This window comes from Pinus tabuliformis, chromosome 5_1, assembly GCF_031772625.1.
Source record: "Pinus tabuliformis cultivar Carrire ecotype Pingquan chromosome 5_1, CPIR1, whole genome shotgun sequence".
Taxonomy (NCBI): Eukaryota; Viridiplantae; Streptophyta; class Pinopsida; order Pinales; family Pinaceae; genus Pinus; species Pinus tabuliformis.
Window position 1 is genome coordinate 191309116 of NC_142305.1, and position 72089 is coordinate 191381204.

Genomic DNA, 72089 nt, shown 5'->3' on the forward strand with positions numbered 1-72089 from the left:
CTAACATCTTCTTCATCAACTTCAAAAAGATCAAGAAAGGACTCAAAATTCTGTACATGTTGCTCAGCGTTGACATTCTTACATTCACCATCAAACATCAGCAAGTATAGATCATAGTTTTTGGGGAAAGCATGAAGAACAGAAGATAAAACAAGAGGTTTATACCGATCTGGAATTTTACAAGGTATAAGGGTATGTACAGCAGGTATAGAATTAGTTTTGGTCACTTGAGGTTCATCAACTTGAAGATGGCCATCACAAAATTCGGAAGAAAGGTCTTGATCAAGCTCAATGGTATGCAAATCTTTGGTATTCACAATCTTCGAAGGAAAAGAATTAACTGTAGGTCGAGGATCTCTTCTCAAATACAGTATACTTTGCAAAGCCCTTTTTACATTCTCAGGAAAAGAGGAGAAATAATTTAGAACAAAGAACAAAATATCTTGGATGAAATTCCAACTTGAGTACCTGATCTATCCATATTCTCCTTTCATGTTTTTGCTGGTCGGGATCATCCTCCAGTGGAGTCTTTGGATCTGATCTCAAAACTGATTTAGAGTCGCCAGGTGAATGATTTTAAGCCTTTCAAGTGTCTGATCGTTGTCCAACATCAACCATCAGATCTGAACTTGATATATGTGCTGGGGTGAAATGCAAATGAAGTGGTCGTATTCACAAGCTCACGGAGATTGACTGAAGTAGCGTTTATCTACTTGCGTTGATGCAAAGCAAGAGCGTTTTCGAAGGCTACCTCCGTCTAAGACTTATGAAACAAACACATCAGCCCACAAACAAGTTTGTTCTCCCCAGTATGGTCGCCAGTATGTTAGCGATTGAAATTTCACCTCAGGTTGAGAAAGGTAAACCTCAAGGCTACATCAAACCATTTAGCCTCGTAGCTAGCCCTACGGGGCAGGAGAAGGCTCTCTCTGGTCAATCTCGGTAGATCTTCAATGGGATGAGATGACCAAAAAGGTAACACTGATATTTGGCTAGTAAACTGATTAAAAAGGTTGATTTGGCGTTTTTAGGGTTTTTGGTGGCAAATTGAGGAATTGCAATTTTAGGTGCGGGGATTGGACACAGTTTCTGCAGGGGGTTCCTTGGGGCGAGGTAGGAAACAGTATTGATGCCTTAACTTGAGATGGATGATCAAGAATGAAAGATGAGGAGCTAAAGAGAGCAAACAATGACTTTGAATTCCCTTTAGACAGTAGAAAACATGGAAATTAAACAAATTTAAAAGCAGAGCATGGCAAGCATGAATTCTCACTTTAACAATTCATTTGTTTAATGTGCAGAAGTAAAGAAAGGAAATGAATCACATAAAAAAGCTTACACGAACATTGAGAAACACACCATCAACACATGATTCCACAAGAATCCCAAAGAGGACTGCAAAACCCTGGTCTTCCTTAGCCAAAAATTGCAGAGATACAAGTGAAAATATACATTGATAGCTTCTCCCTCAAGAGTCCAACCATGAAAATGAGCAAGAAAGTACATAATATAGATGATCTAACCTCTTTCCCTGCCTCTATGGGTCGAGCTCACTATCTTAGGAGCTGTTTGAACCACTTCTAAACTAAGCACTACAAAATAGGCAGTCAAAACAACTTGCCTCTATAAACTTGGAAAACAGTTCTTACATTCAATTTTTACCCTTTACATGAATAAATCTTCTAGAAATGTTAAACAAGAGTAAAAGTATCCAAAAAATGTCACAATTACATCCATGAAGACCATCATTAACCTCAGAAAGTCGAAAAGAGTCAAATCTGCAATTTCTGGGCTGAACTGGTCAAATCTGGCAAAATTTCCTCAACGGGTCACGCCCCTTTTCTCAACGGATCGCGCACTTTGGAGCTCTGTTTGGGGCACTTCCAGGTGTTAGAATTGGGGGCAGGATAGCTCGTTGGAAAGGTCTGCGAGTCTACTTTCCAACCCAACTAGAATATTTGAATTTGGAGTTCATTTTCCCAGTCAAAACTCAATTCTCCCAAGACTACTTCTGCAACTCAAAAAAGGGGCAGAAAGTCAAATTTTGCATGTATTTTGACCTTCTGGAGGCCCAAAACCCCATAAAAACTCAAGTCCATTCATAGGCATATGTAACTTTGCATGAAAAATCTAGAAATGTTGAGTTTTTGCAAAAAGGAGCTATGATGACAAAGGGTCTCACCGGGGGTGAGACCCGTTGAGGAGCCAAAACCTGTAAATTTCCAAAAAATGCCAAAATTACCCAAAGTTCTCAAAAAATTTTGGGATTTGTACTGTAGCTAATGCTAGTGAGTGCCATGATCTTTGAGGGATGCCTCAGCCAAGATACGGAGTGGATTGGTTTTCTTCCTCCGCCTAAGAGCCTCGGACAACCTCCTTTGGAACATTTTCATTTTGGCCTTGCATACATGCATCCTTGCCCAATAGTGATTCTTCATGTTTCTCAGCAGCTGTTTCTCTTGGTTGGCCTTAGCCAACAGCCTCTCCAAGTGGGCATTCTCCTGAATGAGCATTGACTCTCGGTCAGCAGGCAATGAATCACCGGGTCTTCTACGGTTCAAGACTCGGTCGCTACGAATCCTCCATAGCTCATCAAGTGCTTTCTCCTCCTCCAATTGTTTGTTCCGCTACTCCAGGTAAGTAATAGTCCATTGGGAACCCTCAAGTATCCTCTGTAAAACATCATTTTCAGCCCTGAAAACTCACGGGAGATGAACTCCTCCCATGAGATGCCCTGCTAAGTCAACTGATGTGAGACTATGAGCTGAATCAAACCATAATGACATAAGCTCCTGTACTGCTAGGCCGGGGTCTTCTTCTGCAACATGGGCACCATCCTCTGAATGTTATGAAACAAGAAGACCGGGATGTTCATCACCCTCACTCGGGTGAAATGCATCAAAAGGCGAATGTGATATGAGTACACCTGTGAAAATATGCCCTCACAGGTAAAATAATGCATAATAAGCCTCATGATGGGAGCATACTCACTCCAGAGAAATCTGAATGGAAAAACACCTGTCAAAAGTCTCACGAATGGTGGCTGGACATAGGGCTCAAAGTGAACAAAATCTAGCAATCTGCGCTTAGGCCATACCTCACCCACATTTAGTATCCCTGAAGCCTGTGAGATCACCTCCGGTGTCAATGTGAAGTTCACCCCTGCCAGAGTGACATGTCCATCATGGAGGTGTAAGACAAACAAGCGGGCCAACTCTCTATGATGCTGAATCTGAGAAATTCTCTCACAGAAATCATAACAAGACGTATACTGAAAACAAGTCACTGCCATGGGGCAAGCCTGTAATTCTGCCAGAGAGGTGGGCTCCTCTCGCTTATGATGTCCACCCTTACCACCCTTACGAGGCCTCCTCTGTTCCTCAACCTCTGTAGATGATGAATGGTCATCACTTTGCTCATAAGTTTCGGTTTCTGACATGGTTTAGGAGCAAAGTGGACAAATAAAACTGTTGTCCTTGCCTGCAAAAAGTACTGAAATCTATGTTGTTTCAAGGGGAACAAAACATGAGGGAAATGTTAGGGGAGGGATATTTTAACAAGGAATGGGAATATATAAATATTACAGGGAATTTTTAATGGAAATTTTGCAAATCATATGCATATAGGAACACATATTTGTAATAGGGAAATCATTTGCAAAGATTATTGCATATGGGAAAAAACATGTATGAAAGTGAACATATGGGAATATGAATACATGTATTAATAGGGGAGATAGGGAAACATATGCACAAAACTGCTGACATATTCACCAACATTTTCTATTGTTTACAGATGCATATGATGGAGGGAGATTAGGGTTTTGAATGCTTTGGGAAAGGGGTAGGGTTTTCATTTTTAATGGCTAGGGATGGGAAAAAATTTGCATTTCATTTATAAAATAATATGGGAAGAGAGATGAACATATGAGTGTAAGTGATAGGGAAAGGAAGGGAAGCCAACCAAAGGGAAAAGTAACTTGAAACAACACAAACCCTAGCACAATTTGGTCATGAACATAGCAGCCATATAAAGAGTTCCACTTGCAAAATTTTGATCATAAACGCATGCCCATGACATCCACCATTCATAACAGCAATGAATCCATGTTTAGAGCACCTACCTCGAGCAAATTTGGTGATTTGGAAGAAGATTAGGGAAATTTTTTGAAGTTTGCAGCAGACCGGCTCAACGGGTTGCGCAGGCCTCCCAACGGGTCGCGCCCCTCCCAACGGGTCGTGCACGTTGATTTTCAGAACTGCAGAAGCGCTCTGGACGGGTCGCGCACCTCTCTCGACGGGTCGCGCCCCTCTCAACTGCCCGAAATCGCTGCAATTTTGCTCCTTTCTCTCAATCACTCTCTCTATCTCTCTTGCAAGCATTAGAATGCACAATGAGAGTGAAAGGAGGGAATTTGGGCTTTTATAAGTCTCATTTGAAAAAAATTCATTTACAAACCCACTTTCTAATGTTTATTTTTGACACTTTTAAAACACTGATTTTTTGGTTTCCTTTATCCTGAATTTGACTCATTGAGTGCTTTGACTTGAATCTTTTTGCAGGTAGATCATCTGAGGGACCTTGGCAAGGAAACCAGGGTTACTGCTGCCCTTTTGAAGATTTTTTGGAATTTCATTCTTTTTACAAAAATTTAACATGGCCTTGGCTTTAAAAACAGAGTTTTTAAATCCAAGGTTAAAAATGAACTGTACATGATGAAAATATCAAAGAAACATGTTTACAATCCTCCCTCTGGCTTGTTGGGCACTCAAGGACTTTCAAAGACATGACCTTGCAGGGATAAATGACCAAAACCCTAGACCTAGGACCTTTGACCTTAAGACAAAACAAGACAAGCTTGAAAGAGCTTGATGACTGATATGACCTGATCAAACAAAACCAAGAGGGGTGCAAATAAACCAGCTCCTCCATCAGGGTTATGGCATGCTTAACGGGATGCAAAATTTGACACTGATGAGACACCTACTAATGCAAATGCAAAGAGCTTTGATCACTGATGGAGGGCTTTCAAGACCGACACTAACAGATACTACAACAAGCCAAAACAATGTTGGAGAAGGAATCAACAAAGCATTAGAGGAAGGAATTGATAGTACAAAAGCATCATAAAAGACTCCATCAAGGTATTTTCAAAAAAATCATCTAGAATCTCAAATTCTAGGTGATAAGGAAGCTAGATTACAAACTAGAAGAACTCTTGTAGGAACTTCTAGTTATCTAGCCTTATTATCCATAATTGAACCACAAAATGTAAATCGAGCTAGAAAAGATGAATGTTGGGTTAAGGATATGGATGAAGAACTTGACAAAATAGAAAAGAACCATACATGGGAATTAGTACCAAGACAATGTCATTGGGACAAAATGGGTATTCAAAAACAAACTAAATGAAAATGGAGATGTAATTAGAAACAAAGAAAGACTTGTATGCAAAGGCTATGCGCAACAAGAAGGAATAAACTTTGAAGAAAGATTTGTACATGTATCTAGACTTGGATCCATAAGAATTTTCCTTGCATTTTCAAGCTTTCATAACTTTAAAATATATCAAATGGATGTTAAATCTGCATTTCTAAATGGGGATCTAGAAGAATAAGTTTATATTTAACAACTTGAAGGGTTCATTCTAGGAAATGATAAAAACCTTGTTTGCAAGCTCAAGAAGGTGTTATATGGGCTTGTCAGGCGGAAAGAGTCGATAGTGCGGACACAACCAACCTCCCTAGGAGCCTAAGACTCTCTAGTGACAAACAAGACAAACAAGAGAAATTCTTCTCTAAACATGCATTTACTATACGAGAAATCAAGTGTTTAGATCCTACCTATAGTCCAACGCTGTTGTAGCAGTCCAGCCTCGCTGATCCGGATGAGCTCCTCCTTCACTTTGAAACATGCGTTCACTAACAATCAAACGATTAAATGGCACTTGATAATCTCATAAAATAAAACATATTTAACACATAGACCAAGGATTACATGAAACAACTCATAAATAACAAGTTATTGAGAAGAATGGACTCATTTGCATTAATAGGAAACAAAAGGAACAATTACAACCTGAGCCTTGGTGTTGTGCAAGTCCCTCCCAGGGTCCATCAAGAGTTCTCCTTTACTTTGACAAAGCTCACCCACTTCCAAATAGAACAAGCAAAGATGGCAATCTCTCCTCACAAGCTTCTAAATGGGAGTCCTAATTCCAGCAGCATCTACCCTTAGAAATGTTTAGCTTTCAACCTCCCCTCCTTCTGGCCCAATGCCTGTATTTATAGTGCTCAAGAGGAAGTTAATCAGGTCCACCATCAATGGGATAATCCCCTCTTTGGATGGGATAGCTCCCTTATTGATGGGATAAGTTCCTCTTTGGTAGGGGTACATGAACCATCTGGAGGCGCTCAATACACGTTGAACAACCTTCTAGAATGCTCTAGAAATGACCACAAGTAACTTTTTAAAGATGAAACTTGCGCATTTTGACCTTTACAGGGGTACGCACCTGCCCCTTTACATACAGAGCGTACAAGTATGCAGATTTTGTGAACATTAGGTGCGTATACGCAGGTAAGGCCGAGAGAATCTACGTACCCAGAGATAAACACATTTTACAAAGACTTTCTCTCTTTTTTGGAGTTTGACATGGAGAGCAGAGGCATAAGACTTGCCCAGGAGGATAGCATGACTGTTGATAGAGCCATACCAACTGTAAATAGTCATGGTGACATTTTTTAGTGTAACAGATTGCCCCCTAAAGTGCGAAGCCTGTAATAGATTAGGGTTTTGTATTATCTAGGAAGGGTGAAGCGCTTTATCATTTCAAGGATTATCTCGTGGATAGCCTGGTCAGAACCTGCAATTTTCAACACAAAATACATGTATAAGATTATATCATCGCTGAGGTAGGCATTCCCATACTCAGATCAAAACTTTAACTAACAAACTAACTACTCTTGATACGGGAATGATCTTGCAGTACATCATAATCATAGACTTTTGTAGACACAGTATGGGCGCATCCATCTATTTATGATTAGTCTACTTAGATAATGAATACAAAACTCCTCACAGCCTGGATGGTGGAAACTAGATCCAGGGTCTTCATTTCTACTTCCCGAATTGGTACGATTCTAGCCATGCGAATAAATGAGTTGATGTCGAACATGGTAGAAACCACTTGATTACCAGTCGATGATGTAAACTGTTAACAAGTGTGAGAGAGACCACCAATAATGTCAATGGTTCTCAAAGTACCCAGTACAATCCATGAGATGTGAATGAATGATTTGATGTCGAACATTTCATGGAATCCTTCGATTGAAAGTCAATGATGTAAACTGACGTCAAAGGCGAGAAACCTGCCATTGATGCATGCAGACTTCAAGGTACTGACGATTTCTAAGTCATCTCTCTAGATAATGTGCTGATGTCGATAGAAAGCGACCCATTGCAGGCAAGCCCACAACACGAAACCATTGTTCAAGTTGAAGAAATGTTGCTGTAAGGACTGACTCAGGGATGGTCAAATGGATGACAAGTATTTTGCAGATGAAAGTTTTGCTTGCAGACCTCTTGAACACATAACGACACAACAGATGGCTTGGTGACGAATGACTCAAAGTTAATCCCCGGAACCCGGCTGAAGACTTTCAATGTGGTTCGATCAACTGTGAGGCAAAGGATTTCCCAACCCAGGTGAATGAAAAGTGTTGTGTCCAAGAGTGGTAATAAAGTTTCTTCTGAGACAAAAGATAACAAATAGGCTCATTCTTCTCTCTTTTCCCCCACCATTTCTGGCAAGTACCTCTTTATTTTTAACAAGTTTGAGGAGGATAACATATGCTTGATTATAAGCTCATCCTTCGGATGAGTCCAACCTAGTTTTGATTCGAACCCTAGGAAGGAGTGGTTCGTTCCTATTTGTAATTGAATAGGTCGTTTACTGTGAAATTTTAACGAGCCCAGTATAGGAGAAACTTGGCGTTTTTCAATTTTAGAGAGTCTGAAAAACTTAAGAAGACTCCAGGTTGAAATTTTTCGTAAATTTGTGTCCCCCAAGCCCGAAAAAGTATAAAATAATACCTGGGAGAACCGCTTGATCTTGCGACCAAGGAGTACTTTCATGATTAGTGTCTCTGACCTGAAAAGTAAAAAGCGATCAAGGACACGTCGTTTTATTTCCATATCGAGTTTGAAACAACAAAAACCCGGCAATCTTTTCCTGTTTTTATGGTCAGAAAATAGCTATAAGGGGACCGTCTTTTAATTTCGTTTTAACGAGTGTAAAAGAAACGCTCGGCGATCTTTTCATATTTCAGGAGTCAGAAAAGGGCTTAAAAGATGACTCTGATGTTTTGGTTCATGAAAAATGATGATTTTACTCTAAAGTCCTTTTGTCTTGCACAAAAACGACACATTACTCATACCTGTTTAAGATGGGTAAAAATACATTGAAAAATGTCCTTTCATGGTGAAAAATAAACAAACTTAGCATTCATTCATCCAAATAACCTATAAAAAGACTTTTTACCATGTCATTTTTACCATTTTACTGTTGAGGTTGAGAAAAGTGTTATAGACATTTTTGTGCCTCGCAGCATGGAGCATGAAATGTCAATAATTACAGGGATCCTCAGTCCCTAAACATGTTGTTCTTACCCCTAGAGGAACAAGGTCAGCAAACCACAGCACTTCCTATCAGTTCTCCACCTGAAAACACTCAAAAACAGGCTATTTTTGGATCATGTCAGCTGCTCCACTGAGCATCTGCGCTGAATGTCAACTGCTCCTCCTTGTACCTGCGCTGAAAGTCAAAACCAATGAAGGCTACCTGTGCTGGGCGAGATTGGCCAAGTGGCACAGTCATTCTGCAAGGTGTCAACTGCCCAGGAAGCTTCCAAACTGACACTTGGTTCAAGGAATTCGCCCTGTAATGAGTAAGAGGTACTTGATCTCCATGTGGAAGCAAGGATCTCCAAGTGGACTCAAGAACTGAAGTTTAACTAAAGAGGGAGAGGACACAAGGCAGCTTTATGTCAGTCTCAAGCTGACTCATCCTTTCTCCTTCTACCCTATATATAGAGCTCTCTCATGAGGTCTAAGGAGGCTGGAATTTTGTGCAAAGCAAGGAAGTGTTGTTGGTTTACAGTTAGAGCTATTGGGTGATTGCTTTTATAGAGGAGAAGAGGAGATTTCTTGCTGCTGGGGAGGTGCTGCTGGATTGGAGCCATTTATGGTTGTAACCTTCTCAGAACCTTTTTCTTCTATCAATAAAGCTTTGATGTTCTCCTATATACTTGTATTGCAATGATGTATTGTTTTTATCTGTATATTTGATTCATTCTAATCCATGCATCAGTTATGAGTACATGTTTCTTGTAGTTTCCCTCTCTTGTTTTTGCAGGATCTTTGTGTAGCTGGGCCGGCAAAGGGAGCAAGGAGCTGGGAACAAGAGGCAAAGAGAGAAGACAGGATCGACAAAAGCGAAAGACATCGGTTGGTCAATCTTTTCTTCCTTCTCTGTACTTTCATAAAGGAAAAATATCAAAGCTTTACTTTCAGTTGTTGCTAAGGAACTATCACCCTTAGAGTAGGGATAGGGTCATTCCGAGTCGGATACTTTTCCCCACAACAAAAAGGGATTTTGACAAGAAACTTCCCGTGGAGATTGCGGAGAATCCGACCGTCAGAATCGAACGCCATTTCACCAGGTATTCTACAACACCCCTCTCTTGATTTCGATCCGTTTAGAATTTATTTTTAAGCTTTTATTTGATTTTTTGGGGGTCTTGGGGTTTCAAGATGCGCCCTTCGGGGTACGCAGGTCATGCACTGCTGACCTGCGTACCCCGATATTTTCTCAATGAGAAAATTACGGGGTGTACGCACCCGGCCTTAAGGGAAGCTGCGTCCGGACGCTCTGTCCCTAAAGGCCGGGGTGCGTACCCCGCAAAACACAAATTGAAACCCTCATACCTCCAAAATAGACCAAAATTGAAACGCTCTGTGACTTTGTATTTGGGTGGGTTAGCTTAGAGTTAGATTGAATTTAGCTTTTCTTGGTTTTTTCAGTGGTATGCACCCTCTGAGTATTGCACAGTGTGTACCTGTATGCACTGTTGCTGTGTGCACAGAGCGGGCCCGCACCTATCTTCACAGGTTGCCTGCGTACCCTGCTAACAATTAAGAAATTTCCATTTTTTACATTTTTCCTCTTAGATTTTGCTTTTTCTTAGTTTTTACTGCCCAGATCCATTAGTCTCTTGTCAAAGATCTTCCCCTGAACTTGTTTCGATAGCATTGAGTGTTTTAGTGGTTTTCATAGAAGTTTGAGCCCTAGGGTTTGATTTTTGAGTAGGTCCTGTAGTGACTTTGGTGGTAGAAGTTGTCCAGCCTTAGATCTCTCTGGTTTTGTCAGCCTTCTTAGAAGTCGGACCTGTCATAAAGTCTACCTGTGAGAGAAACTTACCTTTGAGTTGTCTCTTTGGCAAATTTCGAAGTGCTTGTTGATTGAGTATTGAATTCCATTTTACAAAAAGAACAAAAAGATTTGAGTTTTGTTTTGACTGGTCTTTTGATTCTGCATTAGCTGGTCCTTGGCTTGATTGTGATCAAGTAAAACAACCTAGAATGATCTTTGTAGGCTTTTGCCTCGTTAGGTTTGCTTTAGAGTAAATTTCTTTTTGATTTGCTTGTGAGTCAATTTTTCATAGATTTTATAGCTTTTGAGATTGATTTTCGTTAAAATAGATTTATATGCTTTATTAAATAAGAGAAAATACAAAAACGTCTCCTTTGAAAAGTTTTGTTTCAAGTAGCTTTGAGGCATTTTGAAAGAAAAAGGATTTTTCGTGCACGTAAGGAGTGGTCATGTTTGTATGCTTGGAAAGATAAAGAGAATTGTTTCTTTGATTGTCTTTACTAAGAAAGTTGTTTTCTATAAAATTTGCGTTTTCCAACTCTCTTAGTTAGGAGTTTCATTGAAAGAGAAAAGTAGCGTAAATCATCTTAGGTGCATCTTTGTAGTGGTTTGAGTTGAGTCTACACACCATTGGTTTCATTTCCGCTACCATTTGTCTTTAAGAAAAACCATAAAATTAATGCTTAAAGTAAAATCAATTTAGTAACTTTTATTTACTAGGGCTCTGAAACACCAATTTAGATCAGGCTAGTGTCTTGGAGTAGGAGAGTAATTAACTCTCCAAGACAACAAAACCAAACAAGTAGCTTATCTTGTGATAGAATAAATCCAATTGTCTCATTTGTACTCTGGGAAAGCTCCTCTTAAAGGAGAAGCACGAGCTCGTGTCCGAACCAGTGAGGGGATCAATCCTCCCTCGTTGGGAACGATGCCAGACACGCACGTATTACAAACGGTAAACCTTGGATTAACCATTGTCGAGGAGCCAGGGGTCACTTGTCAGTAAACCTTGGATTATTGTCAAGGAACCGGCAAGGGGATTGAGCTTGATACTCTGCCCTTGCGTGCTGTCGGAGTGTAGACTGTTCCCCCAGGTGCATTTGTTGCGGTTGGTAACCTTAGTGACCATTATCTTTAGGATTCTATCGAGGTGACGGTGGAGGGAAGATCCCACTGTACCTGGAGCAGACGTCGGCTAGACTCACTTGGATTTTCCAGGGGGTTCACTTCACTCGAGATGGTTAAAGTGGAGGAACTTGTGCTGGTCTATTCATTAAGCAGGTTGCCGGGGTAACTGTTCCACCTGCCACTTCTGTATTGAATCCGGCGATGTTGGGTTTCATCTCCAACTAGCATTTTCGGTCTGGAAGGCTACTGTTTGTGCTTGGTTTGACGCCCTAGATTCTTTAGGCGTGTGATTCAAATTTGTTTGGTTCTTTAGCGACTTTAGGTGGTTTGATTTGAGATTTTACTTTGTTTTCGTGTGTAGTAGCTAAAAGTTTTTCGCTGTGGCGGAATTACCGAGACAGTCCCGTAGACTTCGGGGCAAGTCACCTGAGATTGTTACCGGAACTGATTTGTTGAGGAAACTCCGTAGATCACGGGGTGGATCTCCTGAAAACGTCCCGGGTCAGTACGAAGGATTAAAGGTCCTTGTAACTCCTCCTAGTGGCAGTAAAGTAGGTTCACCTGAAGGAGGAGAATCTTCCTTGGTAGTCCATCCAGATTACCAAAGTCTAGAGACAGGTTATAATCCCGAAGCTGTTACAGTTTCTAAGCTTGCTGGTAGTTTTTCGTCTACTAGTGATACAGGCGAAGAACCTAAAATATCTGAACCTGTTACTCCGACTTCTAGTGTTCTAGATTCACCAAGAGTAGAACAAGTTATCACCGAAAATCTTCCTACTGGTCTGATTGCTATTGAAGAACTTGCTCCAGAGGAAGAAATAGTCGTCTCTAACCTTGAAGATCAACTTACTATTGAGCTCAGGGAGCGTGAATCTATCTTTTACAGTCCTCCTAGAAGTACTACTTGGTACCTTTCGTTAACCAATTATTTAGACAACTCAAGGATAGGTTTTTCTACACCTCGTACTCCTTTTCCACCTGGAGGTATTTATACTCCTGTAAATATGTCTGGTCAGTCGTCCGTGTTTACTCAAACTCTTGAATCCTTCTTACACGGCGGTCCTTCTGTTCCCACCGGGTATCAATCACTTTCTGGTACTTTTGCGGGGGCATCTCCTCAACCCATTGATCATGGGTTATTAGCTGGAAACAATGGTAATATACTGTTGGGTGTAGGAGACATTTACATGATGTCAGGTTCAGTTACTGTTTCTCAACCTCAAGGTGGCCAATTACCGCCTGGGGGGCAGCCTCAATTAACCCCTGGGGGGCAACCTCAAGGTACACAAATTGTGTCTGGGGGGCAACCTCAAGGTCAGTATGTACCTATGGTGCAATACATAAGGTCAACCCCAGCCTCAATATGTACCCCAGGGTCAACCTCAGTATCAATATTTACCTCAAGGGTATCAACCCCAAGGGTATCAACCTCAAGGGTATCAACCTCAGGGTCAAGGTTAACCCCAGTATCCGTATTTACCACAAGGTTATCAACCTCAAGGTCAATACTCAAGTCAAGGTTATCAACCACCTCAAGGTCAGTCATATGTTCAAGGTATGGGAACTGTACCTTTCAGTTATCAATCCTATCCTCAATCCGGTTATGGATCTCAGTATTCTCAACCTGTTACGGGTCAATTCCCCGGAATGATGGTGTGGGATCCATCACAGGGTCAACAGGTGTTGCAGCCAAGTATACAGTTGGTACCTCAAGCTGGACAACCCGTAGTTTCTGGTCCACCCCAGCAACCGCAACCTGTCCAGTCAAATGTTCAAACTTCTGTAACTTCGGTAGTTACTCAGCCGCCAATTGCACCTAGTACTCCATCTCAAACGGCTGCTGCAACTACCGCTACATCTGCTGCAGTTACTTCTGGAGTATCAACAGCTCCGGTTTCTACTGTCTCTGCAACCACTCCTCAGACATCTTTACTGTTGTCTGGATCTACGATTCAAACCACGGTCCAGATGCCTATAGGTCAGCTTGGTATAAGTACGGTTGTCACTACTCAACCTCAATTTGTTCATCAACCGTACCAGGGACAGTACCAACATGGGCAAGCTGTCCAGCAGCCAGTTTACCAGTATCAACCGTATCCTGGGTACACTTATCAACAACCTCAACAACCCCAGTACGGTCCGGTTAATCCTGGTTTTCCAGGAGGATATAATATCCCTAATGCGATTCCTGTTCCTAGTTATCCTAGATATCCTCCTCCTGGGACTGGTCTTGTGACCCAAAGTTTTAGAGATCCTAACCGGCAATTACCGTTTATCACAACTTTGGATTTACCAGACTTGACGCGCCTAACGAACGATCCAATTCAATATCTTTCGTTTTGGCCGCCAGTGCCAAATAAGTTGCCCAGTGATATACCCAAGTTCGAAGGTAAGTCTGGAGAGGATCCGTCCAATCATGTGATGACTTACCACCTCTGGTGTGCTTCAAATTCTATCTCGGATGATTCGATCCGCTTACGTCTTTTCCAGCGTACACTCATTGGTCTTGCGGCCAAGTGGTATATTGAGTTACCACGGGCCTCTTTTTACAATTTCAGCTAGTTAGCTACCTCGTTCTTAACTCACTTTCAGTTGCTGGTCAGATACGATAATGGCACGGAGTTATTAAATTCACTAAAACAATCGACGTCCACGTATATTTCTGATCACATTCATGAGTGGAGACGTCGCAGAAGGTCAGTGAAAGTTTTTATTCCGGACCTAATCTTAGCTGAATGGTTTGTTAAATCATTATTACCGAAGATTACTGAAGATGTAGCTAAGGCCGGAGTAGTTACTGAGGAGCAAGTCATTGCTCAGGCGCAGTACCATGACTTAGTTTATACTCAGTCAGGTACGTTACATGAGAAGATTCCAGATCTTCCAAAATCGAATCAAATCGCTACTGCTCCTTCGGGATCTCATGCCGCTGATGGTATGATTGGCATCGTGAACACAAAGAGCAAGAAGAAATCTTCCAAGACTTCTACTACTCCTATAATCACCTTGCCTGATTCCCCGACAGGAGAGTCTTCTCCTGAACTTTCCGCCGATATTCACGCTGTAGAGTCATCTACGGCCAAATCAAAAAACGGTGGAAAGAAGAAAGGAAAGAAGAAGGCTAAAGCAGACAAGGCTCCGAAGGAGAAAATGGAAAAGTCGGAAACCAATGACGAAAAGCGCAAACCTCGCTATCCTTGTCTTATTTGTGAAGAGGATCATTTTACAAGAGATTGCCCTCATCGGGCCGAGGTTGTGAAAATAGTCAAAGGTTCTCCCACTCTTGCTGTGTTACAAAATCCATTTCCAAAGCAGGAGAGTAAGATGATAGGTTCTTCCTCAACTGCCAGTGAAGAACCCATTTTGATGATGTCTCATGTGAGGATTGCGACTCGGTCGCAAGATTATGGTAGTAAGAATCCTGTTGATGGTAAGGAAGCAGAATCTTCTCACTCTAATCCATCAACCTCAGCTCCTGGTTCCGATCCACTACAGATCGAAAAACCTAACCCGGACTTAGTAATCAAACCGCCCGCCAAGGGTGTACTTCGAAGGTCTGCTTTCAATCCACATGCGAGAGCGGCCCAGAATTACAACATTGTTGAGGACTTAGCTGTTTCACCCTCAGCAATGTCGGCTTTAGAAGTGCTGCAATCATGCCCAGCACAACGAAAGTTACTTTTGTCGACTATCGGAGCTATTGATGTTCAGGAACCGAATCTCATAATCTTCGATCTAGAAAATAGTACACCGTGTCTACCCCATCAAATGGCTTTCCAAATTCCAGTGATAGTCAAAAACAGGCCTATTCATCGGACTGTGATTGATGAGGGAGCTTCTACGTGTATTATGTCGATTCAATGTTGGAGATCGCTTGGTTCTCCTTCGCTGAACCAATCCCCGGCCATCCTTAAGGCCTTTGATGGCCGTGGGTTTCGTCCGTTTGGTATTCTACAGGAATTGCCTATAGGGGTAGAAGGTAAAACCGTTAGTCTAGATGTGGAGGTGGTTGATGCCCCTCTAGACTACAACCTTCTTTTGGGTCGAAGTTGGTCATATGCTATGACAGCGGTCGTTTCATCGGTCTTCAGAGTAATAAAGTTTCCACATAACGGTAAGATCGTGACCATTGATCAGCTAACATACTTTTCATCCGACCCAACCTCTTAAGAGAGTATCCAGCATGTCGGTAAGACGACAATCCCTTATAGGGACGTTGGCGTAGGTTTAGTTAAAGATTCTGGTTTACTGGGAACTTTTCCTTTCCCTCCAATCAACGCAGACCCTTCATTTGCATCAATTCATATGATTACATCAGACACCATTATTTACGATGATCCTTGGATTGTCCCATCTGAATCTGAGATAGACTCATTCGGTGATGCTATGCCTTTGAGTCCATATGAAATTTCTTATGAAGCCGTCATGTCTTTTACCGACTCGCGTTCAACCCAAATCGACTAGATGAATGTGGTCAGTGAAGAATCACTTTTCACATCAACCTTAGAACGGATAGCGTTTCCCGAAGTCGTGTCATCTGACGAGCAACTTCGCGAAATACTAAGTGTAGACGATCTACCATGGGAAGATCTCCATCATAGATCTTCGTTTTTACCTAAGGATGATGCTTTTGAAAATGGCTTTTCATCTATCTTTACCGCTGAATATGTCAAAGACGCTCAGAATCCAATGAAACATTCTGATTCAGAGCTGAATTTAGGGAATATTTCTCGCACTATTCCCATTGATATTTCAGTGAAGCCCGGAATTGAGGAAAACATTCATATAGGTGCCTCATGTACAGAAGATGAAATTCGAACTTACAAGGCCCTATTCCAAGAATTCTGCGATGTGTTTGCCTGGTCTTACGAGGAAATGCCAGGAATCGACCCTGCCATTGTTGTTCATGAAATAAAGACCTACCCGGACGCTAAACCCGTCCGGCAACGGTTGCGTCAGATTCACCCTCGGAAAGCGGCTGCGATTAAAGCAGAAGTTGAGAAGCTATTGAAAGCAGGTTTCATTTATCCAATCCCGTTAACGGATTAGGTATCGAATATTGTTCCAGTTAACAAGAAACAAGGAACAATAAGAATCTGTATCGATTATAGGGATATAAATCGAGCTTGCCCAAAAGACAACTATCCTACGCCTTATATCGATCAAATTATTGATGATTGTGCCGGAAGTGAAATGTTTTCCTTTATGGATGGTTTTTCGGGCTATAATCAAATCAATATTCTACCTGCCGATCAACCAAAAACGACATTCATTTGTCCATGGGGGAGATTTTCTTATTGCAAATTACCTTTTGGGCTTAAGAATGCCGGAGCCACTTTTCAACGGGCGATGTCTTACGCATTTCATGACATCAAGCACATTGTGCAGCCGTACCTCGATGATTTGCCTGCTCATTCTTTACATCGAGCTGATCACCTTGTCCACTTACGAGCAATTTTTATGAGGTGTAGGCATTATCGAATTCGGTTGAATCCCCACAAGTGTGTTTTCTGTATAGAGGCGGGTCGATTGCTGGGATTTGTTGTTTCAAAAGCCGGCATTCGCGTCAATCCCTTGAAGGTCGAAGCTATCATCAAATTGCCTCCTCCTTCGAGTTTGCGCCAACTCCAAAGTTTGCAAGGGAAAGCAAACTTTTTACGCCGATTCATTCCTAACTACGTCGAGGTCACTAAAGGTTTTACATGGTTGTTGAAACAGAATGCTCAATTCTTTTGGGACGAGATTGCCCAACAATCTTTTGATGCACTTAAACACGCGTTGACCCATGCACCATTGTTGCATCCTCCCAACTACAACCAGGACTACTTCTTATACCTCGCAGCTTCGCATTCCACCATTGGAATGGTGTTAGTTAAAGAAGATGAATTCGGAGCGGAACATGTGATATATTATCTTAGTAGGACATTAAATCCCACTGAGCTAAAATATTCGCATGTGGAGAAATTGGCCCTGGCAGCCGTTCAAGCTGTCCAGCGTTTTCGTCACTACATTCTTCTCCGTAAAACTACAGTTATTTCAGATTGCAACCCTATGATTTATATTTTGACAAAACAACTGCTAGGGGGCAAGTACTCTAAATGGATCGTTATCCTGCAAGAGTTCGACTTGGAGTTTGAGAAGTCCAAGTCTAAGAAATCCTTAGTTTTTGCAGAAGTAATGTGTGATTTCCCGCGTGCTGACACAGAAACTGTGGCAGAGGAGTCCATTGCGGACGAATCTTTGTTTCTTATCAGTACTTTAGATCCGTGGTACGGGGATATAATCATCTATCTCCAAACCCAAACCTTTCGGCCTGAAGCTTCAAAGTCAGAACGTCGAAAAATTCGGTTTCAATCCCAGCAATACAAGATTATTGGAGATACACTTTATCGTCGAGGGGCAGACTTAGTTTTTCGACGTTGTTTAACTCACGAAGAGGCTGAGAGGGTTTTGAATGATTGTCACTCTGGAGCATGTGGCGGTCATATGTCTGGGTATGCCACAGCTCAGAAGGTGTTGCACGCTGGCTATTTCTGGCCGTCCATGTTTAAAGATTGTATCATTGCGGTCTGAAAGTGCCACAACTGTCAAGTGTTTGATCACAAGATGCGCGCACCACCTACTCCTCTCCATCCTATAATTGTTGTTGGTCCTTTCGCCAAATGGGGTATCGATTTTATTACTTGTAACCCTCACTCGGCCGGGGGGCATGCGTATATCATCCTCGTAGTTGATTATTTTACTAAATGGGCTGAGGCGATGCCTACATTCGACGCAAGCGGAAAAACAGCTGCAGTTTTCGTATTCAATCACATTATAACTAGGTTTGGTGTCCCACAAGCAATCATCACTGACCATGGGAGCCATTTTCGACACATCATGATGACTGAGCTTACAAGCCAGCTTGGTTTGCGCCATGATAGCTCTACTCCTTATTATCTGCAAGCCAACAGTTTGGTTGAGTCTATCAACAAAGTTCTGGTTATCATGATCCGACGAATCATTGGTATTCATCGGTCGAATTGGCACAACATGTTATTTTCAGCGCTATGGGCATACCGAACTTCAGTGAAAACTTCAACAGGGTTCACTCCTTTCCAGCTAGTTTATGGCTTGGAGCTGTGTTACCCATTGAATGCGAAATCCCATCACTTCAAATGGTTGTCGAATTACTCCCAGCTACTTCCGAAGAGGAGAAACGTTTATTATACTTAGCTCAATTAGATGAGACTCGACGTGACGCTGCATTGGCAATCGAGACTCACGCGAAGCGAATGAAAGCTCAGTATGATAGAAATGTGACCCCTCGGGGTTTTTCGGAGGGAGACCTAGTGCTGTTATATGATCAAGCTAACGATAAGCTAGGTGCTAGAAAATTCGTTCCTATGTGGCATGGACCCTACATTGTAAAGCGAAAGCTAGCAAAAGGGGCCTATGAGCTGGTAGATTTTGATGGGGACTCTTTGGGTAAACCCAGAAATGGACTTTACCTAAAGAGGTATTATGCTTAAATGGTGGATATGGAGAATTTTTAGTTAGGTTAGCTTTTCTTTCTAGCTAGTATGTTTGTTAGTTTAGATAGTGTGCTTAGCTTAGAAAGTGTGTTTTTTGTCGTTATTCTGGCTTATCTTGGTTTTACTCTTGATATTGCAGATGTCGACGCCTATCCAAACGTACATTGGATTTGCCGATGGTGCTTGTTGTAGTACACGGAATATCTCTTCCGCAGCTTGGGTTATATATTCGCCCTCTGACGAGTTAGTTTCTATGCATGGGGTGAGCCTCGGTCAAACGACGAACAACATTGCAGAATACAGTGCAGTGGTTGAATTATTGTCTGAATCTATTTCATTTGGAATTCGACGTTTGATAGTGAGGTTAGATTCTGAACTCGTTGTATTACAGCTTAATAGAGTATATGCCATTAGAAATCCTGTGGTATTAAGGTTTTTTTTGAGAGTGCGTCTCTTGGAACGTGAATTTGATTACATTGAATATCAGCATATTCCAAGGTCTTTAAATACATTAGCAGATGCAATTGCTTCTCGAATGTTGGACAGACATTTACGATAATCATGCAAGTAAATTTAAAAAACATTTCATCACATATGTTAAACAAAATGAGCCGGTAATAATGATATAAATATATAGATAGGAGTGTGTCAAAATATACATCGTCTTCGATCATAGGTTGAAAAACACCTTATGATCGGCAAAAATGATAAGTACAAAAAGCCAAAAATGTCATATGTGTCTACAAAAGTGACTAGTCAATCATTGGTGGTGCTCTCTATACGAGACCACTGCCCGTGCTACCCTACACAAGAACCTCCTAAAAGGTCCTGGGACTGCAACCACATAGCGCTGAAGTCTAATGGGAATGTCATCTATGGTGGTCTCTGGTATATCCACCGCCAGACACTCTAGATCCTGTTCCAGCTCGGCTAAGGCCTCTGCGGCCGCATCCTATGGGGCTGGTGCTGGTACAGCTGGTGCTCTCCTCTCAAAAGCCCGGAGGTTGGCTGGACTCCGTGGACCTACATCTTCATTTTGAAAATTTGTGCTGTCAGTTTTGAGGCGATATATAAAAACAAAAAAAAAATATACATAATTTGAAAACTCGTGAGAAATGAAATACCTCTGTCGTCCCACTGTTCTCCCTGTGGAAGAACCATGTCCGGATCATTCCGAAAATCCATTCCAGCATAAGGAAAGTCCTGAATAGCAAAGACCTGGCTCTCTAGCCAGTGAAAGTAACCATCAGGAAATCGAACAACTGCTGCTCCTTCATCAGGATGCCGGGCCATTACCGCAACCCATCTCGTCAACTTAGGCTCCCGAGGAGCCCCAACTGGAACTGTAAGATGTTGGGGGACTAGCATTGGAACTCTCTCTAGGGCAAAGCTCACGACTAAAGGCCCATATCCAAAGGTCTTCAGTTGTCCTCTCTTTGCCTTGGTTAGTTGGCCCTTCAAATTAGCCAACACAGCATCGCACCAGTTGAAAATGGTGCCTTGGAAGCAGTCTATAGCCATCATCATTTGGGACCCGGTGGCTTGGTGCAAAGCGGCCACGCCGCAAAGTCTAGTAACAGTAAAGGCTATCACCATAAGTTCAGGTCGGGATATGTACTTGATTTCTATCCCCTTCTCATGGTTTTGGTTGTTGCACCACTCTAGCTGGAGACTAGTAAGGGATTGGCCACCCGGCCTAGTCCCGAATAGAGAAAGTTGCTCGCCCCTGTTAGGCAAACCAGTGAGAAAATATATGTCGGAGGGCTCTATCTCGAGCTGGTGCTCTCTGATGTAGAAACATTGCTCCTGAATGTTCCACCTTTCAACCAGCCACTCAAGTAATGGCACCTGGCCCCTCATGCCAGGTATGGCCCAGTATTTGTATAGTCCGCATGCTTTTAATGCATCAATGGAAGGTTGATGACCTATCGCGGCCAAATCAACGTCCTCGTGCTCTCTTTCGCGCCAATCAAGCATGGTGTGCTCCCTGCACATCATAAAACATCAGTTCCTTGGTGTTGTGCAAGTCCCTCCCAGGGTCCATCAAGAGTTCTCCTTTACTTTGACAAGGCTCACCCACTTCCAAATAGAACAAGCAAAGATGGCAATCTCTCCTCACAAGCTTCTAAATGGGAGTCCTAATTCCAGCAGCATCTACCCTTATAAATGTTTAGCTTTCAACCTCCCCTCCTTCTGGCCCAATGCCTGTATTTATAGTGCTCAAGAGGAAGTTAATCAGGTCCACCATCAATGGGATAATCCCCTCTTTGGATGGGATAGCTCCCTTATTGATGGGATAAGTTCCTCTTTGGTAGGGGTACATGAACCATCTGGAGGCGCTCAATACACGTCGAACAACCTTCTAGAATGCTCTAGAAATGACCACAAGTAACTTTTTAAAGATGAAACTTGCGCATTTTAACCTTTACAGGGGTACGCACTTGCCCCTTTACATACAGAGCGTACAAGTACGCAGCTTTTGTGAACATTAGGTGCGTATACGCAGGTAAGGCCGAGAGAATCTGCGTACCCAGAGATAAACACATTTTACAAAGACTTTCTCTCTTTTTTGGAGTTTGAAATGGAGAGTAGAGGCATAAGACTTGCCCAGGAGGATAGCATGACTGTTGATAGAGCCATACCAACTGTAAATAGTCATGGTGACATTTTTTAGTGTAACAGGGCTAAAATAATCTCCTCATGCATGGTATTAACACCTTGACAAGTATTTTCAACAACAAGGTTTCACTAAGGGATCTGCAGATAACAATCTATATATAAAGATGGATGATGGTAAACTTTTAATAGTTGTTTTTTATGTAGATTATATCATATTTGGAAGAAACGAAGATTCTACGAGTCAAAGTTTTTCCTCAGTAATGCAAAAAGAATTTGAAATGTCATTACTTGGTGAACTAACATACTTTCTTGGTCTTCAAGTTCAACAAGAAAATAATGGTATCTTTCTCTCACAGACTAAGTACCTCAAGCAAATTTTAAAGAAGTATGGAATGGAAGACTGCAAACCTGTATGCACACCAATGGTAATAGGTTGTAACCTCAGTTCACATGATGATTCTCCCTCAGTAAATCAACTAGAATATAGATCTATGATCGGGAGCTTTCTCTACCTTACAGGCATAAGACTAGACATAGTGCATGTAGTTGGGATTGTTGGACAGTTTCAAGCAAATCCTAAAGAAACTCATCTCCATGTAGTCAAGATAATATTCAAGTACCTACAAGGAACTCAAGGTTATGGTCTATGGTATCCAAAACATGTATATTTTTCTCTTCATGCTTACACAAATTCAGATTGGGCCGGTAACGTTGATGATCGAAAAAGTACTAGTGGAGGAGCATTCTATTTGGGACCCCGCTTGGTATCATGGTTCAATAAAAAACAAAGCTTCTTTTCTTTTATCCACTGCTGAAGCATAATATGTTGTTGTTTCAACTTGCTATACTCAACTTCTATGGATGATGCAAACATTACAAGATATTCAAATCACTTGTCCTCAACCTATACCTATTTTGTGTGATAATACTAGTGCCATAAGTATTTCTAAAATCCTTGTCATGCACTTAAAAACCAAGCATATTCCAATCAAATATCACTTTATGAGATAACAGGTACTCGAACGAAAGGTCAAACTAGAGTATGTTCCCTCAAAGGAACAAGTTGCAGATATATTTACAGAACCTCTTTCACATGATTCCTTTGAATATCTCAAATAGAAACTAGGAGTGGTCTTTTCTTCATCACTTAATTTATTATTCTGACAGATATTTCATATTTATGGGGAGAAATACACATTTTTTTTTATGATGTATCCCATGGTTGTTTTGATATTCATGTTTCTTATATTACTGACATTACATCTGATGTAGTAATAGTGAATAGGTACAGATAGTACATGCTCAGGGGGAGATGTGGTTATAAAATTCAACATTTTTCTTTTTGTCCACGATATTATGAAAAACAATAGCATATATATGTGATTTATGATGTAGACAGTCGTGTATGTTTCTCTATGATTAAGACATAGTGGGATAGACTCAAGGAAAGGATCTGATATGCTTCAGACAAATATTATTTGGTATTTTGGTCCTGATGTTGGTTGGTGATACTTAGAAGTGGTGTTGCCTTATGATGCTTTATGATTTGTTGCAATATGACATTGATGCTTTTATGAACTGCTAAAGATACATATGTTGTTGAAGTGTTTGTTTTCACACTTAATTCTTATGGTGTAGATCCTGTATGGTTTAAGATAGTTGCTGATGACTATCATGGTCTTATTGAGGTCTTTTGTTTTGATTATAAGTTCCATATATGTCTCTTGATGTAAAGATTATGTTAATACCTATGTTATAAATAATTGTAAAATTCAGTCATGAACTATTGTGGTCAATTTATGTAATCCCATCATTTTGGGCATGTGATGTAATGTTGAGTCAAATATGTAACACCATTGTGTTGGGTGATAAATGTAAACGTGAGTCATCGATGATAGGAAAGGCCATGTCTGCTTGAGTCATAGAGTCATGTACTTCCTTCTATATCATCATAAATTCAACATGTTCTCAGGGGGAGCATGGTCAATATTTAGTATTCATACTCAGCGGATCAAATCTACAGTGCTCATGTCAACAAAGGAAGAGTGGCCTTCATTCAACATGGGTCAACGCTTTTCCCTTGATGTCAAAGGGGGAGATAAGCATAAAGCTTGATGTTTGAGGAACTTGGTATATTTACATATGTGTTTATAGGTATCTACAAGTGGTGCTGACCAAACACCAAAGTGGTTGCCATCAATTCCAAAGGGGAAGATTGTTGGCATTATGACAAATGTGTTGTCCTTGATGGCAACCTACCCAATAAAGATGTCAACATGATAATAGTAGGATAAGTATTTAGGCCAGTACATATGTGACAAAAATCTTGGACAAAGTAATATATGTTTAGAGACAGAGGAATGATAAAGATAAAGTTTGAAGAAGTATATGCAGGTTCTGTGAAGCAAAGCCACGTACATATGCAAGTATGGGGAAGAAAAGTTGCATACAATTTCCGCACCATAGTATTATTAATACAAGGGGTCTTTAACATGGTATTGTCCAATAGTAATGAGTGCGACAATGGATATTTGATCTCGTCAAAGAATACCATCAACATAACTACGGAATTGGCCTAAGGTATTGGCTAAGGCCTAAGCTATATAAGGAGATGGAGATCAAAGTGCTAAGTGTGCATGATTTGGTTTATTGATGAATTGTTTGATCTAAAATAAGTGTGCACCCAAGAGTGTGATGATGGATCAGATCTTATAGATCTGAAATGACTACACATTGAATAATGTGCTTATGGGTTGATAGATTTGTGATGATGATGTTATGATGTGTGTATTTTAAAGGATGTGCCGAGGTTTGGGTTTAATTGGTGATTTTTTGTGTAGAAAAGATATTATTCAGTAGTTACAAATCCATACGCAATTTTTTTTAGAAAGATCGCATACATATGCGGATTGGATTTTGGGTAATAGCATATCAGTTTTGCAGTATGGATAGGTTAGTATAAGGGTATGCATCTTGAAAGGCATGTACCTACGTGGAAGTGTCTTATAAGGTTTGTGTACATATGCTAGGGTTTTGTTGTATATGATGTCTGATCATTCTTGTTGGGTTTGTTGTTGTCTGTCGACGAAGTCTTCCATGATAAGCTTTGTTTGATAGTGTTGATTGAGTTTGAACTGATTATGTTATGAAATGTTGAACAGTAATGATGCTACTATGAAATGATTTGTATTTGATTCAAATATCAGTGACAATGTCAGCGTGTGTTTTAGTGATTGATTTCAGTAGTGTAGTGATTCAGTTTTAGGGTTCAGTGTTTTGAGATCTATACGTGGGTTATCTGAAGAGAAAGCACGTATATATGCAGGTATGTATCATAATAATAGCGTATATATTATGACATAAGGTTGACCAGGGTTTGCAGTGACAAGGTCTAGTTTCAGTGATGAATAGTAGGTGGTCTGACTTTCTGATAAAGAGTATACAGTGAATTGAAATGATCTAGCTTCTTTGGTTGTTTGAGATTCAGTATTTGATTTATTCAATGATTTGGTGATTAATTTGGTTCAATGATTTGATACAGTGTTGGTTTCAGTAGTGTTTTATGATATTTGGAATGGATCAGTTGAAATATTATGAAAGGTGATCCACAAAGAGAAAAGGATAAGGGGGTTGTAGCTCCCTTCTAGTAAAACCTGGAAAACAAGAGAGGGTTGTAGCCTTCTATAGGTAGGTTTCTACATATTGGTATGAGTCTGTGCCAGTACAAGTATTATAATAAAATTATCTTTATAATAAAAGAAGATGTATACGACAACAATGACGATTTTTTCCCACATTGGGTTTCCACCTAAAAGTCCTGGTGTTCATGTGTTTCTTGTGTGTGATGACTTATTCTATTCTTACTACACATGATTACTGATTTATTAATGTTTAATGAAGCACTGATATACTGGTTTACTTCATAACAGTCACGTACAAAAATCTGAATAATTAAAGAAAAGTTTAAGTAGTTTAAAATATTAATTCACCACGCTCCCCTCCCACTCTCAGTATTTTTGTAATAAAGTTGTTTCCTTAAATTCTCATTTCCTCCTTCAATTTATTAATTCATTGAATAAAGAGGTCAGTTCGAGACTTACCTAGTAAAGACACATATTTTTCCTTTTTTAGCTCCTCCTCTTTTTTTTGTTCCTCGGATTCCTTTGGTTTAGCTGGAACAACATGAACTTTATGTGTCGAGGTATGTGCTTTGACAAATTATTCTTCTTTCTCTTCATTTTTTTTGTCCCTCGAACTCCTTTGGTTTTGTTGTATCAGTACATTCCTCAAATATTGTGGTAGCTAATGGTGTAACCATCCCCCACACGCTCTTCAAGGGTTTCTTTCAACCTAATGGCTTCTTCAATTTCCTCTTTCTCACTAAAATTTATACAAGAGTAGATTTTTTAGATACTTCCTTGGATTCCTTGGGAATTTTTTTTTCAGGAATCCTTGCTTTAGTTGATGTTGTTCCAGGCGCCCCTGTCTCAACACTCTCTACCTCAGGACCTTCTTCCTCAATAGGGCATCCATAATAACTACCCTCATATTTTCCACTAGAGATATCCACAGGTTGTTTAGTGCATGATCTTTTTCCTTCGACAGATGTAACAACAGATGTTCTTATGGAACTCCATATTTTATGGTTTTTGCAATGGGGCCTAGGAGGTGTAATCACTCTTCTTTGTCTAAGAAGTGTAGCTTCTCTACTTTTTCTGATAAGTGTAACTTCTTTATATTCTAGTTTTATTTCAGCACTTACCTCCTGTTATTCACTTTCTAGCTTCTCCAATTTCCTCTTTTTCACTGCAATTTGTATAGGAGTATATTTTTCAAATACTTCCTTAGATTCCCTATGCATTTTTGTTTCTGGAACCCCTACTTCAACTGATTTTGTTCCAGGTGCCCTTGTTTCAATAGTATTTGCCTCAAACCCTTCTTCCTCAATAGGGTGTCCATAATAACTCTCCTCATATTTTCCATTGGATATATCCATGGGTTCTTTAGTGCATGCACTTTTTCCTTCAACGGATTTACCATCATACATTCTTATGGAACTCCATCTCTTACAGTTTATGCAACGGGGTCTAGGAGGTGTAACCACTCTTCTTTGCCTAGGAAGTGTAGTTTCTCTACTCTATCTATGATGTGAAATTGTTCTATCTTCTCATGTTGTTTTAACACATACCTCATGTTCTTCACTTTCACTTTCCTCTATTTTAGTGGTTGGTGCATGTGACTTTGCCAATAAACCAACCCATGTGCTTCCCTATTATTGTAGTGAATGAATTACGATTAAATTAATGAGTGCATGATGGGGTAAGCATATCCTTGGATGTTTTTCCATAAGAACCATCTCTGCCATATGTTGTAAATATTTTAGCAAATAATACGAAAAATTTATCAGTTTTCCATTATGAAGATGTGCCAAAAACTGGAAATGATAATTGAATACTATCCCAAAATATCCCTCATAATTAATGAACTTCTGAATAAAGAAAACTACATCATCCCAAGGGTGAGGAAGGGATTTTCTATCAGTACTTCTCCCCTTGCTCCTTACTTCCTCTCCTCACTGTAAAAATGTTTCCCTTGCAACTGTTATTTTCCTAGAAAACTAGCAAGCCCCTGTTTGAGGTAAACTTGTCACCTTGACAATTATGTCCTCTCTAACAACATTTTTTAATCCTCGAACCTCTTAATGTTGCTCTTGCAAAGCCTGTGTGAATTCCATAGAAATGAATTTGTTGAAACCCTGCAAGTTCTCAAAGTAGACTAACCACCTTACATTCATAAATTTCTCGAAGGCTTCTGGATGGTGCAGCAACACATTAATGGAGTTTGGTTCATGATGGATGTCGCTACTCCCATGGTTGTTTCGGAGACTATTACTACTCAGAATTTCTTAGAGACCATTAAAGGGCGACACTTGGTCAATACAAACACTTGGGTAGAGAATATTAGTCAAATGAAATTTGGCAATGGGTAGGGAATACTTATGGTTACCCTTTTAATGAATTCAAGCTTTTCATCATAAATGACAACTACCAAGAATGATTTCCAAGTAGTCACATTGATTTTCAGAAATGACAATAGGAGTAATGACGATAGTGGGTAATTATTGATTTAGGATAAGTGTATTTTGTTTTAGCCATATGGTAATTACCGAATTTGGCTACAGTCATAGTCTATCATGCGATACATATGTTGGGTTGTGTTATATTCTTTCCACGACTAACCTACATAGTTAAACGGGGGGTTAGAGGTGGGCGGTAGCCCCCCTTCGTTGCGCCGATTGCGCAGCGGGGGGGTCATAGGGGGGGCGGTCATAGGGGGGGCGGCAGCCCCCCCTGTCCGGGGGGTTTGAGGGGGCAGGTAGCCCCCCTCTACGGGGTCCGGGGCAGTGCCCCGGGAAATTTTTTTTTTTGGAACCTATATTAGGTTGGGCGAACTTACCTATGGTTTTGTGCATGATTTTCGCACATGGTATTGGACGCGATGGTTTTTCGGTCCATGGTATTGGATGCTTCGGCATGTATAAATATGTATTGTAACATTGAAAGGAACATAATGAAAAATCAAGCTGGTAGTCCCGGTTTTGGGATCCAGGGAAAAAAATCTCTATGCATATGTGTTTTATGGGTTATGCTCTCGCATTGTTTATTTTCTTTGTTTAAGAATTCGTATGCAGGTAATTTATGTACAGGGTTAAAACCTACATTTGGTATCAGATCTGTTTTGGCTTCAAGGGGACGCCTTTGTTGCTGAGGGGTTTCGCTCCGGCCTGTGGTAGACCCTGTTCAGTGGGAGATCTGCGAGATCGATTCTGGTGGTGAAAGAAGATGGCGAGCAGTGGAAAGATCGAGATTGAGAAGTTCAATGGTCAGAGTTTTGAGTTGTGGAAACTCAAGATGGAGGATCTGTTGGTCGATAAAGATCAGTGGATCGCGGTAGATCCAGGTACTAAACCATCGGGAGTGACCGATGAAGAATGGAAGAAATTGGATCGGAAGGCAAAGAGCACAATACGATTGTGTGTCTCAGATTCGATATTGCTGAATGTATCAGGGGAAGCTACGTGATCCAGGTGGATATTGGTGGCCACCTGCCAAGTCCACCTGGACCCCCACCATTGTCTTTCTCAGCATTTTCAGTTTCCTTAATTGTAGCACAACTTACTATTTTTAGCAGTTTTTCGGGTCCTGAACTTCCGGAGCCGTTTTGAGGCCCTAAACGACGTTTTTTGGGAAATCTGGGGGCAATATGGGTCCATGGACCGATGTTTCCCTTCCCAAAGTGGTAGTGCTCGGATAGATCTTTCCAACGAGCTATTGTACGCGTCAAACGGAGATCGTATGCCAAAGTTACGACCCCGGGAAGTTGATGTACCAATTTACCCAAACGGGGCCCACAGTTTGGCGTTTCATCTCCTAGGGTTAGGTTTTGGAATGTTAAGGGTTGTCCATTGTTTCTCAACAATAAATAGGCCTTCGAGCCTCATTGTAACACAGTTCAGAGGCATGTAGCCATCACATCTCTTCTCAGAGATAAGCTACCATCGCCCTAGCTAGTTTATTGCCATTTCTGTTTGTAAGCATATTTCAGTATTTTCCATTAATGAAATGAAGTATTATTTCCGCTGCATCTTTGTGTATATGGTTATCTCTGTAATTTGTTGCGTTCCTGTTTAAATCCGGATCAGTGGTATCAGAGCGGTCTGCTTTTTCTCTGTTTTTCTTTGCATGTCCCCAACAAGGTCGGGATATAAGGAGTTAGGGCTTGAACTGGTTGAACCTTTGCAAGACCAGCCTCGCAAATCCCGACGGCCTCTCATGGTGGACGAGAAGAAAGACGAGGGGGCAGGAGATCCCATCAAAATCTTGCTCGAAGAAGCGCTCGAGCGACAACGGAACGCGATGATGGACAGCTTTGCGCAGATCCTTCAGCGGCTACCCCGAAGCGGCGCATCGGCTTCCAGTAGCTCCTCTGGAAACGCCACACCCTTTAAGGTACAAGTTAATTTTGAAATCCCCATATTCGAGGGTCAGATAGACGTCGATGCCGTAGATAAATGGTTAAATCTGCTAGAGGGTTATTTTTCTGTTCATGAATTTTCGAGTCGGGAAAAGATTGTTTTTGCTCTTCTCAAAGCAGCCCCCCACGTCAAGGACTGGTGGGAAACCTACTGCGAGCAGAAGGATGAAAGTACTGGCTCACTATTTTCAGCCGCACCCACCTGGGATTCGTTCCGGGATGCCATCAAGGAGCAGTACTACCCTGTCGGAAGCTATGAGGATGAATACATAAAGTGGACCACACTGCGGCAGGGAAGGGACCAAGACGTGCCGGAGTTCACCAATCTTTTCCATACCCTTCGCACAAAGTTGGGTATCAAGGATTCAGAGCAACATTTGATACTCAAATACCGTGGCTGCCTGCACAAGTACATCCAGGAAGAAATACAGTTCTTAAACATCCCCTCGCTCGGCGCAGCATACCGGTATGCCGTCAAGGTCGAGCAGAAGTTTAAACAAAAGAAGCGAGACTTTGGATCTGCGAATCCAAAGCAGGGGAAAGGTGCCCCTAAACCACAGAACAAAGGACAAAGCCAAGGCGGGACAGCCCAAGACAACCAGCCGAAGCTGCAAGCAAAGAGCAACGCCGCGAAGCCGAGAAAGGACACTGGAAAATGGTGCGAGTTCCATAAGAGCTCCACTCACAACACAAGTGAGTGTCGGGCCAAGCAGTCACTGGTGGCTGAGCTAAAGGTTTCAGAATCAGATGCATGTTCCGACTCTGAGTCAGAACCCGATAAGGGGTATGAAAAAGGGAAGCAGATCATTGATGCGGATCCCAGCGCCACTGTTGCTACCGCAAAGATCCAGAAAAATGAACCCGAAGATCCAGAGGAGGAGGAGCGTCTCTTCCACTCCCAGATGTGGGTAAAGGGCTCCCCGATACAGTTCATTGTTGATAGCGGGAGTCAAAAGAACCTCATTTCGGCAGAGGTCGTGAAGCGGTTGGGCTTACCGACCACAGCACATCCACAACCATACACCATTGGGTGGCTTCACCAAGGGCGAGATCTTCGCGTGAGCCAGCAGTGTCGCCTTCCATACAACATCAAGCCCTTCACGGATGAGGTATTGTGTGACATTGCTACCCTTGAAGTTTGTGATGTATTACTAGGACAACCATACTTGTGGAAGCGACATGCTGTGTATGAATCAAGGCCCCGTGCTGTTATTATTACATTGGGAAATAAGTTGTTCAGGATACCAGAGGTAGCACCACCTGCCGCCATCTCTTTGATTACTGCAAAACAATGCAGTAAGATCATTTCCAAAACCAGGAAATTTGTTTTCCTGATGATACGCCCTCAAGGGAAGAAGAAGACAGTGGCCGCGGCCTCCAAACGGGGTTCCTCTGCACGGCAGCTACAGATGGACAAGATTGTGGAGGAGTACGAAGACATCTTCACCTCCCCGGCAGGGGTTCCTCTGCACTGTCAAGTCAAGCACTCCATCGATCTGACCCCAGGTGCGCCGCTACCCAATGGACCAATTTATCGGCGCTCCGTTCTGGAGAACAATGAAATCAAGAGACAGATTCAGGAGCTCCTGCAGAAAGGTCACATCCGTCCGAGTTCTTCGCCCTGTGGGAGCCCGATAGTGTTGGTACAGAAGAAGGATGGGACGTGGAGACTCTGTATTGACTATCGGGCGCTGAACAAGATCACTGTCCGTAATAGGTACCCGATCCCGCGGATTGATGACCTCCTAGACCAACTAAAGGGGGCGAAATATTTCAGCAAGATCGATCTGAAGTCAGGATATCACCAAGTACCAATTGAACCCTCAGATGTGTGGAAGACTGCCTTCAAATCCAAGGAGGGCCTCTTCGAATGGTTGGTCATGCCTTTCGGATTGACGAATGCTCCTGCAACCTTTATGAGGCTAATGGATGACATCTTGCGGCCATTCACCAACTCCTTTGTAGTAGTATACTTGGATGACATTCTGATCTTCAGCCAGAGTTGGGAAGAGCACCTCCACCACATCCGACAGGTTCTCCAAACACTGCGGCAACACAAGCTATGTGCCAATTTGGAGAAATGCACTTTTGGCATGACCGAGGTTCAGTATCTGGGATACATCATTGATGAACAGGGGGTGCATGTCGATCCAGCCAAGGTCCAAGTCATTCGGGATTGGCCCTCTCCAACCACTCTAACAGAGCTCCGCAGCTTTCTAGGTCTTGCCAACTTCTACCGCAGGTTTGTGTTGGGATTTTCTCATATTTCTTGGCCCTTGAGTCAAGTCACCAAGGGCGGGGCGAAAGCAAAATTCTTTTGGTCTGAATCTCAACAGAAGTCATTCAGGGAGTTGAAGGATCGCCTCTGCACGGCACCAGTGCTCGCGTTACCAGATTTACAACAACCATTTGAGGTCGAGACAGATGCCTCTGACTATGCTATTGGGGCAGTCCTTACTCAACATGGACATCCAGTGGCATATCACAGTGAAACACTTTCAGACACAGTCCGGAAGTACCCCACTTATGATAAAGAGATGTATTCCATTGTACAGGCCTGCCGACAATGGAAGCATTACATTTTGGGGAAGGAAACGGTCATCCACACAGACCACCGACCTCTGCAGTTCATACAGACCCAAGGGAAATTGCAGAATGATCGCCATCAGAAGTGGTCTACATACCTGCAACAGTTTCACTTGAATATCAAGTATAAAAAGGGCAGCACCAATAATGTTGCAGATTGCCTCAGTCGACCACCGATCATGGCGCTAACCACCGTGCTCAACTCTTGCGGGCACGAGACTTCTGATTGGCCACTTCTCTATAAAAGCGACCCAGAATTCGGCCACACATACCAGACACTCTTGGAGGGTCGGCAGGTTGCAGATTTTCACCTCCAGGATGCCCTATTATGCCACCTCGGTCACCTCTGTGTTCCTTCAAGCGAGCGTGCCAAGATGATTTGGGAAGCACACTACAGTCGGGCTGCTGGGCATTTCGGGGTCGAGAAAACAGTGGCAGTACTGCAAAACTATTTCTATTGGCCGAATCTTCGACAGGATGTTGGGAAGTACATCCGATCATGTACTGCCTGTGCCATTGCCAAACCGACCATTAAGAAGCAAGGCCTCTATACCCCGTTGCCTACCCCTAGTCAACCTTGGGAATCCATCTCCATGGATTACATGTCAGGCCTTCCTTCCACTAAGCATGGAAATGACTGTGTTTTTGTGGTCGTCGACAGGTTCTCAAAGATGGCCATTATGATGGCCTGCAAGAAGAATATCACAGCAGAAGCCACTGCTAAACTCTTCTTTGAACGAGTGTGGGTGCACTTTGGGATCCCACAGTCTATCATCTCAGATCGGGACAGTCGGTTTCTCAGCACCTTTTGGTCCAGTCACTGGTCAATGCTGGACACCAAACTCACGAAGTCCACAACCTTCCATCCTCAAACTGATGGCCAGACGGAGGTTGTCAATAGGATGATTGTGCACATTCTGCGCATGTATAACTCAAAGCATCCACGCACATGGGACGAGAGCCTCCCCTATGTTCAGCACAGCTACAACCGAGCTCTTCACAGCTCCACTGGCCATAGCCCTTTTCAGGTGGGTTTGGGATTCCAGCCACTATGCCCCATTGATGTGGCCATGCCACTTGCAGCTACTCACATGAATTCAGCTCATGTCCAGTCCGAAACAAATAAGGCCACCAGCTTCATTGAGCGCATCCAACATATTCGCCAGCAGGTCCATGACATTCTTGAGAAATCAAATGCCAAGTACAAGCAGCGACATGATCAACATCGGGTGCCACACAAGTTTCAGGTGGGCGACAAAGTCTGGTTGCATTTGCAAAAGGAACGCCTTACTGGAGCCTATCGGAAATTGAGACCACTCCGATATGGTCCTTACACCATTACTAAGGCTATGGGAGACAATGCATTTGAGCTCAGCATTCCCCCATTCCTTGGCCTGCACCCAGTATTTAATGTGGACCGCCTTCGGCCATACTTTCCACCATTGCTAGACACATTCGACATTGCAGAACAGCTCAAACCCACAGAATTAAATCCAGATTGCATGGAACAAGCTGCAACTGATCGGATCATGGACACACAGATCAAGAACACTCGCCAACAGAATATCCAACTGTATCGAGTTGTCAAAGCGGGCCAACTCCTTCAGCAGGGCAAGTGGCTCACCAGGGAACAAGTTCAGCAGAAGTTTCCTCATCTCATGGAGGAGCTCAACGCAATGGGGACCATTGCTTCCTAAGGGGGGAGGAATGATCCAGGTGGATATTGGTGGCCACCTGCCAAGTCCACCTGGACCCCCACCATTGTCTTTCTCAGCATTTTCAGTTTCCTTAATTGTAGCACAACTTACTATTTTTAGCAGTTTTTCGGGTCCTGAACTTCCGGAGCCGTTTTGAGGCCCTAAACGACGTTTTTTGGGAAATCTGGGGGCAACATGGGTCCATGGACCGATGTTGCCCTTCCCAAAGTGGTAGTGCTCGGATAGATCTTTCCAACGAGCTATTGTACGCGTCAAACGGAGATCGTATGCCAAAGTTACGACCCCGGGAAGTTGATGTACCAATTTACCCAAACGAGGCCCACAGTTTGGCGTTTCATCTCCTAGGGTTAGGTTTTGGAATGTTAAGGGTTGTCCATTGTTTCTCAACAATAAATAGGCCTTCGAGCCTCATTGTAACACAGTTCAGAGGCATGTAGCCATCACATCTCTTCTCAGAGATAAGCTACCATCGCCCTAGCTAGTTTATTGCCATTTCTGTTTGTAAGCATATTTCAGTATTTTCCATTAATGAAATGAAGTATTATTTCCGCTGCATCTTTGTGTATATGGTTATCTCTGTAATTTTTTGCGTTCCTGTTTAAATCCGGATCACTACGGCAAAGGCTTTGTGGGTCAAGTTAGGGACTTTGTACCAATCTAAGTCTCTGGTGAATAAACTGTTCCTGCGGAAAAAGTTGTATAACCTGAGGATGAAAGATGGAGACTCGGTGACAGAGCATCTGAATGCGTTTAATACTGTGGTAAGTCAATTATTATCTGTTGATATTAAAATTTCAGATGAAGATAAGTGCATCAGTCTATTGTGTTCTCTACCAGATTCGTGGGATAGTCTGGTTATTGCAATAGGTAGCAATGCAACTGCTTTGCAGTTTGATGAAATAGTCTCAACCTTGCTGACGGAGGAGATGAGACGGAAGAATATGGACAACCATAATGGTGATGCCTTGTCTGTACGAGGACGGTCCCAGAACAGAAACAAAAATAAGTCATCGAGTGGGAGATCTAAATCTAGAGGGAGATCTAAATCTCCAGGAAAACCTACAAAGGTGGTGTGCTAGAAATGCGGAAAGGAAGGGCACTTCAGAAGGGATTGTAAATCTAAAGCTCCTGATAAAGGAAAGGGATCTGATGATGCTCCTTCTGCAGAGGCGAAAACCACCTCAGATGAAGGTGGGGATGTGTACTTGGCTTCTTCAAGTACACATGTAGATCATGAGGCATGGTTGATTGACTCAGGTGCATCCTTTCACTTCACTCCCCATAGAGAGTGGTTCTGCGAGTATGAGAAATACGATGGTGGTGATGTCTTCTTAGGAGATGATAGGAAGGCTAGAATCATTGGTCGGGGAAAAGTAAAGTTGAAGTTGCAAGGTGGAAGGGTTAGAACACTTCCAGGTGTTCTACATATTCCTGCATTGGCCAGAAATCTGATTTCTGTAAGCAAGTTGGATGATGCAGGTGTAAAGACGGTGTTCGAGAAAGATACCTGCAAGATGGTTCGAGGAGCACTGATATTGATGCGGGGAGTTCGGACTGGAACTCTGTACAAACTGCAAGGTAGCACTGTTGTTGATGGGTGCAATAGTTCTATGGTTCCTGAAAATGGAGTAGAAAATCTAGTGGTCTCTGGAGAGAAGACCATGTTGTGGCATCAAAGGCTTGGACATATTGGAGAGAAGGGCCTTCGAATACTTCATGGTAAAGGTATGGTAGAAGGTATGAATGATAGCTCTCTGGAATTTGATTTCTGTGAAAATTGTGTGTATGGGAAGCAGAATCGAGTGAGTTTCCCCTCTGGTGGTAAGAGGACGAAACAGATATTAGAGCTTGTGCACAGTGATGTGTTTGGACCTGTGAAGGTTCCATCACTGGGTAAGTCTGTGTACTATGTATCATTCATAGATGACTTCTCAAGGAATACATGGATATATTTCCTTAAGAAGAAATCTGAAGTCTTTGACAGGTTTAAAGAATTTAAGGCTCTGGTGGAAAATCAGACAGAGACGAAGATAAAGGTGCTGAGGACAGATAATGGTGGAGAATTTTGCAGCAAGGAATTTGAAGAATTTTGTAAGAAGTGTGGTATAGCACGACAGAAGACTACTCCATATACACCTCAGCAAAATGGAGTCGCAGAAAGAATGAACAAGACGTTGATGGAAAGGGCAAGAAGCATGCTTAGTGGTGCCGGGTTAGGACAGGAATTCTGGGCAGAGGCGGTGGATACTGCACGTTACCTGATCAACAGATCACCCTCATCAGCGTTGGAGGATAAGACTCCACAAGAAGTACGGACTGGTAAGAAACCCTCTCTTTCACATCTGAGGGTATTTGGATGTGATGCATATGTACATGTTCCAAAGGAGAAACGAACCACGTTGGATAGTAAATCTGAAAAGTGCATCTTTATTGGGTATAAGGATGGTTTAATGGGTTATAAGCTTTGGAACCCAGTCACACGGAAGGTTGTGTACAGCCGAGATGTGGTGTTCAGAGAGGTAAAAGATGTTATTCAATCTGAAGTCCAACCAAAGGAACCTGAGAAGATAGAGTTTGAGCCAAAGGAGGAAGAATCAGACTCTGCAGCAGAGGAGGAATCAGAAGATGAAGAGCCACAAACTCGGGCTGTGAGAAGATCAGGTCGAGAAAGAAGGCAGCCAGAAAGGTATAGTCCATCTGCTTTCAGTTCAAATTTTGCTTTGTCTGTTACTGATGATGATCCCAGAACTGTGAAGGAAGCAGTGGATTCAGAGGATGGAAAACTTTGGAAAGAGGCCATGGTTGATGAAATGGCATCTTTGCACAAAAATGAGGCTTGGGATCTGGTAGAGTTGCCGGCTGGAAGGAAACCCATTGGCAGCAAATGGGTGTTCAAGAAGAAGACTAATGCAGAAGGAAAGGTGGAGAAATACAAAGCTCGGTTGGTAGCAAAAGGTTATTCCCAGGTGCCGGGAATTGATTTTGGTGATATTTTTTCTCATGTTGCCAAGGTAGCTTCTATTAGATTACTTTTATCTGTTGCTGCTGCTTTTGATTTTGAGGTAGAACAGATGGATGTGAAGACAGCATTTCTTCACGGGGATTTGGAAGAGGAAATCTACATGAGGCAACCTGAAGGCTTTGCGGTGAAGGGTAAGAAAGAACTGGTATGCAAGTTAAAGAAGTCTCTGTATGGGTTAAAACAATCACCAAGGATGTGGTATCAGAAATTTGATACATTTATACGGGGACTTGGCTTCACCAGAAGCAAAGCAAATCATTGTGTGTATTTTAAATTAATTGGTTACCGTGTTATTTATCTGGTCTTGTATGTGGATGATATGTTGCTGGTTGGAAATGACAAAGAAATTATCCAGGATTTGAAGACCCAATTGTCCTCCAAATTTGACATGAAAGATCTTGGTGCGGCAAACTATATTTTGGGCATGGAAATTAAAAGAGATCGGGCAAAGAGGAAGCTCTGGTTAAACCAGAGGAAGTATGTCGAGACAATACTGCAGAGGTTTAATATGTTGGATAGTAAACCGGTGAAGGTTCCTATTCCTGTAGGTGTAAGGTTATCTGCTGAACAGTGTCCCAAGACACAAGAAGAGGAAGAGGACATGTCCCGTGTTCCATATGCAAGTGCAGTCGGTAGCCTGATGTATGCAATGGTCTGTACTAGACCAGACATTGCACATGCAGTGGGAGTATTGAGCAGGTTTATGTCAAAACCTGGGAAGGAGCACTGGACAGCAGTGAAGCGGGTTTTCAGGTATTTGCATGGCACTAGTGATTATGGTTTGTGCTACCAAGGAAGACCAGGATTGGACAGAGTGTTGGATATTCATGGTTTTGTTGATGCAGACTGGGCTGGAGATCTGGATCAGAGAAGATCTACAAGTGGGTATGTGTTTAACCTATTTGGAGGTGCAGTCAGTTGGATGAGTAAGAAACAATCTGTAGTGGCACTATCAACTACAGAGGCAGAATACATGGCAGCCACTCATGCAAGCAAGGAAGCAGTTTGGTTGCAGAGATTGTGTTCAAGTATGGGGTTAGTACAGGGAGCTATAAGAATAGACTGTGACAGCCAAAGTGCAATTTTCTTGGCAAAGAACCCTGCTTATCATTCAAAGACAAAGCACATTGATGTTCAGTATCACTTTGTGAGGGATATGATAGAAGACAAAAAGGTGTTGCTGGTAAAGGTGGACACTTTGAAGAATACTGCAGATGCATTGACAAAATCTGTGAGCTCTGAGAAGTTCTCTTGGTGTAGAGAAACAATGGGTGTTTCAGGGCTGTAAAAATGACTAAGCTCTCCTGTGGCCCCCTGTGGAAAGAAAACAACAAGTGGGAGATTGTTGGGTTGTGTTATATTCTTTCCACGACTAACCTACGTAGTTAAACGGGGGGTTAGAGGGGGCGGTAGCCCCCCTTCGTTGCGCTGATTGCGCAGCGGGGGGCGGGTAGCCCCCCTCTACGGGGTCCGGGGCAGCGCCCCAGGAAAATTTTTTTTTTGGACCCTATATTAGGTTGGGCGAACCTACCTATGGTTTTGTGCATGATTTTCGCACATGGTATTGGACGCGATGGTTTTTCGGTCCATGGTATTGGATGCTTCGGCATGTATAAATATGTATTGTAACATTGAAAGGAACATAATGAAAAATCAAGCTGGTAGTCCCGGTTTTGGGATCCAGGGAAAAAAAATCTCTGTGCATATGTGTTTTATGGGTTATGCTCTCGCATTGTTTATTTTCTTTGTTTAAGAATTCTTATGCAGGTAATTTCTGTACAGGGTTAAAACCTACAACATACGGTACACTACTCCCCCCCCACTTAATTACAAAATCTATCCTCGGCATGTTTAACGTAAAAATTCATATCTAATGCTATAATGAGGAGAAAAATAGGACATTACGGAGGAAGCTTAAAAGGAAGCTACAAAGGAAGATAGAAAGGACATTAAACATAATGCCATAACGAGGAGCAAAATAGGATGTTACATAGGAAGCTATACATGAAGCTACATCAGGAGCTAAAGAAGAGGTTAAATTGGGCGTATTAGTCGGCGCTAAATTTGACACTATTTATCGCTAACTTTAGCATCGTTATTTGTGATTAGCTAAAAAAATGCCAAAATTGGAATCATCTCGATAAATAGCGCCAATTGTTTTCAAAAAGGTGGAGAAAAATACACTAAAATAATCAATGGAAGCAAAAAGGGAGTGAAAGAGGAAACTATTCACAAGGATTTGTTGTAGTGTAACCCAATAGGATCCTCCTCATATTAAGAAGAAGTAAGTGAAGGGATGGGAGGGGGAAAGGAGGTCATTGATATATCCTCTTAATCATTTTTTCATTATGTTATAAGATCTCAACTTCTTATAGAGATATTGACATAGAACATTCCTTTAAGATTCCTTAGGTATTACAGTTGATAACCCCATTTTTGGGATATGGGATTAATCTTTGGTTGGTTTCATTCCATTAAAAAAATCTAAAGTTTGACTATGAAGAGTTTTGGGATCCTTGATTATATTCCCATTCTCAATATTATCTTCTAAAATTGATATAACATTACCTCCAAAAGCTTAACTTCATCTAAAAAAATTGGAGGCAAGGGGTAGTTGGGATGGAGGTAATTTGAGAGTCATACCTTGTTATCAAGGGTATAGCTTTGGGGACACCTTTGAGTTATCTTCCTTTCCTTTTTACACTTCTAAGGATATTGATATAGGGTCCAAGATCCCATTTTAAATGGGCGACATACTTTCAATCGTGCATTGATCTTGTAGAAACCAATGATTTTCATCCACGTGAATCAAGACTAAATTGCCACTTACACAAACCAGATTGTTTGTCTCTTAGTAAAGTTGACTCTTCTTCCCTAAACCCAATATGTCCCCCTTCTAATATTGTTTGTGGTTCTTTCCTAAAGGACATTCATTGTTGAGGTGGTCTTATTGGTGATAGAGATTATATGTCAAAAAATGGTGTTCCCTCAAAGTCTAAAATTCGGGTAAATATTTTATTACAACATCAATTTATGAATTACCTAGTAGTCTTAACCCCTAAATCCATTTCAAGTAAGAATTTTTCCACTTATTTGAATGACATCTCACAAGAATTATTTCTAATGGCACAAATCCTCCCTAGGTTGTCTCCTATTTTTTTCAAGATGTCATCACCCTAGAACTCCAAAGTTAATGCTAGTAATATGACCCATATGAGGTGAATAGTGCTTCTTTCCATATGTGGGTCAAAATAAGGGCTCTAAGGTTTAACAGATAGAAAGGTACCTACACCGAGTTTCCTTTCCTTATCCTTTCCATGAATTTTCATTCTTAAAGACATAACATATAAAATGTGGGTATATGCTCTATAATTTTCACCCCAATTCTCTGCTTAATCCATCTTACTTCCATTGGAAAAGTTTGTCGCCATAAATCTTATAATATTATGAAATCTTAAAGCTCTACAAACTAATTTTCTTTAGATGCTAGATTAATTAATTACTAGCTTTATTTGAATTCATGAAATAATTGGGATATGGAAATGAAAGAATAGGCACATGTAGAAATTTTGAATAAGTTAACACATATTCACAGAGATTATCCTGATCATACAATTATAAGCGGAACATGTATAATACATAATCTCCTCTACGTTGATCATCAATTTACAGAAGCAGAAACATTCACAAGAACACATAGAAGCATCAATCAAACTCATTAACACAGTATGTATCTCGGGGAAAGCATCTCGCTAAAAACCCCACACTATCTGTATATTATATTGATTAAATCATGTAACATTACAAAGTACAATGCTTATCACAAGCAATCCAGTACCAGCTCCACCTGTTACACACAATACAGCTCAGATCTGATCTCCAAATCTATTCCAATACTTGCCTGCCTCTCCAGTTCAATACCTGCTCAAGAACTGATGAGAATGGCTTACCAAACTCGTATTTGACCTGCAAATAATCACTCACACTCTGTTGGACGTGAGCACAGGCTACAATTCTTGATATTGGCCAATTCTTTGGCATACTCAATCCCTCTGATTGTGCAAATCATCATGCACAGCTATAGTCACAACTGATAGCAATCTGATCCTCTAACACCTGTCCCTGCTGAACTGAACATGCACTGACATGCAACTGAGTTAACTGATGTATTCTATAGTTGCATTATGAGTTAATAACTTGTGAATTAATTAATAACTAATTCACCCAACTCATCTCTAGTCTATTGATCAGTTAGACTAAATACAACCAGTTTAACAAAGCTAAACTGAACACAACTCCATCAACTGCACCTCCAGTCCATTAAACTCAACTCACTTGAGTTCTAATTGAAGTCCTGCATGCAAATATTAGTCATCCCATAGGTAACCACGTATTTCCCTCTGGGATCTGCATGTACCACATCCGTAGCTCATCCTCAAGTGCTCCAAGAGAATAAGATCAAGTTTATAGTCCAAATATTATTATGAGACAATAATATTTGACTTTTCTATTTTTGACAGCCAGTCTAAAAATAGACTTTGATCACTCACACTGTGATCACTCACACTGTGGTCACCCACACTATGATCACTCACACTATGATCACTCATACTGTGATCACTCACACTATGGTCACCCACACTATGATCACTCACACTGTGATCACTCACATTGTGGTCACCCACACTCTGATCACTCATACTGTGATCACCCACACTGTGATCACCCACACTGTGATCATCCACACTGTGGTCACCCACACTGTGGTCACCCACACTGTGATCACCCATACTGTGATCACCCACACTGTGATCATCCCTGCTGGGATCCAAAAATAGAACTTGCGCCATAATTTTCCTGCGGGCCCACTTAGTGAATGCGACTCTTTTCACTAAGGTCCATCATCTTGTTGCATTCTCAATAAGCATTTCTTGTTGCACACTTTTCAACAGCACATGTATACACCATCCATGATTCTATTGAGAAACCCAATACATAAGAAAACCTAGCTAAAAGGCGAGGTTTGTGTTCTTCTCTCTTTACTTCATTTATAAAAATGCATATAAGAAGGAATGAGAACTCACTATGGAGTTATCTTTTGACACTACAGCCTATATGATTGCCACATAATCCTTCTCCTCCTCTATTATGCTCTCTTAATACCATTCGTAGATGGTTTTCTTAGCTAGAATAAGTATAATTCTAAAGAATGGAACCCTTTATCCTCCTAGCAGCTCAATATTTAACATAGCCTCATAGTTTTTTAGGGTTCAAGTTTTGGCATCCTTAACCCTCAACTAATGATAAGGCTTTGGACCTTCTAGAATCTTCTTCAAATTCCATGCATTGCTAACCCCATGTGTGAGCAATGGGAGATGAAATGACATCCACTTGTACCATGGTGTTCAACAAGGTAGGTCAACTTGTCGGAGGCATAACTTTTTCATTTTAGTTCCAGATGAGTTGATTTTAACATAGTTGGAAACAATTTGAAGTGTAGAACAATATTTGGGGTGTGGGCATAGGCTCAAGATGTTGCAACTCAAAAAATGTCATTTGATGCCTCAAAGTGAATTCAGAAAGTTATGGACCCTAATTTTCCAAAGTATGACTTGCAAGTCAATTCCTCCAATTTTTCCACCTACAAAGTGCCAAAATAGATGACAAATTATATGATGAACTAGTGCGGATGAATCCATTCTCCTAAACCAAAATGGGCACGATTTGTTAAACAACTCCCATGTAAACAATTTCTCATAGTCAAGGAAGAAACTTATGGAGAATAATGAAGACGGTTTGGTCGAAGATTCATTCAGGGCTCAAGCCGTTCTTTCCTTGCTTCAATCTAATTAGATGTACTCTTAGGATCTAAGATGGCCTCATTGTTGTGTAAATATTTCACCAACACCATACCCTCATGGCCAAGTGATTTCATATCTATAGTTTTTTACTTTGTGTTCTACATTATTAGTGTAAATCTTGGTGATTTCATATCTACAATTTTTGTCTAGTGTTCTACTTTATTGGGGTAAGTTTTGACAGTGACCCTAATGGGTATCCTAATGTTGGGAGATCCTATTAGATTTTCTATATACACCATAAACAAAACAAAAAAAGGAGGGAGACAAAAAAATCTTCTTTTAACCTAATAATTTTCTCACAATATCAACTAGTTATATCCCTTCTCTCTTCTTCTATGCAAGGTTATACCTTTTAACATGTTTTATATGTATATGAAATTTTTTAATATACGTTTTGATGTTTTACTTCATTTTGTCATGAAATTCTCAATACCTTCAAGTAAGTTTGTTTTTTTTTAATGATATGTTTATTTCTTATAATTAAACATATATATATATATATATATATATATATATATATAATAATTTGAGTCACGAAAATAGTTGCCATTAATATTTATCTTGTAAATTTGGTTTTTTTTACAAATGATATGTTTATTTTTTTTATAAATTGATATATGTAGAGTAAGCACCATGTACTAAGTTAATGACAAATTTATTATTTTTCATTTTATCTATTAGATGAAAATATTATTTAATAAACATGATAAAAAAGTAGTATACATAGAACTTAATATTTCTCATTTTTCTCTTATAGATTTACATGTCCTACAAAACTATCATAACTCATGATCCTTTACATTAAGGTGAAAGACACAACATTAAATGTGTCATTGTCACTTTATAACTAACTATAAGTCAAGAGGAAAGCCATGTTATTAATTTTGCCAACAATTATGTGGTCTGCCAATAGGCATTAAATGAGCGGATCCTATATGCCTACTCTTGAATAACTTGGCATGCCAAAATCTAATCTTGAGCGTATACAACCTCGCTCATCTAATGCTTATTGGCAAGCTACTTATTTTCCGGACCATAGTCTAACTAGTGGGAGGAATTGCCCGGAAAGTTATGGAAATTCCGGTGATATTTAGAAAAAATCTGGCAAGGATTTTTGTAAATCCAAGTTATAGTTGTTAAACTTCAAAATTTTAAGTGTCCTAGATGTCTTTGATGGTGCTGAATCCATTTCCACCATCAAAAACAGGATCTCTATGAGATTTTTTGAAATTTTTTTACCCAGATTCCGAATTTTTTTACCCAAATTCCGACTACTTTTAGACTACTCCATTTTCAGCGATTAACTGTGACATAGTGTCCCAACTCTTATGACATGTTACTGTAAAACACCTCTGGGTTCTGTAACAATCCAGCCAAACCCAAGTACACGTCACTAAATGTGAGGTGTTCTGGTTGATACAGAAAAATGATACGTGGTCAAATATTACATCGTATCCAAACAGATATCTATAGTATAGATCCTTATATAGATTTTCGTACTCCTTTGCATAAAACAGAGGAATCTTGAAGTTTGGCAATGGAGGCACTCATAGTCAAATGTATACATTTTCAAAGCAGGAAGTTTGACTGCAACTGTAACTATTTGCAAAACATAAGTGTTTAGGAAGTAAGCACACTGCATAGTCTGTTACATAAACATATTACATCTCAGGTTTAACAGCAGAAACATACCCATTACAAAGGAGCACAAGCAGAAAGCACAGAAGGAAGCTTGGTATTGTCTGGCTGTTAAGGGCAGCAATTTTTCTATTTTTGGAAAGGTCAGGAAGGTTGGCAGCAATATTTCTATGATTGGAAAGGTCAGGGCAGGACTGCAGTGCCAAAATGGCGTAAATCTTCAAAGCTTCTAGTAGAGTGGGTGAATAATATTTGACAAAACAAAAACCAGGAGACTAAGTTTACACTGTCTGTTACCATACTGGTCAATGGCTTGACAGTGTTAAAAATGTACGAAATCAGGCCCTTGTGTTCTCAAAGTCAAACTTACACGCTTTGATCCCGCTCCCTGGTAAGATGACAGAGTACCTTAAAACCTACTACTGATCTTTGTGCAGATACCAAATCTTCCTATGTAAAGAAAGTACATGCAGCCCATGGCGGTTGCAATTTTGCAAAAGTAAAATCACGGGCCACGTTATCAGTTCATGACAGGGGTTTCCATTGGGTGGTCTCTGTGAACTAGTTTCAAATTGCAGTAAGTTAATCAGTAGATATGCTCGCTTTCACGGGGTCCAGCCCTCCATTAAAAAAAACAGGTTTGAAAAAGGCGCACTTAGTCAAGTTAATAGATTTTTTTAATTAGGAATAATTATTTGTTATTTAAAATATTAAATGTGTTTTTAAATGTATAAATAAATTTAATTTAAAATAAAAATTGTAATTCAATTTTACATATTGAAATTGGAATTTTATAGGTATGTAAAATTTCCAATTTGAAAAAAACTTGATAATATACATCTTACATCTTAAAAATTTGAAGATAACATTCTTCCCTCTTCATTTTTTCCTAATTCATTTTAAATTTTAAATAATTTATTATAATAGCCTTTCATATATAACTCACCAAAAAAGAGATCTTGGATCTTTTCTTTTCAAAACTCAAATCTAACATATACAAAAAAAAAAAAAACTCAACACTTTCTCTTCTCCCCAATATTTTTTTTTCCAAAACTTAAATCTAACCTAATTTCTTGTTTTCAAAATTTATTTGTTCAAAGTCCTTACCTGATAAATAAATATATGTTTAAAAAATCAGTGTTCTAAATTTATTCACTTCATATCAAAATATTTCCAAAATCAGTCACAATTCACCCCAAAAAAACTCACACTTCCTCTTCACTCCAAAATCTTATTGTTCAAAACTTAAATCTAACATAATTTCTTATTTCCAAAATTTATTTGTCTAATGTCCTTACTTGATAAATAAATATATATTTAAAAAATCAGTGTTCTAAATTTATTCACTTCATATCAAAGTATTTGGAAAATTAGTCACTTAAATATATATTTAAAAAATCAATGTTCTAAATTTATTTAATTGTATCGAAGTATTTGGAAAATTAGTCACTTCTTATCAAAGTAGTAGAAGTTCACAAATTCTCTCTTTTCCTCCTTCTTGGATTGAGTGAAATTGAAAAATGAAAAATTTTCCAATTTCAAGATTATTTTTATTTCCTTTTCTTTTGCTTGTAAGACTACTGGCCTTAGCATTCTATGTCAGTACATGAACAAATCTGTGGACATCTCATTTTATTGAACTATTAGTTATTTTAATAAAATTGGCTCATTTTTTAACTTTTTGTTCAAATTTAGACCAATTTGGTAATAGGAAAGACTGAAATTGAAAAATGAAAATTTTCCAATTTTAAGATTGTTTCTATTTCATTTTCTTTTTGCTAGCACTATTATCTATATGTGTTTAGCCCAGCACTAGCCTTAACATTCTATGAACAAATTTATGGACATCTAATTTCATTGAACCATCAACTATTTTAATAATTGAAAAGATGGTGAGCCAGTGATTAACTTAATGTATGGTGCTTAATATTTTCCTTAAAAATATCTAAACTAAAAAATTAATTACATTATAAAAAAATCACCATTAGTTTTGATAATATTTAATCTCAACCATTAACTTCTTTTTTCTTTTTTCTTTTTTTTTTTTTTTTTAAGCATGATATATTTATATAAGAAATATAAACAAGCATGTATGTACATTTATATGAAGTTTATTTGACCCATATAGTACTATTCCTTTTGCTCAAAAAGCATATAGACCCTATAGATCTGAAACATAAAATGTCATGAGGAGATATTAAAAAAAAAGGCAATATAATGCCATGAAATCAGCAAAATAACCACGCTGACAGCCATCAACAAAATCTTCAAAAGGCATTGATGAGGCACAGAAGGAGAATCCTGCAGCCACAAAAAAGAAAACCTGCATCATATGAAAATAAAACCCACAGATAGGAGTCCGGAATTAAAAACCATTAGATCAAAGGAACCATAAAGCGAGCTAGAAATCTGGAGGAGAGAATTCCTGAATGGAAAGGAATTTCCCCTCGTCCGCCACCTGCAAAAACCATAAGCTTGGAGCCACCTGAAGACCCTTTTTTGATAGAAAATCTGCTTGCTGATTGAGTGCCCTGTTGATATGATAAATAGAGCCTCCCTCCGATCTGCTCCACAAGAACCTTATCTTGTCTAACCATCCTACCAGCTAGGGCTTGAGAATGTTATTTTTCCCAAGGACATGATCCACCATAACTTTTGAGTCTCCAAAGATAGAGACATTCTGTAAATTAAGAAAAAGACAAAAACTTAGAAGACCAGCTAGGGCCATAGCCTCAGCTTTACTGTTGGAGCCCTTTCCCCCATTCTAGTGTATGAGGAAGTGACAGTTTTCGTTTGCAAGAATATGCACCCCACAGCCACATATTCCATTCTGTTTGGCACCATTGAAGAAAGCTCTAGGCAAAAGAGAAATCTCCCGGGGGGGCTCCGTGCATACCTGATTCATTTGCTTGGGAGGCTTCTGCGGGATAGATTCATAGACAGAAATAATATTTGAGAAAATATCCAGAAATGGGACTGATTTACCATTGAAGATGAAATTGTTGCGCCACTTCCGTATGAGCCAAATGGTGATAATGAAGACTGTTATCCATGACTCCTTTTGCTTACTGCACAATAGAAACGCATCACTAATCGACACATGAAACATATGTTGGATTCCATAGCAATCCTCCAGAGATTTCCAAAGTTGCTCAGATTTATTGCAGTTTAGAAATATATGGAAATTATTTTCCTCTGCTGACTTGCAAATGGGGAAAATGCCAGGACCCTGCCATCCTCTCTTCCTTAAATTCTCCCAAGAGAGATTTCTATTATGAAAAGACAGCCATGAAAATAAAATCATTCAGAAATTTTCCAAAAAATAAGTGGAAAGGAAGGGCTGAGAGGAGCTTGCTTTAGAGCGCTCAGATTTTGGTAAATGCCTTTTACTAGAAATGTTTTCATCCCTTTCGAGTTTCTCCATATGGGACTGTCATGATTCACCGAGCGAAAAATTCCACAATTTCTGAGATGCGTTCTGATGAGATCCCATTGCAGAGCGATATCACCCTGCATGCCCATGCATCCGGCTTCCTTCCAGATAGGAACCATACCCTTCCAACCATCAATTAAACTGTCCCAATAGAAGAATCCTTTTCTATGAAGGAAAATCAATAAAGGTTCAGGAAACTCGAACACCTCAGCTCCACTCAAAAATTAGTCTTTTCCAATAAGAATCCTTTTGCCAGATTGAAAATGCCACACTAATTTCTCCAGGAAATAACTTTTGATCTGCGAAGGCTTAACCATATTGAAGAGCTAGAAGGAGAGCCAATCCTTCCATTTCTTAACCAGAAAGATATATCTTTATTACCCAAATATTTCTTTTGAATTATGTTGCTCCATGGCCCTTCTTCATATATGCCTCTCCATAGGGACCTACATAACAGAGCCTTTCCGAAAGTCCTCATATCTAAGAGGCCCCATCCTCCCATGCTCTTCGACAAAGAGATATTGGCCAATTTCGAAAGGTTATATTTCATTTTTCTTGTTTGACCACCCGAAATAAAATTAGCAATAAGCTTGTTCATTGACTGAATAATGCTCGCTGGAAGAAAAAATAAGTGGGACCAGTAAACTGCTAGCTGGTTTAGCACGGATTGCACCAGGGTCACCCTTCCTACTAGCGAAAGGCATCTATACTCCCATACAGATATCCTTTTATAAAATCTATCCTGAATCCATTGCGAGTCCAACTTTGAATATCCATCTACCTTTAACTGAAAGCCCAAGTATTTAATTCCATGACTGATTGGTTGCGCCTCCATACCAAAAAGAGCCGATAACCATTCAAACTCCTCCTGGCAGATATCGTTGTGGTAGATGACCGACTTTGCACTGTTTATCTGTAATCCTGTTGCCTTCTGGAAATTGAAAATGATTTCGTAAAAACATAACCAAGTAAATTTGCATAGAATTTTAAACATTATAATATCATCAATAAATAACTTATGTGAGATCAAGATGTTCTTGCAAATTTTTAGTGGCTGACACCTGTTTTCCCTGACAGCCTTATTGATGTATAGGCTGAGAGAATTCATAGCCAGAATGAATAGGAGCGGTGAGAGAGGACAACCTTGACGTAGTCCTCTGTAAGCTGAGATAAAAGGAGATGGGATTCCATTAATGATGATCACATAATTCACCTTCTCCACGCATGCCATGATCCAATTTATTATCCTAGCTCTTAAGCCAACCTTTGCAAGTAAACATCTTATGAATCCCCAATCTAGGCAATCATATACCTTACGAAGGTCAATCTTGAGAATGATTGCATCCCCTTTTTTTGGAGTGAATGGAAAAAAGACCTTCTTGTGTATTTGCAACCGTGTCCAGGATGTTTCTTCCTTTTAAAAAGGCGTGCTGGTCTTTTGATAAGAATTTTGACAGAGTTTCTTTTATTCTTTCTGCAATGATCTTTGAGATTATTTTGTAAGAAATATTGCACAGTGAGATCGGTCGAAAGTCCCCGAAGGACTCTGCATTTTCTTTCTTTGGAATGAGCGCTATGTTTGTGGAGGATGTCTTCTGGTTGATACTGCCTGATATCCTGGAAGCTTCTATCATTTTTAACAGATCATCTTTAATAATGTCGAAAAAGTGAATGAAGAACTCTATAGTCCAGCCATCCGGCCCTGAACACTTATCTCTCTTAAGGACTTTATTGACTTTAGCAACTCCTCCTCAGTTACTGGCTAAAAGATTTGGTCATTTATATCCTCATGAAACATCTGAGGGAACACTTCAATGCCCCACATAATATCCTGAAAGCTACATTCTTTAGATCTTTTATACTGATTTGCAAAAGAATTCACTGCCCCATTTGTTATTTCCTGTTGAGAATATAGAAAACCACCTCTTCCATCACTAATTTTCCATATGGAATTCTTCTCTCGCCTGGAGTTAGCGAATTTATCGAAAAATTTTGTATTCTTATCCCCTTCTTTAAGCCATATCGCCCTGCTTTTCAACCTCCAAAAAGATTCCTCCTATTCTAAAATTTTAATTTTCTCTTTTGAAGCTCCTTTATGTGACTTCTCTCTTTGAAGGATAGGCGATGAGCATTCATGGCTTTTGAAGCACTGTCCAATTCTTTTTGAATTTTCCAAAGATCAATTCTGTTGGATTGCCTTTTCTTAAATTGCCAGTCTTTCACCAACTTTCGCATGTGATCCATTTTATCTCTGAAAGTCATCAAAACTGGAAAGGGATTTGAGGACACCATCTCACTCCATGATTTCTTTATAAGGTCGTTGAAAGCTGGATCTTCCAGGACTGTTCTTTTGAATTTGAAACAGTATCCTTTCCTGAAGCCCTTTTCCTTCCAACCTAATAAAATTGGTCTATGATCCGAAATGAAAACATTCTCAATCGATGAAAAAGTCATGCCCATCTTGTCAATCAAACTAGCGTGAAGAATAAATCTATCAAGTCTCTTAGCTATCTAAGCATTTTCAATTCTTCCATTCTCCCATGTCGGGCGCATTTGGGAAGGGAAAATGTCAATATAATTCCTCCTCAACAGCAAATCATTTTTTATTTTTTAAGTAAGGGGGTCCTTCTTCTTGTTGCTGCCCCATATTTCCTCCATATTAAGAGTGACATTTAGGTCCCCTAAGTTAGCTTATTAACCACACCTCCATCGCGCTTTCTGGTTGGACGCCTTCACTTGCACAACGCCACTGCCGCGCTCCCTTCCAAAACCTCGTCCAAATATTCCCCACTTATTACATAGTGATCATTAACTTAATCTATTATGCTTGATATTTTCCTTAAAATTCTAAAATAAAACATTAATTGCATTATGAATTTAAAAAAAATGACTAGTAATTTTAATAATATTTAATCTCATTACCAACAAAATCAATAAGTCCAAAAAAAATAAATAATTAATCTCATTTTTATCTTTGGAATCCCAAAATATTCTCTAAATCAACCATCCAGGAATATATATATATTTCTCAACAAAACTTTACCTGCCCTACCGAAAAAATAAATTGAACTTTACATTGAGTTCGTCGGACTTATCATTTCACTGGGTTTAATTACGAATTATTTGGACTGAGCTTCATGACTTAACTGCCATGGCAAGTACAGGGTGCAGATAAACACATTTATGGCCGTCAGTTCTAGTGCTCTTCAAGTCAACAAACCCACCATTATATAATACCTACCCACCATAGACATCAAGCCCACAACTGAGTTTCAAGCCTGGAGAATACAACTCTTCTTTGCTTTTTTAACTTTTCCTTCTTGCCACAGACACAGAAAGGATTAGTACAGGCCTGCGTTCATGGCGTCCGCAACAGGCATGCTGGTAGAGGCATACGTTACCGCGAAGCGCGCAGAGGAGGAGGAGAAGGAGAAAACTGCATGTACCTGCACTGGTTTGGTCAAGGCCATCAACGACATGAAGCTCTACGCGCCCAAATCCAAGACGAGAGGCAGCAATCCTGATAAAGGAAAGCCTGAAACGCGTAAGCGCGAGAATTAGTGCAGGTGGATTTTTTTGAAAAAATCTGTGATGGGGAAACAATAAGTTCCTAAGTTTTGGATAGTCTTTAATGGCGGGCGTCCTGAGTTTTTGTTGGTGCCAAACAGTAATGGTGATTTTGAAATACGATCTTATTGTTACCTGTTGTTATTATTAGGAATATGAAACGGCCACTGGAATGCCATATTTCTTTTATGATATATTATACTCGTTTGTTCTTTCCTATTTATTATTTCTAAATAAAATGTTCAGACAGGTTAACCCTCAGTGCATTTGTCAGCCTGATCTCTGTTTTCTTTGGCTTTGTTACATGTGTATGAATTTTAATTATCAGTCTAAATTGAATCATGGAGCATATAAATCAATATAGTGAGTCTGATAACCACTGTTGTTATTATCTGTTCAGTGTGCTGCTGTTATTGAAGTTGTTATCAATGCATTATTATATCGAAAATATGTAACTCTAGGTTCATGCTTTAGCAAATAAATCAAACAGAGGTCGTGTAAGAGGTTACACATGGTATTTAGATTTAGATTTGATGGGTATAAAATATTTGGTAGATGGGTGTATTGTTTAGTTACTTTGTGCCGGATGGATGATTACAGATTGGTTAGGTTTAAGTTTGATTTTACTAATTGAAGAGTATATATATATATTAAAAATTTATGACTGAGTTAGAGTTGATACTTATTAAGATCAGAGAATCTACAATGGAGGATTTGAGATCGGATGGTAGACCTAACATCTTATTGTGCCAATCACTAAATAGTCTTATTAGAAAAAGAACCTAACTACAACTTTTAATATATATATATAAAATGACATTTTTTCTTTTTTATTTAAAAGTGTGGATTTGTGAGATAGAAACCATGCTGGAGTATAAAGGAAGATATTTTTGTTGAAAATTGTTTAAAAATGGAATAAATGGTCCCATACGGAAAAGAAGCTAATTACAATTTTTATAATATATATATATATATATATATATATATATATATATATGTATATATATATTTTTTCCTTTTTATTTAGAAGTGTGGATTTGGGGGATGGAAACCATGTCGGATTATAAAGGAAGATATTTTTGTTGAAAATTGTTTAAAAATGGAATATATTTAAAAAATTTGATGATGATGATGATGGTGGTGGTGGTGGTAGTGGTTAACATCCACTCACACCAAACTTCGGTGTATGAGACCTAAAGAAACAAATTATTTATTTTGATTTCAGATTTTATTCCTATGCTCAAAAATCTTGGAGAGAAGCCTCCGGAACTCACTATAATTTTGACATAGTAAAAGGCTAGGAAGGTTAGTATTGCAACAAAAATTATGAAACTGAGATCTAATGTGGTAACAAGAAGTGATGTGGTTGTAGGCGGGGCACTCAAAGAGGGTCGATGTTCATATTCTTACATTCTTAGAGAGATGACAAATCCTTTATCTAATGTGGTTGTAGGCGGGGCACTCTAAGAGGAAGTGATTTTCATCCTGGTTGTAGGTCGGGTACTCTAACAGGAAGTGATGTGGTTGTAGGCGGGGCACTCAAAGAGCGTCGATGCTCATATTCTCACATTCTCACAGAGATGACAAATCCTTTATCTAATGTGGTTGTAGGCGGGACACTTTAAAAGGAAGTGATTGTAGTATCAAAACAATCTTCTCTTTTTAATCCACCATTATTAAATTAATTATAACATAAAAATAATTTATAATTAAAAATTAGTTGAATTAATGTTTAACATTACAATTATAATCTTAATTTTATAAGAATTTCCTTAGATTTTGAAAATAATATTTCTTATTTTTTTAACGGGAATATTTGCTATAATTATTATACTAGATTCCACTATTTCATAAATGTAAATTATAACTATGTCATAAATGCCACAAATGAATTAATTATGGCATCTCTTCTGAATTTGGCCAAGAAATGGTTCACCAAACCACTAAAAACTAACACACAATTTTGAAAATGATATGGTTCATTAAATTAATACAATTTTATATGAATTCGCTCTTTAATGATATTTGCAACAACAAAAAAATATTATTATTATATTAAAAAATTAGACAAGTGGCAATGCATTCAGATTTTATTGAATAAAATTAATGGTTAATTGTATTATTTGTTTCTTTGAATAATTTGGTTTTTATTTTGGTAGAAAATTAGACAAGTGGCAATGCATTCAGATTTTATTGAATAAAATTAATGGTTAATTATATTATTTGTTTCTTTGAATAATCTGTTTTTTATTTTGGTAGGAAGAAAATTATTTAGTTTTATAATTTATTTAAAAAAGTTATTAAAAAATATCAAAATAATCATTTAAATTTATAAAAAAAAAATTAAAAAATTACAAATATTAATTTATTATTTGTTCTGCTAACCGTACATATCAACCTCCCCTCTCACACAGATCATTCAGCTATCCAAAATATAGACTGAATTCCATTTAAACTCGACCTAACTAAATGAGTGATACAATCCTCATACTCGCAACCTAAATGCAAGCTGCCCTTGAACCCAAAACACTGGTGTGTATTAAACATATGATAAATGTAAAGAGCATCAACCAGCAAAGTAACTGAATCTGTTCATGAAAAAAGCACTAATGACAAATGGTTTGATTTTATACTCTTTTATTCATCCCGAACCAAAACGAGCAATCGAATTAGTGTTGAATGCAACTTATAGGCACTTACATTCCCCCAAATGTCAAGAGCCTTTTCACATATTGCTTATCATTTACATCATGGAATTTGCAATTCATTTAAGGATGTTTTTGTTTTTTTTCAATTTTTTTACTAAGGATGTTTTTGTTTTCTTTTTTGGTTTTAATTATTATTTGAGTGTCTATTATTTGCATTTAACATGTATAGAGCAAAGTGAATGGTCAACTTTATTTTATATTATTACATATATGAAATTTTTAATTAATATAAAGATAATTTAACTATAAAGATAAATAAATCATGATTATTGATTTTGTGCATCCAATGCAAAGAGTTAAGAAGTCATTTTTATATAGATTATAGATTGTAGGTTTGGTATATCTAATGGGTATAGAGCAAAGTAATGCAAAGAGTTAAGAAGTCATTTTTATATAGATTATAGATTGTAGGTTTAGTATATCTAATGGGTATAGAGCAAAGTCAACAGTTGAGAGCCAAGAGCTAGTAAGTTATCCTTGTATAGATTATAGATTGCAGATTTGGTGTATCCAATGGGCATGAAGCAAAGTTAAATGTTGACTTTGCTCTATACCCATTGGATACCAGAATCTTTAAGCTCAAAACAGTGAAGGAGATAACATTTAATTATTTCTAACTCACAATAAAACAAAACAAGGAATAAAATTAGGGATGAGTTTAAGCATATTTTCATGGTCATCCTTGTGTCTACATAAAGAAGGCCATGAAAAGGCCAAGCTTATATAAATTGTAGATTCCATGTATCCAATATTAAGACATAAGAAGTTATCATTATATAGATTAGAGAGTTTACATTCCCTACACCCAGTGGGCATGGAGCTAACTCAATTATTGATTTTGCTCCATACCCATTAGATAAGAATGACTTTAGGCATATATTCATTGTCATGGGTATGAATCAATGGTCAAGTTATCATCTATATGAGGATGGTTTCTTCCCTGGCATTAAAGTTGAATCCATATTAGTTGTGTTAGTTGCTTGAACTTGGAAATATAATTCCTATTTGTCTTTGTTATGATTCATTGAGATTCTCTCCAACTAGTTAGCTTCTTAGATTGGTGTGTGGTTGAGATATTCACTCAACCAAGAGATTGTATATCCAAGATAGATTGCTATCTCTAAACATAGTTTCTTGTATTTATATTGTATTATCATTTGATGTGAATAATAGAATTTTGAGTACCTTATTATAATTTAACTCTTGATACCAAAGATTGCTAAAGCATAATATATTATGCATTGTGATCATAATCATGAAGCTCTACATAATTATGGGAGAGATATTGTTTCATTTCTGGATTGGAAATTATGAGTTATATTTAAAATTTGATTAAAAATTGTTAGAATGAAAGATTTGAGTGTTAAATTTATATAAATTGAATGTTCCTTAATAATGAGAATTAAATAAGACTGAATAGAATGGAAAAGTACTATAGATTAATTGTGCTTCATTCCAATAATTCCATAAAATCAAGAGACTACAAACTAAAAATCATACACATGGATGTAATTAAAAGCAAAACTAAAAAGAATAGAATACCTAAATAATACTACCAACACAAGTTAAACTTTACCGTACCAAATCTATGAATTGACAATTATCTAGACTCTTCAAGCTGTAAACTCCACCCTCCAATACTAACATCCCATTTACAGTGAAGAGAATCAGATAACCAATGAACCATAAACATTCACAATTCCGCATCAAAGCATTTTGGTTAGTAACAATAGGACCACATTATGAATAAAATAATAGTGTCAACTCTGCCAACAGAGAGACACAATGATCATACACCTAACGCTTCAGAATGATGCAACAGATGACGGAAACATTAGCAAGATAAAAGGAGCGGATCATGCTGACAAAAGTGGTTCGTCTCCAGTTTTGGGTGTACAAAAATGTCAGTATAATACCAAGGTGCATTGAACAAGAACTTTGAAGGGGAGATGGGAAATTCCGAAAAACTCGTTGGTTCCTCGAAAATAAATGCATTGAGTAAAGCAACTGTCAGCACATGGAAATTGAATAGGTGACAACCCACTATTCACAGCAATGAAAATTTTGTTTCCATTGGTTCCGTGGAACCATGATTTGGCCTGGTAATATAGACTAAATAAAACTGAGAGGCCAAACAGAGAGAGACATCATATTTTTTAAACCGGCAAAAATCTAATTAGAGGCCAAACAGAGATTAGAGAGAGACATCATATTTTTTAAACTGGTAAAAATTTATTAGTTTTCGAAATGAAATGTAATTGTATATGGAGTCCCATTTAAGGGGTCCGTAAACCTAGTATATATTAACAATTTTCACAGGTTTATGGTAAGGGAAGAAAACCACTTTGATGAAAGAAACCATCAAAATTATGCTTTTTATAATAATAGGAGGGAATAGGTCAGCCTACACGATGAATGGAGGAAGTGGGTGGCACAGGAACAACGGCAAGGGCTAACCAGCCTGTCATAGGGCATTAAATGCCCAGGTATATGTATGCTCTAACAAAATAACATACAGTCTTTGGTGGCTACATAAATTAAAAATAAGGGCTGTGTGTCATTTTGTTATAGAGCATGCATATACCCAGACATTTAATGCCCTATGGCAAGCTGGTTAGCCCTTACCCAGGAACTACCACTCTTTAGATTCTACCAAAAGACAAAAAAATATGGAGCCATGGATGCCCTCTTATTCTGATTATAAATTTTTTAATATTTTATTTTTTTGAATTGAAATTGTAAATTTTTGAAATATTCTAGCATTTTAAAAATAAAATTATATTATTAACATAATTACATTGCCATAATTACATTCCCAAATTTACAATCAAAATAAGTTCAACAATTAATATTCAGAAACTTCGATTCAAGGGAGTCAAATACAACTCATGATACATGCCCATAGTTTGATTTGAAGTTTCGAATTCCAGCTACGACATGAGCGCATTTAAGAAAGTAATAACATGAGCCAGATATGTGTCAGTAGCTTTAGGTTTTGTTTCATGTATGATAGATAAGAGAATATCAACTAGAAATAATTTTTTTTATTTGAATTCAATGTAATTTCAAAAAAATTTGTTGTTTAAAATACATTTTTGTATATATAATTTTTTTTTATTTGAATTCAGTGTAATTTCAAAAAAATTTGTTGTTTAAAATACATTTTTTACATATAAATAGATTCAGCACACTAAAAATTTTTTAGACATTCAAATTTTACAAATTAAATAATTTAAACTCAAATTTAAAAAAAAACCCTCTAATTTTAATTTAAAATTAAAAAAAAAAATTACCTTATAAAATATCATTTTATCTATAAATTAAACTCATTTCATTATCCAAAAAAAAAAAAACCAAGTTATACAATATGATAAGACATGAAATGGAAAACATGAGAAAAAAAGGAAATTGGATTTTGGTCATTCGATTGTACAAATTAAGTCCCCTCTATTCGGTATGAAATAATCTTTCATATTAATGTAAGGATTGATTCTGGTCATTCAATAGTACAAATTAAGCTCCCTCTATTTGGTACGAAAGAATCATCCATATTAATGTAGGGATGAAGTGAATGGATCTAATTAGGCCGGGCAGATTTTTTTGTTTATTAAAGTTATAATTTTTCCTGGAAAGTTAATTTTAGTATTTTTTTTCAAAAAAAATTTAATCTTAAAAGTGGTTTAAATCGTTTCTACTGTTTTCAAAGTAAAATTGTGGTCTTATTAGCTTACTCTATTTTGTGATTATTCTTCTTATAGTTTTGTGATTCTCCGGAATTGGGTTAATAAATTTAAATATACAAACATTTTAACTAGAAAATATTTATTTCTTAGAATATTCAAGAAGATTATTAATTACTTTTAAAAAGTAATAAAACTTAACTATAAGATATCTGGACAAAATTTTATAATATCTCAACTAATAAAACCAATTATAATTTACTAAACATATGAATAGATATAGAAAATAATATTAATTGTGTTCTTGAAATTTGAGATATTAAATTGTTTGCAAAGACAATTCACAATTAAAAATAAAATAAAAATAGTATACACTATCTCAAATTTCCTTACCTCCAGAAGAGAGTTTGAATTAAGTTTCAAAATAATTACCTACTACAATTCTCAATTCTCCTAATGTTATTCCAACATTCCAAGGCCCATTACAAGATATCAACACCTCTATTTATTATAAAAATCTAACTAAAATAGTATCAAACAAGAAAAGATTTAGAAGACTTAAATAAATGATGCATGTAGTTGTGACTCATGTGAACTAGATGACACAATGGCTACATGCCCAACATCATGGCTAGTCCATTGCTGAACAATTCCTCATACAAGTGAGTATGCATAAATTCATATTGATGCATAGGAGAATTCAAGGACAAATAGGTAACCAAAGATCAATCATAATTTGGTTAATCTTATTCCAATATTTTAGGAAAATGGACATTCTTCATCCACTTGGTTCCAAGACTCATTGGCTAGTCTGACTCGGTACTAGACTGCTTCCTATCCTATATCCTAGTTGTATTTATGAGAGCCCCACCCATAGTTCTCTCATAAACTACATTGTAAATATTTTTGCAATATGTGAAATCAAGAAAGGGTGACTAAGTCAAAGGGACACAGATTCTAGAGTTGGGGAGGACAATTGCTTGTTTGGGATGTTTTGCTTCTTGTAAAGGAAACCTGAATTGTTTAGGAGAACCATTAAAGGTTGGTTGGTGCATGAATTTAATGAATTGGTTCTTGAAATCAAATGGGATGCAAGAGGAAGTACACATGCCCATGTTGCTTGAGAGATGCAACATTCCCTGTAAAAAAAGGCAAAAAAAGGGCATGCAGGAGGCAAGAGGAGAAGGGGAGGAATTTGAGCATCCAATGAGAGCAAATCACCATGCAACACTGAGGATAAGAGAAGAGAAGGGGATTGGTTCTATGGTTCCCTGGAGGTTGTGGGTTGAGATGCTAGACTATGAAGCCCTGTAATAGCTTGGGGTCCCTGGAATCTATGGGTTGAGATAGGATCCCTAGAGTCCTGTAACAACTTGGGTCCCTAGAGGTTGTGGGTTGGGTTGGAAATCTCTAAATCCCAATAACATCTTAGATCCCTTCGAGGTTGTAGGTTGAGATAGTAGACTCTGGAGCCCTGTAATAACTTGGGAAGAGGCAATCCTAAAGCAGCATCAAAGGAAGACCCGATTGAATACTTGTGTTACTGCATTACAGTTACAATGGAATATGGAATCCCTTGAAGGGGGTGAAACACTATGTGTGCACTTGGGGGTGAGGTAGAGTACCTCTGGACTCCTTGTGTTGGCAAAAGAAGTGGTAGTTAGTTGGTGGGATTGAGAAATGAGGTCCTCTGGAATCCCTATTTTAGTTGGAAGCTGGTGCTTTTAATCCCTTAAGCAGACATCCCCCTTAGACTCTAAAATCTAGTTGAGGGATGACAATGAAAAGCAAGCGTGGCTATAGTTGTCTATGGTTGGGTGGAGAGTCCTTGTCCCAAACTCAGTTTCCTTGCAAATCCAAAGATAAGTATTTGCTTATGCTTTATTATCTATTGATGCATCATGATGCCTTTCTGTTTAGAATGGTTTTGGGATTTCAGAACTATAACTGTGTTGATGATATAATAAGCACATGTTACTTTTCTGCGTGGAGATGGCTTTTGTGGTTATGATAATATGTATGAATGTATGTATGTGTTTGATTTTGAGCTATTGTTGTTGTTATATGAATTTCTCAAACATGGTCCTCTGGACTAAATGAGAGTTGTGTGAAGCATTTGTTAATATTGTTATAACCTCCAAGATTCAGTAAAATGTAAATGAAACAACATGCTAACAAATATTGTGCCATATCTCTACACTTAGATCTGTGCTGCATAAACCACATGATAATAAGGGTTATGTTATAACTTTGAACTGAACTTGGTTTTGCATAAAATGTTTAAACTATAATTAAAAACACACACAAGTGAATAATAGAGGAACATAGTTTTTGGTTTGAAGGCGGAAGGACGAGCTCTGCAACTTGATATAGTTTTGGCACTAGGGTTTAGGAGTTGGGCACCATGGCGGGATGTGCAAGGGGGAGTGCTGCTCCCTCCTACAGTCAAGTATTTACGGATAGAAGCAAGGGTGCAACAAAGCAGAGTTTCAAGAAACCTCTAGAGAAGGCAACAAAGGCAAGAAACACGGTAACATTGGGAAGAAGCAAACCTCATGAATAGGAAGGGGAATAGTAGGAGGCTAGTAAGGAGAAGGAAAAAAGGGGTAGCAATCAAAAACCTACTTCCATAAGGACAAATGGGGTCTGCAAACCCAAGGCGAACATCATACCTCGGGTCATCTTAAGCGACCCAGCGCTACAAGCGCATAGAGATCATATGACATAATATGCAGTCATATGAAAATTCATGCAGTTCTGGCTGACGAAGAGGGTGCTGCATGTATGGATAAGGAGCCACTAGAAGCCAAAATGGGAGATACAACTTCATCTAGGGTCTAAGAGATTCTTCACAGTAGTATTCATAAGCCTAGAGTATAAAGACATAGTGTTTGAATGAAGACCATATTTCTATGTTGTGGCAGGCCTCTACATGTGGCTATGGATGATGAACTTTGTCCCAGAACGCGAGACATTCACATCGGTACCAGTATGGATCAGACTATACTCCTTTCCTATGGATTATTGGCTATCAGAATCTCTGAAAATAATAGGCAACAAACTGGGGAATTTTCTAAAAATCTCAGATGCGACTTTAAAAGGAAAATATACCTCCTTCGCCCAGATATGTGTGGAAATGGATTTATCTGGAGCACTCTCGGATGTTATAATTTTAGAAGTATATGATGAAGAATGGGTGCAGGCGGTGGACTATGAGTACATCCCATTTATATGCCACAAATGCCATGAGCATGGGCATCTATATAGAGACTGCCCAACAAACAATATGGAGAGAAATGTGAATACCACTGTGGATAAAATTCCCAAGGGTTTTACCAAGGTTGGGGGCAAAGGGAAAGGCAGAAGGCAGCTGCAAAAGAAAACCAATGAAGAAAGACAAATGAGCCACAATAGATTTAAGATCCTAGAAGAAGAAGAAGGAAACAAAGAAATAAACCAGGAAATGGAGAACATTATCACTGAGAAGGAAAGGGATGACATCATGGAAGATATCATAGAGAACAACCAACAAAAGGAGGATCTGCCAAGTAGTATGGAGATAAATAGGGACCATGAGATGACTCCAAGTTAGGCAAGAATGGAGGACCACGAACTGCAAGAGATTCTAGATAGGGAAAATCTAGATCTAGAGAAATTTCTGGAACAAGGGATGACCAAAGGAGTGAACTCCCTACCAAAAGAGGAATATGATAGGGTTCAACAGCTCTTCCTATGGAGATCACAATTGAAGGGATCTAGAGTCAAAATAAATCATGAAATCCAAGAGCATAGAGGGGTCAAGATGATGGAGGATACATAAGCACAATCTCCAAAGAACCCGGGCAGGAAAAGAGGAAGAAAAAGACAGAATGAGTTGTTGAACGAATGTGGAAAACTATTGATTAAATCAGGTAAGATGAAATATCTCACCAATTATTCCTTTACAAACCTTTCCTAATGAAGCTCACAACCTAGAATATTAAAGGCATAGGAAATAGAAGGAAACAAAGAAATCTCAGTAATAGAATAAAAGAAGAGAAATCGGATATGATTTTTATCCAGGAGAAAAAATGTTCAATGGATAAGATTAGAGAAATTCATAATAAATGCTAATAAAGTATGAGTATCTAGAGGTTAAAGCAAAAAAATCAGCGGGGGGGATTCTCATGTTGTGGGATCCTAAAAAATTTGGAATCCTGGATGCTGAGGCATCTAGGAACTATCTTTCTTTGGTATGTCAACCTTTAGGTGATAAGGAGATATCCTTTATCACAAATGTCTATGGACCTCAAAAGAAAGAAGACAAACTCAAGCTTCTCACCTCCCTTGAGGAACTAAGAGTAAGACACCCTAATATGCCCTGGATAGTTGCAAGAGATTTCAATATGATAAGGTATCTTACAGAGAAAAAAGGCGGTATTAGACAGCTAGGTAAAGACTCCACGACCTTCCAAAACTTCATAATCAACATGAGGTTAGTGGAAACTAAAAAAATAAATGGGACCTTCACCTGGAACAACAAGAGGGGAGGGGCTTCATGAGTTGCCTCTAAACTAGATAGATTTATTATTTTAGAGGACCTCTTTCTCTCAGGCCCTACCATGCCAGCTTCTATTCTTCCCTTTGGAGGTTCGAACCATTGGCCTGTATAGCTGGAAGCCACTTTTATGGGTACATCAAGAAACAAACCTTTCAGGTTTGAAAATGCTTGGCTCTCTCACCCTAAATTCACCAATAATATTGACAAATGGTGGAGAGAGGATCTAAACATTCAAGGCACTAGAATGTTCCTGCTCCAACAGAAACTTAAACATATCAAATCTAGGCTTAAAGATTGGAACAAAAAGGAATTTGGCAATATCTTCAAAGCCAAAAGAGAAGTTGAGCAGAAACTCTAGGAGATCACTCAGATCAACATCAAAGAGGGCTTTACCGAGGAGTAGAAAAATCTATCTAATTCTTTGCAGAAAGAATGGGAAGATAGATGCGTGCAAGAGGAGATTTTCTGGAGACAGAAATATAGAATATAGTGGATTAGAGAGGGAGAAAGAAACACTAAGTTCTTTCATAAATCCACCATGGATCACAGGGCACATAACAAAATCACAAAGCTCAGAGATTCTCAAGGGAGAGAACTCGTCTCTCACAAAGACATGGAAGCTGTCCTGGTACAACATTTCCTCAGTATAGAAGAGGAGCCTATGGAGGACAGATCCAGGTTCATCAACCATTTCACTCAGTATATCCCTCAGTTGGTCACCAGAGAGGACAAACACAATCTTAATGGGCCAATGCCAGAAGAGGAGGTCAGCGAAGTGATCTATGAAATGAAAAATGGAAAAGCTCCAGGCCTAGATGGTTTCAATGTAGACTTCTTCAAAGCCTGCTGAACAGTCAAACATGATATCCTTGAGGTGGTGGAAGACTCAAGAAGATCCAAAAAGGTTTGAAGGCTTTTAGTGCTTCCTTCATAGCTTTAATTCCAAAATAGGAAAAAGCCATGAATCCGGATGGTTTCAGACCCATAGCTTTATAAAATGTGGTGTATAAAATTATTTCCAAGGTGATCGCCAATAGACTAAATCCCCTCTTACCAGCTCTCATCTTAGAGGAGAAAACAGGCTATGTGGAAGGAAGACAAATCCTTAATAACATTATCCAAGCACATGAGGTGGCACACTCTCTCAAAAGCAACAAGCAATCTGGTATGATCATTCAGCTGGACCTAGCAAAAGATTATGACAAGCTAAGTTGGTCTTATATAAGGGCAGTTCTAAGAGCCTATGGCTTCGACCAAAACTAGATAAGTTGGGTTATGGCACTAGTTACCACAACCAGTTTTTCCATCCTGCTTAATGGCGCTCCTTCAAGACTCTTCACACCCTCTATAGGTCTCAGACAAGGGGATTTTCCCTCACCTTTCCTCTTTCTTCTCATAATGGAAGGGTTGGGCAGAGTGATTAAAATGGAAAATTCTGAAGGAAGAAACCAGGGTATCAAACTCACCTTAGATGGAGCGGCAAACACTCATCAACAATTTGTGGTTGACACAATGCTGCAGGGCATACCCACAGTCAGAGAAGCCAGAACGATAAAACATATTTTGAATGAATTTGCTATGGTAGCTAGCATAAAGGTAAGCCTCAACAAATCAAAAGGTTTTTTTCTTTAACATTAACCTTGCCATTCAAAGAAACATCACCAGAATTCTTGGGTTTCAAAGGGACCAGCTACCTTCCAAGTATCTAGGCATACCTCTCATGGATAAACCTCTACAGAAGGAAGTGTGGGAGCCAATGATAAATAAACTTCAGGACAAGATCAGAAAATGGACATGTAGGTCTTTAAATTTTGCGGGGCGCCTTGTGCTTACACAGGTTTTCTTGCAGGCAATTCCCATGTTCATGCTCTCAGCTCTTCCTACTCCTAAAGGGATTAAGCAATAGATCAGGAGCATACAAAGGGATTTCTATGGGGCAGAGGAGAGGAGAAAAAGAAGTGGGCTTTAGTAACCTGGGACAAGATCTGCAAACCCAAGAGCCATGGTGGATTGGGGTTTCATGAACCTAAAACCCTCAGTAGAGTTTTAGGAGCCAAACTCTAGTGGAGGTGGATCAAGGAATCGACAACTCCCTGGGCTAAGCTTTGGAAACAAAAATATGCCAAGAATTGGCAGGAGAAAGATCACATTAGAATGTCAGGGCACATTAAGGGCTCCCACATTTGGAAACTTGCCTGGGAAAATAAAGGCATTGTTCAACAACATAGCTTCTGGGAGATTCGAGATGGGAACTTAGCACAATTTTGGGAGGATAACTGGCAACAGGAACCCAACTTGTACAAGGAGGAATTAGCAGCTCTCAAAAATGACATAGACAACAAAGATCTACTTATGGTAAATTAATTATGGGTCCAGGTAAGGAACAATAGTAAATGGAGGATTTGGAAGGATCTAGACCACAGTGAGGAGAGTCCTCTGAAGGCCCATGAAGACTCTCTTGCTCAAGATCTAGAGCATAGGAGGATTCTGGTATCCTCCTTCCCTGATCAACTAAGATGGGGAAAGAACACCGAAGGAAACTTTAACCTCAAAGAATCTAAACAGGTAGTAATAGGATTTAACCACCTAAACCCTAATCAAGTTTGGAAGAATATTTGGCAAAGCCCCGCACTAGATGAAAATAAAGTTATTTATTTGGCTAGTTCATCAAAGGAAAATTTTAACTTGGGAGAAACTCCTGAAAAAAGGCTTCACTGGACCTTCCAAATGTTACCTTTGTGGCTCACAAGAGGAGATGATGGATCACCTTCTCAACCTCTACCCTTTCACCTCTACCGTGTGGGATTGGTTGGCCTCAATATTTAGGCACACTGATTGGGATAGGCTCAGCATCTCCAACACTTTGAAGAATTGGAGGAAAAACTTCTCAGGGAATGAAATCATTAATAAATCCCGGACTCTGGTTCCAGGATTTCTCATCTGGGATGTTTGGAAAGAACACAATAATTGGATCTTCAAGAACAAAGCAAGCAAGCCCCAACACATAATTGACCAAATTTTAAGGTAGCTCAAAGACACAGTCAGTAGCTTGTTAAGGAAACTTTCTAAGGACCCTCCCCTGCCCCAAGATGCATGTATTCTACTACATTTGGGCCTCCAGTCTATAGGCCCACAGGGCATAATCAAAGGTGTGAGCCAAACAAATGCAAATATAAATATTTGGAAGCCTCCTCCACATGGCTTCTTAAAGGTCAACATAGATGGAGCTTCTAAGGACAATCCAGGGTTAGTTGTTTTTGGGGATGTTATAAGAGATGAACAAGGACAAATAAAGGAGATCTTTCATGGCCACTTGGGGAAGGCCACTAATAACATGGCATAACTCATGGCCTTAAAGCAATGCTTGGAAATCATGGTGGATTCAGATTCACACAATGTCATCATTGAAGCAAATTCAGAATTGATTATTAGAGCGACCAATAAAATATGCAGTGGTACCTCACTGGATAAAGTGTCGAAACACTGGAGGCTATTGCAGGTCTTTCATCATATCTACACTCACCTTCAAACCCTAAGAACTGTAAGCTTTGTCCATGTGAAAAGAAAAGCTAACATGTTAGTTGATCGTTTGGAAAATCAAGAAGTGATTAATAAGGAAAGGGACACTTAGAATGTTTGGGAGATGTTACCACCAGTCAAACTGTTAGAGGACTGTCTCTGTCAGGCTGCCAAAGATAGGGATTGATGGATCGATAGGATAGATTGAGGAGGCTCAGGAGACAGGTAGGAGGATAGGGAAGCCTAAACTTTTGGCCTATTATGTGGTAACATTTTGCAGTTTGTATTGGCGTGAGGATCGTTTCTGGAAATTTTGTAGGTTTGATCGACCATCGATCACTATAAGGATCGATGGCGATCCTTTGTTTAAATTTTTTTTATTATATATGAGTGTCTATGTGTTAAACGAATTTGGGAAGAGAAAATGGGGTTTAAGAGTAAATCCATTGTTTAGTAGAAGATTAGCGGCGTAGGCAGAAAGAAACGAGAACCGTCCGATGGGATAGATCAACGGTCTTCGCATGATGGAAAAGTGTGAAAGTTAATTTGCGAGGGAAGTGGTTTCTCGAACGACAAGTGGTATTTCGGGCTGCGTCTAAGTGGTAATTGGTTTTTCATGGAAGGCATCCAATTCCACTCGTCAAGCGACACGTAACAGCTAGGAGGAGAGAGGAAACCGCTTTTTTGGGCGATTATTCCTCGTGCTACTTGTCCGCTCAAAATCATCTTGGACTGTTGGATCCACAAAGTATAGATCAACGGTAAAGGTTAGGTCGTGCAAGTTGGCTAATCAGCAATCGGGGGAAGGAGAAGGAGTTGGTTTGTGATTTGCCGATTTGCTATTAGGTGATAAGTCGATAGTCGTTGGATCGATGAAAGAGATGGACGATAGGGATCAGGCTGATTGGAGATCGGTGTTAGAAGAGTGCAGTGGAAAGGAATTGGACCAAAAGTGCAGGCCCGACGATTTTTATGGTTGCATATGTAAAATGTTTGAAGTTTTACCTTAAGTGCTGCGAGTCTGGTTTCTACGTATTTCCTATGTATTCCATTTATTCCGATAGAGTGAATGTTTTCATGTTTTAAGGGCTTAAATCCATTTATTCTTTAGATAGGTTTTGTGGGCCATTATCCACAAGCCTCTGGATCGAGTTTTGGTAAACGTAAGGGTTTTGGTTTACCCTGTAACATATGTAATGTACTAGTTTAGTTAATAGAAGGCTCCATTCTTACTTGACCAAAAAAAGAATAATAGAGGAATATAAGGCCATGTTGCAGGTCGCAACAAAAGCCATAAGAGTTTGGAATAAAACTTGAAATAATGGGCTTAGAGACCCTTTTATTAATATGAAAAATCCCCATGGACGACCATCTGCTTAGCAAGGTCTGCATTCACTTACATCCATTCATTTGCTTGTGTTGCAAGTTGTTTTTCCACACGATGGCCATTGCATTAATGTCAAGGGTTGTTTCCCTTGGGGCTAGATGATCCCATCAACTTTACCTAAATGGTATTCAACCTTTCATTCTCAACAGGTTGGATATCTTTCAATGACGTCCTAGTGTTGTCAGTGAAGCAATACCATAAGGTTATGTGCAGCGCCATGGAAATGTTTACAGGCTCGACGTGGACCTTGGTACTGGCGACATGTTGCAGGAAAGGTGGAGACCTCTTAGGAGCTCACATCAAGCTCATGGTAGGTAATGGACACATGAGCGCCTACACCGCCATTAGTGGAATTCCTTGCCTGAGTGTTAAATTATACCACAAAAAGGTATCATTTGACTTGGGAGTTAGTCAAATGGAGAAATTCAAATTTCCACATTAGTAGGATGACTTGAGTTGCATTTAGCAGGAGTGACATGGCTAAGTAACTCAGTTAAGTCAGTCAATTTGAGTTTGTGGGAAAGAAGTAGAGTTGTGCATGAGTTGGTTGCTAAGATCTAGCAATCTAGTGGAGTTATATTTAGTGAAACTCAGTTATCTGAGTTGTAGTCATGAATAGAGTCAGTATGAGTTCAACTGAGTAGTCGTAACTATTTTTAACTCACTAATATCTTAGTTAACTAGACAATTTACTAAAAATAGCCCTAGGCATGCATGCAATTCGAATTGCCTAGTTGAATGGAGAGAAAAAGCATAATTGTATTTATTTTTGTATACTAGTGAGTGTATAAGTTTTGTGTGTAAGGTAGGTGAGTTAATTTCCTCAAGAATTGCACAAGGAAATAGGATATTCCTATTCTTTAGGAGTAGAAATTATGCAAGGAAATATGAGGAAATTGGAGGCATATTTTGGCTCAGTGTTGGTCAGAGCATGCAGAGCTGGAGATCAATATTGCAGTGTAGGTTGAGCTTCAAGGATTGAAGTTGTCATTGTAATAAATCAATTTTATCATCTGATATAATACAAATAGAGGAGGGGTTTTTCCTAGCTGGGTTCCCCAGTAAAAATACTATGTTCATTGTGAATGAATGATTCCAAGTGTTTCTATTGTCAATTTTCCCTTTCATGGATTGAGTAGAAAAAAATTGTGTCTATTGTTTTCAATCTGAGTTCATTAGAAACATCAAATTTCGAGTTATTTCTTCATGGTATCAGAGCTATTAAAAACTACATAGAAACCGAGTTCTTGATCTTCTCTTAGAGAAATTTCAAATAGCAGAGTTTTTTGGTGCATATTTTCTTTAGTGCATGAACAATGTCCTTCTATGGATTGAGGCTTGAGGATGCATTAGAGGGAACTTTGTACTTCATACCTTGGAAAGACAAAATGGAAGTTGTGTTTGATGACAATGGAGTATTGGAGTACACAAAAACTAATATTCCAAAACCATCAACTTTTGATGCACAACAACTGGCTTAGTGGAAGAAAGATACAACAAAATCCTAGAGGAATATCCTGGAGGGAGTCAAAGACCATGTGATTTCAATTTTGTGTGGAAAGCATATTGCTTATGAAATGTGGAAAACCATCACCTAGATATTTGGAAGTAGTAATGATTCCAGGAAATTGGCATTAAAAGATAAGATCAGGAAAATTTGAATGCAGAAAAATGAAACCATTGTTTAGTACCTATCCAGATTCACTCAGGTCAGAGATGAACTTGGGGGAATAGGAGAGATTGTGTTGCCATATGAGCTTGTGAGCTTAGCACTTCTTGGTCTTTCGAAGTATTGGCACAATTATCAGGATTCAGTTAACAGAAGAGACAAGATCCCAAATTGGGAGAGACTTTTGTTTGACTTGGTGTAGGATGAGATTAGAAGAAACACTAGAGATGGAGTCTCATCCATAATTGATGAGGAAGAATAGTTTTCTCTAGTTGGAAAAGGAAATAATTCCAAAAGAAATAAGTCCCAAGGTGAGGAAAAATCCATCCAGAACCATGGCAAGAAGAAAGACCTCAGCAAAATTAAATGCTTTCACTTCCATGAGTATGGACACTATGCAACCAAGTCCCCACATAAGAAATCCAATAAGGAACCTATAAAAACATCTGTAGGAGATTCTCTCACATCAAAATTCAAGTTGGATTTAACCCTCATTGCTTGAATGGGAAGCATAGTAAGAGGGAGAGAGTGGTTCCCAGGCTCTGGTGCTTCAATTCATACGACAAGAAATAAGGAGTTCTTCAACATCTTAGAGGAGAAGGACCTACAATTACACATAGAGCTTGGAGATGATGGAAGGCATAGTACCAAAGGGATTGACACTGTCACCTTTAATAGGGAGTCAGGATCCCATCTTCACCTAAAGGATGTAATGTATGTGCTTGCTCTGAAGAAAAATCTAGCTTATGTAGTTGTACTTGAAGATAGAGGATATGAAGTGCTGTTCAGTAGAGGGAAGGCATATCTGAATCATGTTCTACTAGACAAGTAAAAAAAATAGTGTTTGAGTTAAAAATATATACAAGATAGAGGTAGATTTCTCCATGTATGCAACCATACCTCCAAGAGTGAGGTGGGGTGATCTAGAGTCTTAGTCCCAAAGTTGAAAATATTTGGGCAGGGTCCATAAGAGAACAACAACATTTGTAGTATACTTTTCTCATGGATCATTACCCTTGCCACAAGGGCCCATAATATTCAGTAGCATAAGGATCAACGTTATTTGATGTAATTAGATCTTGGGAGATAGTTGCATCACAAAGACATAATTGATTCAGTATTTTGGATGCTTCTAAGTTGCAGTTGTTGCGGTAGAAACAAAAATAGTGAGCGGTAGAGTTAATTGTGTTACAATACATTTGTGTAGAAGAGAAGGATGTAGACATCTTGACAAAGGCTTTGTTAAGAGGCAAGTTTGAGTTCCACAGGAGTAGGATATGGGTTGTTTAGAAACCTTTTCTTACTAATAGGGAGTGTTGAATTATAGCAAGAAAAGGCTTCATTTGACTTGTGCCTAAGTCAAATGGAGAAATTTGAATTTCCGCATCAGCAGGATGAATTGAGTTGCAATTAAAAGGAGTGACATGCCTGAGTAACTTAGTTAAGTCCATTAATTCGATTTTGTGGGCAAGAAGTAGGTTGTGCATGAGTTGATTGCTAAGATATAGAAATCTAGTGGAGTTATAGTTAGTGAAACTTAGTTATCTGAGCTCTAGTCATGAATAGAGTCAATATGAGTTCAATTGAGTATTTGTAACTTTTGTTAACTCATTAATACCTCAATTAACTTGTCAATTTACTAAAAATAGCCCTAGTCATGCATGCAATTTGAATTACCTAGTTGAAAGGAGGGAAAACACATAATTGTATTTATTCTTGTATACTAGTGACTGTACAGAGTTTTTCATGTATTGTAGGTGACCTAATTTCCTCAGGAATTGCGCAAGGAAATAGGAGCTTCCCATTCTTTAGGAGCAAGAATTGTGCAAGGAAATAGGAGGAAGATGGAGGCCTATTTTGGTGCAATTTTGGTTAGAGAAAGAGGTCAATATTGCAATGCAGGTTGATATTCAAGGATTGAAGTTGTCATTGTAATAAATCAATTTTCTCATATGATATAATACAAACAGAGGAGGGGTTTTCCCCAGTTGGGTTCCCTAGTAAAAATAATGTGCTCATTGTGATTGAATGATTTCATGTGTTTATATTGTCATTTTTCCCTTACGTTGATCCAAATTGGATCATTATACTATTTTTCATCCACCTCGTTGCATTTGGAGTGGAAAAAGTGGAGGAATAATTTCATGGGACGTTTTTACTAGCGGGACCCATTTTGGCGAAACAGGGTCTAAAACCTTCCAGGAGCATTTTGAGGCATCAAAAGACATTTTTTGGGGTAAATTTTTTTTGCATAAGTGCCACACGTTTTCATGCTATTCTACACATATAAGTATTTCCAACAGTGCACAAATCACATCAATCAGAGTCCATATGCAAAAGTTATGCCACTCAGAAGTTGACCTTCATATTTTCACACCTATAATTTGGGAGGATGCCACGTCAGCCCCCATTATTCATGGAAAAAGGGAAAACACTTGTTTGTGATGTAAAATACTCTAGAATATTCTATTTTGTAATTCTAGTTAAGAGTTGATGTAGTCAAACTTAACCACTAGTAGGCTACCATCTTGTATTATAACCAGGCCACTAGGAGGAAGAGGCATTCCATTATTTTGAGAGAATTTTGTTCCATAGCTGAGAAAAGATAGCTAGGAGAGATAGAAGGTAGAAAACACAGAGAAGATATGTGAACTGTAGCAGCCCAGGGGCAACATGCATCACTTCTTTGTATCTACAACTATATTTCTAGACAAAGAAAGAGAGCGAAGCGGCCTCACTTTCTAGCTAGGTTTTCTACCAAAAGGGTTTCCCAGAGATCATATCTTGTGTATTATGTGTGTGTGAGATTATTTTGTCATTCTCTACTTTTATGCTTGATTTAATTTTTCATGCATGCACTAATTACAGTTAATTTTACACATCTAGAAGTTAAATAGATTTGTAATAGTGTAGAATCTCAGATTTTAAATATAATATTATTAGATCTGTTGTGAGGAGTTATTCATTGGAATATCCATAGAAGTTTATAGAGAATTTGGTGCCAGAGCAGGTTTATTTGGGTATTTTGTGGAGA